The sequence below is a fragment of the Taudactylus pleione genome, unplaced genomic scaffold (genome assembly GCF_031769625.1).
Source record: "Taudactylus pleione unplaced genomic scaffold, aTauple2 ptg000115l, whole genome shotgun sequence".
Classification (NCBI taxonomy): Eukaryota; Metazoa; Chordata; class Amphibia; order Anura; family Myobatrachidae; genus Taudactylus; species Taudactylus pleione.
This window is the reverse complement of record NW_028284517.1, coordinates 1,196,044-1,256,991: the sequence shown is the minus strand read 5'-3', so window position 1 is coordinate 1,256,991 and position 60,948 is coordinate 1,196,044. Positions and strand designations below refer to the sequence as shown.

The 60,948-nt window shown below is 45.7% G+C and overlaps 1 protein-coding gene across 1 annotated transcript; it reads right to left on the bottom strand.

Moving 5' to 3' along the window:
• Nucleotides 1-16,260: 16,260 nt before the first annotated feature.
• LRRC41 (leucine rich repeat containing 41) lies at nt 16,261-47,796 on the bottom strand. Its single transcript, XM_088471609.1, has 10 exons — nt 47,535-47,796; nt 46,495-46,581; nt 46,302-46,372; nt 36,507-37,512; nt 35,595-35,828; nt 32,163-32,327; nt 27,187-27,285; nt 25,565-25,687; nt 25,157-25,232; nt 16,261-20,118 (listed from the first exon to the last, which is right to left on the bottom strand). Exons 1-10 carry the CDS (start codon nt 47,635-47,637, stop codon nt 19,899-19,901), a joined length of 2,184 nt encoding a protein of 727 aa, XP_088327735.1. The 5' UTR covers nt 47,638-47,796; the 3' UTR covers nt 16,261-19,898.
• Between the last annotated feature and the right edge of the window lie 13,152 nt (nt 47,797-60,948).

Here is a 60,948-nt window from a genome sequence, read left to right as displayed (position 1 = left end):
TGGCTGCAGCTTCTTCTCACCTGTGGCAAGAACACACCGTGACAGAGGCAAGTATACACAATCCCCCATTTGCAGACACAGAGGCTGAAACAGCGATCTTCGAAACCAGAGCCGTTTATTTGGGCTATAAGGGTTTACAGGATTTGTGATAAGAGACAGCTAAAACATACATGGCCAGCTACATGAGAGCCAGACAAACCAGTACATTCACAATTATCAACTGTAATAGTATGATGATTTGAATAGTTAAAACCACAATAGGTCTAGAATAACAGTCTAAGCTGAGGCAATACAGTTCAATGGCAGGAAAGTACTGTAGAGAAGCAGAGGTACACTTTGCAGAAATGAGACTTTCTTGAGAGAAGTAATCATTCCATGAACCATTATCAGAAATAAATATGCATTGTACTAAAGAAACCAGCATTCACAATGTTTTTTTTTTTTTTTTGTTAAATATTTTTATTGAAATTTTATAATAATTACAGACAAAAGAATTAGACGTTTTGTATTAGATACAAATAGACATTACAATAACAATTTGACATAGATGGATAGTATAGATAGTGTATAAAATATAGTTGAACAACCATCTCTCTATACAGCAGTAAAGTACTTATAGCGATGATACACATTGGGGTTCAATACTGATTTAAAAACAAATGAAAATCTGTACTCAAAGACCTGCTCTGATTTTTTACCCATTTGTGTAGTAGGAAAAGATAATAGAAAACGAGTCACTGTCTACACGGAGAGAAGACAAACCAAAAAACATCTCCATCATTTTTCTTTTTTGTAACAATCCAATAGGTACAGATATTAATAAAAAAGGGGGTACATAAGACATACATACAAGTAGGAAAACACGATAGGTGGGGTGGGAGGGACATAGGGAAAATTCTCAAAAAGAAGTATTTCAAACCTCACGATTTCTCAATCTGAATACAATCAGGCTCCTAATTTTCTGTATCTATCAGCCATATCCGCATATCGTCAAAAATACAGTGATAGTATATATATTATTAACTTATAGGGAAAAATACTATAATTATACTCTTAATATTTAAATCAGCTGTCTCAGTAGATGCAAGTTCGTTTTTCAAACACCTGTAATATTTGGATTTGGGTCTGCGGTTGCAGATGATCAATGTATGGACCCCATCTCCTATAAAATTGCATTACTCCCTTCTCAACATCTGGAAATGAAGCCCTCCTGTCAAAATATAAGTTTTTAAGTAATAAATGTTGAACCTCAGAAATAAAGGGTGGGGTCTTACTGGTCCATTGTTTTAAAATAACTTTTTTGGCAGTAGTTAAAATAATAAAAAATAAAGAAATAATAGATCTTTTGTATGGGCCCAGTTCCCAATTGGTGTAAATAAGACATAGGACCGCTAAAGGGTCTGGGCATAAATGTAAGGAAAATATATTATTAATAAACAAAATTATCTTATTCCAAAATCGGCAAATCTTCCTACACTCCCAAAAATTGTGATAAAAGGAAGCTGAATCATGATGACATTTAAGGCATCGACCTGTCTCATTAGGGACCATATATTTCCTCTGATGTTGTGAAATATATGCTCTATTCAGTACTTTATAGTGTACTTCCTGGAGCATTGCCGTACTTCATTGTAGAATCAAAATGTAAGAGAAAATTGCTAGATTCCGGGAAAGATGGAATGTCCCTGGTCCAGCTATTATGTAAAGAGTTCCAGGCATTGTGGGAGTCGGTCCTATACAACATGTCCTTTAATAGTTTAGTATGGTAGGGACAGGACTTTATCAAAGATAGGAGTGAAACTAGTGGGTCAGATCCATCTGAGGTTAAATAGGCTTTAGGTAAGTTAGAAATATAGTGACGCAGTTGAAGATACATATAAAAACAATTGTTCAAGACATTAAAGGTATTTCTGATATTGACGAATGGTAGTATGTCACCCCCCGGATCGAATACATCATTGATTATTAGAATCCCCTTCCTCTTCCATTCTGCAAAACCCTGATTAGTCATAGCAGGGGGGAATAGTGGGTTACCACAAATAGAAATAAATGGAGTGTAATACCAATCCCTTTTCAGCCTGCGATTAATCGCTATCCAGGCTAGATAGGTGCTATTAAACAGGGGGTTTGATATAATTTGTTGGGGAATTGATTTTTTGGGGGTGTGGAGGAGAGCACTCAGGGAGTATGGTTTAAATAACTCTTTCTCCACATCCAGGGAGGTATAAAGAGAACGATTCAGTAACCAATCTGAGATATATCTAAAGGCAACTGATATAGAGAAAATCTTTAGATCAGGGACATTCAATCCTCCTTCTCTACGGGGCAAACTAAGTCTAGCCAAGGTAATCCTTGATTTTCCACGATTCCAAATAAATTTAGGGAATATTTTTTGAAGCGCATGTAGATCTGTTTTGGTGAGAGAGATCGGCAACATCTGCATAGGGTATGAAATTTTGGGGAATATAACACTCTTCAAGATGGCAATGCGACCCAGTAAGGACAAAGGTAAAGATAACCAGTCTGTCAATAATTTTGATATAGATCGGAGTAAAGGGGTGAAGTTTACTGAGTATAGTTTCCCAGGATCAAAAGGAATATGTATCCCCAAATACTTCAAGGTTGGGCGTGCTAAACAAAAATTTGGAAATATGGGGATTGAATGAAAATCATCTGGTGTACCAGAGAGAGGTAAATATTACGACTTGGCCACATTCACTCTGTAACCCGCGAAAGATCCAAATAAGTCTATGAGATGCATCACCTCCGACATCGAGGAAGCCAGGTCGGACATAAATAAAAGCATATCAGCAGCAAATAATGCTACCTTTAGTTCAACTGCTCCAACCCGGATTCCAAAGCGAGTGCAAACAAGAGTGGTGACAGGGAGCAACCCTGTCTAGTACCCTTGTATATATAGGTAAGGGATCCGAAGCATAGCCATTACAGACAATTTGTGAAGATGAATCAGTATATAGTGAGGTAAGAAGCATAATAAAATCTGACTGGAATCCAAATTTATGAAGTGTGAAAAATAAATGGTCCCAAGACACCAGGTCGAAGGTCTTTTCGGCATCAAATGATAAAATGGTATGTAAATCCCTGGTTTTTAATGATTGAACCCAGTTGGACGCTGCCAGTACTCTACGTTTATTGGACGTCTAGTGACGCCCCCAGATAAACCCAGTCTGATCTTCATGAACCAGTCTGGGAAGTACTATTTTCATTCGCTCAGCTAATATTTTTAATAATATTTTGTAGTCATTATTAAGAAGAGAAATAGGCCTATATGAGCCAGAGCATTCCAGGTCTTTGCCCGGTTTGGGTAGGACTTTTAGAATTGCTGAGTTAAAGTAAGATGGTAAGGTCTTAGTAGTTAAAATGCGATTATATACAGATGTTAATGTATCTATAATTTTGGGGGAGAGAAATTTATAAAATTCCCCGCATGCTTCGTCAGGGGGGGACGCAGCATATAATTTGGCATAGAAAGAGCGAAATTCTTCAAATATTTGTTTGCTAGAAGAGGTGTAAGGGCCGGTGGATATATGAAGTCTTTTAACCAGGTCGCGGGCCTTTTAAAAGATTGGATAAGAGGCGTCCGATCTTATTGCCATGTTTGTAAAATTTAAACCCTCTTTGGAATGTGCCGATCTCCCATATCAGTTAGGATTGCGTCAAAATGAATTTCACAGTCCAAGTATATTTTTTTATGAGCGGGAGTAAGAGAAGCTTTAAATCTAGAAAAGGATTCTGTAAGTGCTTGTTGAGCAGATTTAAAAGCCAAAATCTTTTTCTATTATAGCTGACATATGAAATTATTTCCCCTCTGAGTGCCGCCTTTGAGGTCTGCCAGAACAACAGAGGGTCTTCTTGCTCACATGAAAGATTATCCTGCCTGTAGTTCTGCCATGAGGATTCAATTTTTTTGACGAAATTTCAGTGAGGACATTAAGCTGGACCGGAAACGCCATTGGCGAAATGGGCCTTTATCTACATTGACTGCAAGATCAACCCAGACCAACGCGTGGTCTAAGAGATCTATTGGCTCGATGCAACTATCAAGTGATTTAAAAAATATGGATCAAAATGTAGTCCAGACGGGATAATAAACCATGGGCAGCCGACAAGCAGGAGTAATCCTTTTCAGTGGGATGTTTGGCTCTCCAAACATCAATGAGCTTTAGTTGCTGCATAACATACGGTATACCATATCTGGGCATGTGTGCAGATCGACGGGATGGGTGTTGACAATCCATCTCCTTTGAAGCTATTAAATTAAAATCTCCACAAAAAATTACGTTTTCATTGCTTATAGGGTATAGTTTTGATATGACAAGATATTTTTACGATCTGTTCTATCGGTTAGGTGCGTAAATAGTACAAATCACAAAAGGCACATCATAAATGGAAGTTTCCAGGATGGCATATCGACCTTCAGGGTCTATCGCAGTCCTAAGAACTGTAACAGGTAGAACATGTCTGGCCATCACCACCACACCTCTAGACTTGGAGGTGTATGGGGATGATGCCAATACCCTCCATCCCAACATATTAAGTTTAGCAACCTCCATCGCAACTAGATACGTCTCTTGCAAACACACCAAATCTAGATGCAATTTATTTAAATATATTAGAATCTTTTTGCGCTTGATCAGGGAGTGGAATCCTCCCACATTCCAAGTGCCAAATCTTATTTGTGACATAACATTAACTTAAGTTGATACTAAGAGGATATGTACTATAATTCCAATGAGCCAATATACCAAACCCATCATAAGGACATGGCAAAGAGAAAAAGAAATACATACATGGACAGGAGAGGAGGAGTGAATACAATGGGGAGAAAACATACAATGGGGCAATAGAAACACAGCCGCTGTGAAAAGCAATGGTAAATGCTTGTAATTGCAAACAGGCTGTTTCATAATCAAAATTAAGGCTTCCGGTTGGCGCAGGTGGATAAGCACCAATAAGACAAAGTCCTGGCCAGTGGGCTCCTAACCAGACCCAGCAAAACAATCAATAATATATCCTTCAGCAGAGAACATTTTCAAATTTGCGGAACAACGTGTATTATAACTGAATATATCATTCATTATCAACTAAAGGTTGACACAGGATATAAACAGACTAAACGTCAATGCCATTAGGACACATACTCAGACCCTTGTGGGTGAAGTAGGAGAAGACAGTGTGGAGTATTTTTCGGATTCAAATAACTCCTGAGTATATGCTTCAGCATCTGCTGCAGTGGTGAAATCTTTATATGTGTCACCGTCATATAATCTCAAACGTGCTGGGAATAATAAAGCAAAGCGACGACCATGTTGAATTAAATTTTGGCAGATGGGGGAAAATTCTTTCCTAGCCTTGGTAACTTCTGTAGAAAAGTCTTGGAATATAAATAGGCGGTGACCTTCCCATGTGAGGTGATGGCATTTGCGAGATGCTGGCCATATAATATCTTTATGGATATAATTCAGGCATCGGAATATGACAACTCGAGGTCGCCTGTCAGGGGTGTTTCTTTGAGGGCCCAAACGGTGAGCCCTATCCACAATGATATCTTGACAGTTCTCAGCAACATCCAAAAAGGCTGGGAGTTGTGTAGATAAAAATTTAATAAGGTCTGTCCCTTTAATGGTCTCCGGGAGACCTACGACTCTTAAATTGTTCCGATGCAACCTGTACTCAAGGTCGTCGACTTTAGAAAGTAAATGCTGGTGAGATTTATGCAGTGTGACAAATTCAGCTTTTATAGTGTTAAGTTCATGAAAATTAGATCCAGACACGTTTTCAGTATCAGAGACTCTTTGAGAGATCTGCTGCATCTGGCCCTTTAAGGCAGACATTGTCTGCTGAAAAAGATCTGCCTGTTCCTGAGCATAGGTCTCATAGCCCCTTTAATTGCTTGGACCACCTCCACATAAGTTATGAAAGAATCAGCGGTACCTGTAGCAGGCTCTGAGGAGATCTGAGCAGCCTGCTGTGTAGTAGTGGGAATCGATTCTCCCTGCTGCGGAGTCGCGGCCGCCGTCTTGGATTCGGAGGGGCGGCGGTCAGTGCGATTCCTCTGTGATTTCCCCAGCATTGAGGAGGGGAAATACTTTTCCATACAGGTAAGCGGGGTCTCGGGTGCCAGAGGGAGCTTCAGGGGGCAGAGTTGAGGCTGTCAAACAGCCTTGTGGTGTGTAATTCACCGGGTCTGGAGCGGAGCCTTAGCCACACACAGCTCACTGCATAGTGGGGCGGAGCCGGAAGTGCTTCACAATGTTTAACTGCAAAAATGCACAATGCCTAGACAGAGATCATCAATTAATGAAACATCAGCAAGAATGAATACACATTGCATTTAAATCAAATCAACAGTTGACATCCCATCATGGTTGCATCAGACTTGAGCTGACACAACAAACAAACCACGTCCCCTCCCAGCATGAGTTGGAGGTTCACCAGGGAAATTACAATCATCGATTATACAATGGGTCACAAAAGGGGTAACCTAACCATATACTCCTAGCCTAATGAGCTAAACAGACCCCCAAGCCACACCTTACCAGGTAAGTAATGAACCCCTAACAGTTAGAGAAGGAGCTACCAATAAGTCAAGAAGATTCCCCAATAACTAAGTCCAGGCTAATAACAGAAGACCTATATTTCCGCATTTTGCACTTCTATTGGGGGAAAAACTGAGAGCAGGAGGTTAGTTTGGAGGGCAGTTGAAGACTGAGAACCTATAAAAAGTGACAGGGAATCTGAGGTAATCTCACCCCTTGCTGCGGCTATTCAGCCTCCTCTGATATCCAGTGGAGCTCCGGGATGCTAAGCACCACACAAGAGCTCCAAGAAGCAGTCCTTAGATGTCAGTACACAGGGATGCTTGCAGGGGAAATTCCCCTTCTCAGGGCTCTGTCAGGCAGAGAAGTTACTGCAGCCCAGGGGTCCTTGAGCCTTTTCCGTTGGGGTTGTCACTTCCCTTGCATGTTGTCCTTGGATCCTCCCAGCATAGCCTTACTCCAGGTGTGCATCCCTCCTGTCAGCGCTGGTGGTCAAGTCACAGTGCGGGCTCCTTCCCCTTGATCCCGCAGGCAGCTCCTCCGTGCCGATCTTCCAAATCTTCTGGCACTTCTCCGGGCAGCCCACAGCATAATGGGTCCTACGGCTCTCCCAGAAAGTCCTAGCAACAACAGTCTTCTCCGGGTGCAGTGGCTGACAGGTACAGGTGGTGATTACTCTAGGGGGTCCTGCAGGGGCAGGCTCAGCAGGGATCTTTAGCCTCTCGGGTGAGAGTAATTATATCTCAGGCATTTGTAGGGGTTTGGTATGGTAATCCAGTAGGGTACTCTTCTTCTGCTGCAGAGTACAGTAATTATAATCCACAGTAATGGGATAGGGATATAGTGGTTTTCGTTTGCGCTTGAATTTCCGCAGCTCAAAATTGGTAAAAATTGAAATTGGGTGGGTATATGAGCGCTGGTGTAAGAATGTACAATAACTGCCTATGAATCTAAAATATGTTTGTAGATAATGGTGCAAGTGTTACTGAAGTCAATTGACTTGCTGCTGCAAGTCTGCTGCACCCAGCACAGAGGAGGCAGACGGCCGTAGCCTCCCCTCCTCCCTCTGATGTCCTGGCAGCCTGTTGGGACAGGAGAGACATCATGACATCTCCCCGTTCAAGGCTCCCAGAGTTCAGTTAGGAGTTGCTGACTGCTGTGCGGTGGGGCTGTTTGGCAAGGAGTGTCCCGGTGCAGCGCTGTGTGTATCGTCACCAGCGGAGTCTGAGGACACTGGACTGGATGAGGACCTGTCAGGTAAGGTCCGGTCCAGACAAAGACTGGGGCAGCAATATCAAGAGCAATGGCCAGCCCAGCAGCCTACCCCAGACCCAAGCCATTTATAAATATAAATAAATGTATATACAGTATATATACTGTATATACATTTATTTATATTTCCTGAAAATAATCATTCAGCAGCACAGGAGTTGTAAGTGGCTGGGGTCTGGGGTAGGCTGCTGGGCTGGCCATTGCTCTTGATATTGCTGCCCCAGTCTTTGTACCTATATATGTACATATAGTCAGGTGCATAAATATTGGGACATTGACAGAATTTTCATATTTTGGCCTCTATTCACCACCACAATGGCTTTGAAATGAAACAAACAAGATGTGCATTAACAGCAGACTTTCAGATTTAATTCGAGGGTAATTACATCCAAATCAGGTGAACGGTGTAGGAATTGCAACGGTTTCTATATGTGCCTCCCACTTTTTAAGGGGCCAAAAGTAATGGGACTATCAACTCAAAAGCTATTTCATGGACAGGTGTAGGCTATTCCCTAGTTATTTCATTATCAATTAAGCAGGTAAAAGGTCTGGAGTTGATTCTAGGTGTGACATTTGCATTTGGAATCAGTTACTGCCGACTCTCAATATGAGATCCAAAGAGCTGTCACTATCAGTGAAGCAAGCCATCATTAGGCTGAAAAAAATCAAAACAAACCCATCAGATAGATAGCAAAAACATTAGGTGTGGCCAAATCAACTGTTTGGAACATTCTTAAAAAGAAAGAACGCACCGGAGAGCTCAGCAACACCAAAAGACCCGGAAGACCACGGAAAACAACTGTGGTGGATGACAGAATCATTATTTCCCTGGTGAAGAAAAACCCCTTCACAACAGTTGGCCAAATCAAGAACACTCTCCAGGAGGTAGGTGTATATGTGTCAAAGTCAACAATCAAGAGAAGACTTCACAAAAGTGAATATAGAGGGTTCACCACAACATGTAAACCATTGGTGAGCCACAAAAACAGGAAGACCAGATTAGAGTTTACCAAACAACTAAAAAAGCCATTACAGTTCTTGAACAACATCCTATGGACAGATGAGACAAAGATCAACTTGTACCAGAGTGATGGGAAGAGAAGAGTATGGAGAAGGAACTGCTCATGATCCAAAACATACCACCTCATCAGTGAAGCATGGTGGTGGTAGTGTCATGGCGTGTATTTATTAATGATGTGACTGCTGACGAAAGCAGCAGAATGAATTCTGAAGTGTTTCGGGCAATATTATATGCTCATATTCAGTCAAATGCTTCAGAACTCATTGGATGGCGCTTCATAGTGCAGATGGACAATGACCCGAAGCATACTGCAAAAGCAACCAAAGAGTTTTTTAAGGCTAAAAAGTGGAATGTTATGCAATGGCCAAGTTAATCCCCTGACCTAAATGAGATTGAGCATGCATTTCACTTGAAGACAAAACTGAAGGGAAAATGCCCCAAGAACAAGCAGGAAGACATTTGCAGTAGAGGCCTGGTAGAGCATCACCAGGGATGAAACCCAACGTCTGGTGATGTCTATGCATTCCAGACTTCAGGCTGTAATTGCCTGCAAAGGATTTGCAACAAAGTATTAAAAAGTGAAAGTTAGATTTAGGATTGTTTAGTTTGTCCCATTACTTTTGGCCCCTTAAAAAGTGGGAGGCACATATAGAAACCGTTGTAAATCCTACACCGTTCACCTGATTTGGATGTAATTACCCTCAAATTAAATCTGAAAGTCTGCAGTTAAAGCACATCTTGTTTGTTTCATTTCAAAGCCATTGTGGTGGTGAATAGAGGCCAAAATATGAAAATTCTGTCAATGTCCCAATATTTATGCACCTGACTGTATATATCAATATACATATAGTATATATATATATGTATATTATCTATAATACAAGAAAATACTGTGGCACTCCAGTCACATTTTCACCCTTTCCATTGTTTGTGTGTGTGGGGGAGGGGGGGGGGGGGCACCAATGACCTTTAATGCACAGGGCACCAAAATGCCTAGTTACAGCTCTGACCCCCCACCTCGGGGGGTTGCAGAGTTTATACATACCCATGAAAAAAAATGTCCTTATTGCAGTGATATGTGGCAGTGCAAACAGCAATTTTTAACACTCATGCAACACAATCAGGTTTATCGCATACCCCATATGTACAAAGCACAGGAATGCATTGTCACGATGGGTAACGCCATCTTCAGGTGGTGTTACCTGATATAAGCCTATGGGCTTCTATCCAGGATGCTCACCCTGAGAGGGATCCAATCGGATCCCCACCATCATCCCCCACTGCCGGCATTCTGCGCATGTTCAAGAGGACACCAGAGGGACTTTGGGTGATAAAATTTGTGAGCCTCCTGCAGGTCTTGGGAGAGTAGGCAAGTACAGTATGTATTACAGTATTGCAATACGTCCATGGATTCACCATTTACAGGTTTAGTACAGTTTGAAGTCGTACTGAGATTAAAAAACAAGTGTTACTGTTACCAGGTTGTGTGTGTGTGTGTGTATATATATATATATATATATATATATATATATATATATTCAGAGTGAAGTGAAATGAGGATGGTTCATTAAATAAAGTAACAAGACCTCTCATTGCGTACATTTTTTCAACTCATACATATAATCTTCAGTATACCAGTCTTCCTTCTCTCCTATCCTGCTCCTGCCTTGGGCTTGTTAACAAAACGGAGTTGCCCTAAGGCTGTGGGCGGGGTATAGGGGGAAGGACTGGAGCATCCTGGGATTGAAAAGCTTTGCTATTATTGTCCGGTTCTCCAAGTCCCACCTGCACCCATTGTCTCCCTGTGGACCCTATGGACTTCGAAAAAAGAGCGTTAACAAAAGGTAAATTTTACCATAACTCTCCTTTTCTTCACATACCGCCTGATCCTTGAAAGAAAATCAAAAATTCAGAGTAATGGAGCATACACACGATCAGATTTGTCAGATGAACGATTTGAACTATGAACGATTTTTGACTGCATTAAAATGAATGGAATCATCCAAATCTGACTGCAAACACATCAGATGTCAGATAGCGTTATCTGACCATCGGGAACGCGCATCGTTCAGACATGTCAGATATGTTAGATTTTCCTTCAGATATGAACGATTGAACGAGTTTTTAAATCGTTATCGTTCAGATCTGAAGAAAAATCTGACCGTGTGTATGCACCATAAGCGTTTCAGTCCTAGATTTGACCCTTTATCAAGACCCATAATGAAATAGGTGTGCAATCTCTTTGCGGAACACGCCTTGAGATTACACACTGCCGCTGTTCCCAGGTTTATATAATATATTATAGAAAGACAACAAGATGGCACATAATGTAATGAAATTACAATAGGGAATCCACCATAGTAATAATAATACACCTACATCAAATAGATAAAAATGAGGCATATCAGAATACTCATGCATTGTGTAGAAATGAGCAGTGTGTCTCAACGATAGCTCATGAGCTGGCTAAAATAGGTAAGTGAAGGGACTTGGGGCCTAATTCAGACCCGTTCGCGAGTGCTGAGCGCTCGCAAGCATGTCGATGGTGCCCTAATGCGCACGACGGAGGGAGCTCCGTCGTGCGCATGCGCGAGACCCGCATAGGGTCTCGCACCAAAGGGGACGTGCTGTCGATGGTGACTGAAAGCACGCCTCTTTGGTGGGCGTTGCTGCCCAGAGGCGTTCCCATGGGAATGCCTTCCGCCTGGAGCCGGCCCCACTGACATCACTAGTGATGTCAGTGGGAGTGCTTTTGGCTCTGATAGAGCCAAAAGCACTCCTGGGCTTGCGGCAGCGAAACCCTACCGCAGAGTCTCGTCGCAAGCCCGATGGTCGCGATGGTCTTGACCATCGCAACCATCTTTTTGGCCGCTAGCATAAGCTGTGGGTGGTCACCCACAGCTATGCGAACGGCCAGGAGGCCACTCCATTTTTAGGTAGGAGGGCCCTGATTCAGAGCGGGCGCTCATTCAGAGCGTCCGGCTCTGAATCAGGCCCTTATTTCATCGGCCCCTTGTGGTCTTGCAGGATCCAGGGGAAGGGGATATGCCGTGTGCTGATGTGCCTATTTTAGCCTTTCCCAGCTGATGTATGATCAGAGGTCACTGTAACCTTCGGCTGCTCTTAGAGCAAATTATATATTTGGACAGTGCTGTGTCAGGTGGTTACTAATCATATTACAGTCTTATAAAAAGTTTAAAGGCAATGTTCAATTATCACACCAATTACAGCAGCAAGTCTTTTTGAATATGATGCCACAAACTTGGCACATCTATCTTTGGGCAGTTTTGCCCATTCCTCTTTGCAGCACCTCTCAAGCTCCATCAGGTTGGATGGGAAGTGTCGGTGCACAGCCATTTTCAGATCTCTCCAGAGATGTTCAATTGGATTCAAGTCTGGGCTCTGGCTGGGCCACTCAAGGACATTCACAGAGTTGTCCTGAAGCCACTCCTTTGATATCTTGGCTGTGTGCTTAGGGTCGTTGTCCTGCTGAAAGATGAACCGTCGCCCCAGTCTGAGGTCAAGAGCAGGTTTTCATCCAGGATATGTCTGTACATTGCTGCATTCATCATTCCCTCTATCCTGACCAGTCTCCCAGTTCCTGCCGCTGAAAAACATCCCCACAGCATGATGCTACCACCACCATGCTTCACTGTAGGGATGGTATTGACCTGGTGATGAGTGGTGCCTCGTTTCCTCCAAACATAACGCCTGGCATTCACGCCAAAGAGTACAATCTTTGTCTCTCATGGTCTGATAGTCCTTCAGGTGCATTTTATCAAACTCCAGGCGGGCTGCCATGTGCTTTTTACTAAGAAGTTGCTTCCGTCTGGCCACTTTACCATACAAGCCTGATTGGTGCAAAGATGGTTGTCCTTCTGGAAGGTTCTCTCTCCAGAGGAATACTGTAGCTCTGACAGAGTGACCATCAAGTTCTTGGTCACCTCCCTGACTAGGGCCCTTGTCCCCTGATCGCTCAGTTTAGATGGCCGGGCAACTCTAGGAAGAGTCCTGGTGGTTCCGAACTTCTTCCATTTACGGATATGGAGGCCACTGTGCTCGTTGGGACCTTCAAAGCAGCAGATATTTTTCTGTACCCTTCCCCAGATTTGTGACTCGAGACAATCCTGTCTCAGAGGTCTACTGACAATTCCTTGAACTTCATGCTTGGTATGTGCTCTGACATGCACTGTCAAGTGTGGGACCTTATATAGACAGGTGTATGCCTTTCAAAATCATGTCCAATAAACTGAATTTACCACAGGTGGACTCCAATTAAGCTGTAGCAACATCTCAAGGATGATCAGAGGAAACAGGATGCACCTGAGCTAAATTTTGAGCTTCATGGCAAAGGCCGTGAATACTTATGAACATGTGATTTCTTAGTGTTTTTTAATTAAATTTGCAAAAATCTCAAAAAAACTTTTTACACGTTGTCATTATGGGGTATTGTGTGTAGAATTTTGAGGACAAAAATGAATTTATTCCATTTTGGAGTAAGGCTGTAACATAACAAAATGTGGAAAAAAGTGAAGCGGCGTGAATACTTTTCGGATGCACTGTATACGTACGAGAGAGCTTCATCTGGAGACCTACTCTGGGTCTAAAGTGAAGTGATGCACGTGTAGCCTCCATACTTTCCGACAGTAGCAATTAGGGAGCTCAGCCTGGAGCAGACCTCCTTGCAGCACCGTACTTTCAGATTTAGTAAAGTTGAAGCCCGGAGAGTTTTGGATCTTTGGGCTTTGACTCATATGTCTCATTTCTGAACCAAGCTTTCCTTTCTGCCCCAAATGGTCTGCAAGTGCCATTTTACTCAGGACATTGTGATCACCAGCTTTAGACCCAGAGTAGGTCTCCAGATGAAGTGCTCTCTTTTTATTCTCTGGATGTTGTCAGGGCCTTAGGATGACCTTTGTGACTGTCAGGTACCCATAAGAGCGGTTGACCAGCCTCTAAGTAGACTCCTGTCAGGTGTTTTTTTTTGGTAATAGGCAAGTAATCTGAAAATTTGTTGGGACATTCAGCTACGGCCACATACTGTGTTCACCTAGTAGAACAGCTGGGTCAGACAGCCACCTGAGTTTTAGGTACAAACATTCTACAGAATCAATATTTCTGTCTGTAAAGATGCTAGGTGTGTGCCAGCTTTAGGGCTTCCCAGGTTGTTCCAGTGTCCCGCATTAGGATGAAAGAGAAAATGGGATTTTTATACTTTCATTAAATCCTTTTCTCTGAATTCAGAGCGGGACACTGAATGTACACAATTTACGCTGTTGTTTTGTATTCTGTACTCCTTATTACGCTTCTTGTTTCTTTTGCAGAAACCATCTATGCTCTCTACCATCTTCTGTAGGAGTTTTTGGAGGAAGCTTTAGAAGTCCACAAGTTGCGAAACTATACTCTATACCCCAATTGTCCCATCATCACTCTCCTCCCTCCCTCCACACACACACACACACACACACACACACACACACACACGGGATAGGATTTTCATGCAAGTATAAAAATTCCATTTCGAGTCCCCCAATCAACTAATTGCTTCCAATGTTTCTTTTTTCCAATCATCTTTATTGATGTTATAGTCATTTTAACATTTCAGCATGTCAAATATAAAAAAACAAATCAAACATATTTACAACAGCATAGAACTGAGATGCAATGAAGCAGACGTACAGGAGTCATCAGTCATATGCTTTTGGCATTCTTATTAAAGGGCAATAAAGCTAAAGAGAGCTACTAACGCTGCACATTTTGTGTGTGTATTACAGATGTCTCATCTTTAATGCTATTGAAAGACAGCCACCCCCTGCTTGCAGAAAATGACCAATCCAGAGGTTCTCAAACTCGGTCCTCAAGGCACCCTAACAGTCCAGGTTTTAAGGATATCCATGCCTGTTCACAGGTGACTTAATTAGTACATCAGTCAATTTGTTTTAACCACCTGTGCTCAACCAAGGATATCTCTAAAACTTGAACTGTTGGGGTGGCCTTGAGGACCTCGTTTGGGAACCTCTGGACTAATGCCAAAGCAAGACACAAAACACAATGTTGCCTACCCAATGTGATATATTTTACAGGTGTAAAATAATTATAAAGTATAATGCATTTTAGGTTTAGTATCCTTTACATAAGACACCGGCATCACCGACCACTGCAACCTCCTGTGGTTCCACAAATAGTACAACCGTGCATATCCAGGAACTTACATATCACAGAGTATCTCTGCCAGGGTCCAAATCCCTAGAAGGGTGGCTGCAGTTCCTCTTTTTGTGCATGTTCCCTGGGGAATGCCAATAAATGGCTATGTATATTATTTTTTTCCTTGGCACATGATGCTCATGACTGGGGTGGACAACACGCCGCAGGGAAACACTATAGAAAGAACATTTGCTAGTGTGCACCCCCGCTGCAGGAGCCACAGCACTCTCCCATCTCCCCATACTGGGAGTGGTCCTACGCAACGCAGGGATAATCTATAGAGAGATTATTCGCTACTGTGCACCCCTATAGCTATGACACTCATAGGGGTCTATTTATAAAGCAACGTACAGTGAGAATACATTTTGAATCACTGCAATTAGGGGAGTTACTCCAGCCCTACACCAATTCGGTGCTGAAAATGTAACGATCCAGTAAAGATATATGACTGTGTGATGTTAAAATCGTATTGGGCTCGCTGAGAAGCGTAATAGATTCTTTCAGAGACCAGCTATAATCAAAAGGCCAAATCCATTTGATAACACAAATAAAAAGATTACATGCAAATTATTATCACACAAATATGCACCTTGCAAAATAAACCAACAAAGATATTTTTTTATTTGTTTTTAGTAAAAGTCATCAGAATTGCCATTCATTTTGCTGGGGGCGTCTGTGGCTATCCCATATGTTCTCCGTATAACGTAAGGCTATCACTGAGCCTTTAGAGATTCATAACATCACCACTTGGTGTATTTCTCTACAGGAAACCCGGCCACTATAATAGGGAGGTGGGGAGGAGCCCGATTGACATCTTGCCGGAGAAGAAGTGTCTCTTTCTCCTGTCAGGCTAATACATCATAAGCATTACAGCAGCCCTGGCTGTAGGTACACCACACACACACCGTCATATCCTGAACCTCAGCCATCACCCACTAATGGGAGAGTCATACACACCATGGGGAAATACTGTAGAGAGAAAATACACTATTGTACACTCCCAGCTGTAGCTATGCCGCAAACACTGTCTTGATACAGAACCTCAGCTATTTCCCATCTCACATTACTGTGGAGTCGTACGCTCCATGGGGAAACACTGTAGACAGAAAATGCACCATAGTACGTCCCAGCTGTAGTTACACCACACACACTGTCAGATTCAGAACCCCAGCTATTTCCCATCTTACAGTACATTACTGTGGGAGAAATACACACCAGTGGGAATAACTGTAGAGAACATTTACTATTGCGTGCCCCGGCTGTAGGAACACAACACAGTCCATTCCGGAACCCCAGCTATTTCCCCTCTTACAGTACATTGCTGTAGGAATAGTACACACCATGGGGAAACACTGTAGAGAGAACATTCAACATTGTGGGTCCTGACTGTAGGTGCACCACACACACTGTCAGATACAGAACCCCAGCAATTTCCCATCTTACAGTACATTGCAGTGGGAGTAGTACGTACCATAGGGAAACATTGTAGAGAGAAAATGCACTATTGTGCACCCTAGTAGTAGGTACCTCACTCTTTTGTATGATCCAGAACCTCGGCTATTTCACACTACAGGGAGAGTCGTACAAACTGTGGGGAAACACTGTATAATGAACCACTATTGTCCATCCTAGCTGCAGGTACACCACACTCAGCATACGATCCAGAACCCAAACTCTTTCCCTCTCACACTACTGAGGGAGTTGTACACATCATTAAGAAACACTGTACAGAGAACATTCACTATTACACGCCCTGGCTGTAGGTACACCACATTCACTGTCTAATCGTGAACCCCAGCCATCTCCCACTAATGAGATGTAGGCTGTAGGTACACCACTCTGTCTGATCCGGTCCCTGGCCATCTCCCACTAATGAGATGTAGGCTGTAGGTACACCACTCTGTCTGATCCGGGCCTTGGCCATCTCCCACTACTGTGTGCACCATGGGGAAACACTGTAGACAGAACATTTATTATTGTGAGTCCTGGCTGCAGATACAAAACCCTCAGCATATGATCCAGAACCCCAACTCTTTCCCAGCTCACACTACTGAGTATGCACGGAGAACAAGATGCTGTTTTAGGCATAGCCCCGTTATTTAAGAGAAATTAAAACAGGGCCTGCAAATATAATTGGAAGTTCCTGGATTTTTTGTGCACCATAAAATTATGTATCAAGGGAGAACATCCCCCATTGGCTTTTATGCATATTTATATTGTCCTTTATATGCTCATAGCAATTATTTGCGCAGTCACTTTCTTGCTGTCATCTGTTCATAAAAGTCAATTACTTGTTCAGCACAGAACTCTGCTGCCCCAACTCAGTTTATATATTATCACATAAGGAAGGGCTCAGCTTATTAACACAATGAGTTTGCATATATTGCAGGCAGATTGCATTTTGCCACAACATAGTCAATGGATTTTGGTGATATTCTTCAATGGCGTTTACAGTCACAGTTCTCTTTGCTCTGTTGGTAGTCAAGGGAATACCTGACAAACGAGGTGTCAGAAAGTACTGCAAGAGTTTTAAATGTTCAACATGAAACCCGAGGCAGCGTTCCCAGGGAAAAACAGAACAAGCATTTAGTACGCAGGCGATACCTTATCCGAAACCAGCTTCCCAATTTCAAAGGACACTTTAGAAAACATTTGGCCGGAGGGGATCAATGTGTTGAACCATCCTCCAATAATACGAGGACAGAACAGGCACAGAACATGGCTGTCTACCAGGCAGATTCATTCCATCGGGGACAATTAAACCAATACTGCTTAGTGAGCGAACATGTTGGGTAACAGGTTACATTACTGTCACTGGAGGTCACTATGTGCAGTCAGCTGTTGAGCTGGAAATATAGAACAAGCCCCTTTTTAGGAGCAGGTTGTTATCCTGACTGTCCATTTATATAGATCATTCACAATCTTTTCACTTGTATAAACATATTCCCAGAGTGGTTAAGGAAACAAACTGTCAGCAGAAGGAAACTGTGATCCTCATTTCTGCCCTTCTTCATAACTGTAGGTACAGCGTTTGGTCATTATCTGTCCCGATTCATTCCGGGGAATTACAGTTTCACCAACAACCTTGCCAAAATAAAATGTGTTTATTTTGAAGGATTCCAGTATTAGTTCCTTGGGACAAATGTTTTCTATAGGAGAAAAACGAGCTGCCACGTTGCGGAGGAGAAAACTCTATACAGTAAGATGCATATAGTGTGACATGGAAGGATTATTATTTCAAAATAATATATCGCCTAGTGCTGGGTGCGATCAGTAGCTGCCAGCTTATTAAACACATCTACCATCCCTCTCAACAGCCAATCCTGTCCCAGGAGACAAGAGGGTGTGTGTGTGTGTGTCTGGGTGAGCTTGGCTAATGAGTGGTCTCCAGGGGGCACAATGAATGCCAGTGCATCTTCACCAACTCATCTTAGGGGATATTACTGGCTTTCAGATAAAGGCACTTTTCCAACTTGGGAATCCCTGAATATAGAAATACCAACATTAATATGAGGACATCTCATAGATTCTGTTCATCTACACAGATGTGTTTAAAGCCTATCTAATACACTACAGACACTGCAAAGCCAAGACCTGATCCTCAATGTGAGAGGCTGGGAATACTCACGTATGAGATCTGTGCTGTCCCATCCCGATCATTAGTGGGCATTGCAGGTGACGCAGGGACACCCACAATGCAATATCAGGACAATGACCTTGGTCTTTGCAGCCTGTGTGGCCGTAATACAGGTATAAAAGGAACAATTCATTTCAGAACAGGTCCAAGTAGAAATTTAATAAAACCTTATTGCATGGATTTTCAACTCCAGTCCCCAAGTACCCCCAACAGATCATGTTTTCAGGACTTCTTTAATCATGCACTTGTGAGTTCATCTATTTTTCTGGGTCAGTTATTAACAACCCTGTCTCCCCAGACAGAAATCCTGAAAACATGACCTGTTAAGAGTACAAGAGGACTGGAGTTGAAAATCCCTGGCATCATTGTATTAAACCTGAACCTGCAGTCAATGCTCGACTACGCGACGGCGCAAGCAACAGCCATTATGAAATACAGAAGTCTGTGCATACAATAGAAGGCAATCCCGCCTCTAAAGGAACCACACCTTATACTGGACTCCCCTGGCTCTGGGAGCCAGCACATACCACGTATCCCAGCTCTGAGCTGTAGGGAAATCCCAGATTCCCCATTTGTTGCAAGTAGGGGGGGACCAGCTGAATGAAAAGGAGCTGCACGGAAAATGGGCATACAGAGTGGCAGGCAGAAGCTACAACTTTTCCTTACACTATATACAAAGTGACTGTGAATGTTCCTGAGAGACAGCGACGGGTAATTGTGGCGATTAAATAATTTTAGATTACATCAGTGACAACATTCAAAGAATTTGGGCCTCCTCATTTCATGCAACATTGTGAACGACCCTAAAAACTTGGCATGCGGCTGTCACATGGGAAACTCCATCACTTAGGAAGATACATTAACCAGGTAAGTGTTTTACATCACAGTAATTGCAGTGTAGGCTTGTCACCCCCTAGTGGTCGCTGTGCAGAGTGCTGCAGCAGGTTTTACCTTTAGTTTGGGGGAGAGGATAAGAGGGCCGGAATAGAGCTCCTGTGACTACTGTATATCGGTTCCTGAACACTCACATGGGACTGACAGACTAGTGAGGAGCTTTTATAGTTACTTGGACCCCTGTAAGGAGACATGCTCAACAGTTTAAAAGTTCTCATTAGAAATAAGGTGACGCCGGTAAGAGTCCCAAAACCCACAAAGTAGCTTTGCATAAAAAAAAAAAAAAAGTCTGTTCTATACAATGTGTACTTTACATGACGCTGACATGGTCAGCGAAGGCTTGAGAAGCGTTCCAGTTGTCACTGACTACACAACAAACACCTTCCAGGGACTGCAGGGCCTCATGGGCTATAATAGGATCGCGGTCCAGCAAGTTCTGAGAGATAGACAGCTGCCGCAGCTTGATCTCGCCGCATCCTTCCAGCTTCTTAGCAAACTGTAGCAGTCCCTCTGGCTTGATGCAGTTGGAGCTGATGGTAAAAGATAAACAGATGAACCTCAACTCTTGTGCAACAGAAACAGTCACATATAGCTGGAGGGAAGGAGTCTGGGGGCCATGGGGTGAAAGGGGGCAAGCGCCATTTGTGGGGGTGGTGGTGTGGGAAAGAGGTCTGAGCATGGCGCACCAACTATACACAGCCCTGTGTCCACCATTACAGTCGTACATCTATCACGGCCCCAGGGGTAGTCTGTGCTCTGTCCACAATAGCAACGTTTCAGCCATGTACAGTAAGTGCTACTGATGGGGAATTTCAGCATCTGTAGGATTCTTGGAGCAGCATAAACTATGCAGGGGATTGATCCGTTTACTCATGCAAATATACCTAATGCAGTCCATAATCATTGTCTTCAGACTAGAGATTGTTACATATTGGTACAAAACATGCTGATATGTATCGTCAAATCCTGAAGATATATAGCGGATTACATCTGCAATACCTTGAAAATAGTAAAAGCTGTGAATCAGATGGTTGACTCGGGCATGTGTCGATTATCACAGAAACATAGGATGTACCGATCTAGTGCACAATAGGATGTACTGATCTAGTGCACAAAGGATGTACCGATCTAGTGCACAATAGGTGTGCACATAGGATGTACCGATCTAGTGCACAATAGGTGTGCACAAAGGATGTACTGATCTAGTGCACAATAGGTGTGCACATAGGATGTACCGATCTAGTGCACAATAGGATGTACTGATCTAGTGCACAATAGGTGTGCACATAGGATGTACCGATCTAGTGCACAATAGGATGTACTGATCTAGTGCACAATAGGTGTGCACATAGGATGTACTGATCTAGTGCACAAAGGATGTACTGATCTAGTGCACAATAGGTGTGCACAAAGGATGTACTGATCTAGTGCGCAATAGGTACGCACATAGGATGTACTGATCTAGTGCACAATAGGTGTACACATAGGATGTACTGATCTAGTGCACAATAGGTGTGCACATAGGATGTACTGATCTAGTGCACAATAGGTGTGCACATAGGATGTACCGATCTAGTGCACAATAGGATGTACTGATCTAGTGCACAATAGGTGTGCACATAGGATGTACTGATCTAGTGCACAAAGGATGTACTGATCTAGTGCACAATAGGTGTGCACAAAGGATGTACTGATCTAGTGCGCAATAGGTACGCACATAGGATGTACCGATCAAGTGCACAATAGGTGTGCACATAGGATGTACCGATCAAGTGCACAATAGGTGTGCACATAGGATGTACTAATCTAGTGTGCAATAGGTGTGCACATAGGATGTACTGATCTAGTGCACAATAGGTGTGCACATAGGATGTACTGATCTAGTGCACAATAGGTGTACACATAGGATGTACTGATCTAGTGCACAATAGGTGTGCACATAGGATGTACTGATCTAGTGCACAATAGGTGTGCACATAGGATGTACCGATCTAGTGCACAATAGGTGTGCACATAGGATGTACTAATCTAGTGTGCAATAGGTGTGCACATAGGATGTACTGATCTAGTGCGCAATAGGTGTGCACATAGGATGTACTGATCTAGTGCACAATAGGTGTGCACATAGGATGTACTGATCAAGTGCACAATAGGTGTGCACATAGGATGTACCGATCAAGTGCACAATAGGTGTGCACATAGGATGTACCGATCAAGTGCACAATAGGTGTGCACATAGGATGTACTGTACATACCTCTCTATATATAACTTTTGGAGCTGTGCTCATACATTACCAGCACTGTTCTTTTACCTGTATTTTTGAACATTTAACTACTTTTATCTGCACTGTCTCTACAGCATACAGCCTCCACTCCAGTTTTCATCTTACTTATTACCTCGTCCTCAGCATAAACACCCTTACTTCAACACCCCCCATATTCAAAGTCCATATAATCCTCTACTTTATCCACCCCCCATTCTCCCCCTCTTGTCTTCTCCACTTGCCGTTTCCCTTTTTATCTCTCATCACTCTGCTTTCCAACCCTCTGCTTCTTTCCCCACCTTTCCTGTTCCTCCCCTCTCAGCCACCTCCCTCCCTCCATGGCCTTGTTACCCCACCACTATGCCCTATGTCCTCCTGTCCCTGCCTGTCATCTCCAGGGCTGCCAAGAGGAATTCAGGGCCAGGGTACAGCTAAATCTTGTGGAACCACATCATGTTGGGCATGGCTGCACCCCTTTGTGGGTGGGTCTAGCATATGAGAAGCACCCACTCATAGGAGCATGGCATAGCACCCAGCAGCTGGGACTAAAGTAGTCACTATTAGGATGGCAGGACAGTCCCATAATAGCTGCATTTTTAGCTGGATGTATTTAGTCGCTAAAATGTAAGAGACAAAAATTAAAGTACAACTTCTTTATTTTGTACATCGCTCGTGTACATTACACAAACAAAATCTATTTTCTGTCATAGAGATAGATGAACAAAGGACTTAATTTTGATATAACATCAGGTCATCTTATACACACACATTCCACTTCTTGTATCCTAACCCACTGCTCCATGCTCCTTCCTCACTATCTACCCCATCTGTGTTGCCCCTGCCCCTCCCCATTAGAATGTATGCTCTCGCGAACAGGGTCCTCATCCCGCACGTGCTTCTCCTGCCCCTACTTATACTATAATTTACTCCTAACTACCCGATTGGCACCTAACACCTGGTTGCTCATGTCCTGCTGCTTGTGTTATGCAGCTATGTGTATAAGCCATGTCCTTGTCCTGCATTGTTTTGTATTGCTACTAACTGTTTTTCTTGTGTGCTCATTTATGTATTGTGTAAGGTGCTGCGGAACCTTTGTGGTGCCATATAAATAAAGGATAATAATAATAGTGCACAATAGGTATGCACATAGGATGTACTGATATAGTGCATATACTTATCCTCACAGACAATTGTAGTTGATCAATGATATTGTTAGGATATTGTGTTATAAGTATATGTCAATATCTGGTTATACTGGAATGAGTGGAATGTTACTGATATACAGTCAGGTGCATAAATATTGGGACATTGACAGAATTTTCATATTTTGGCCTCTATTCACCACCACAATGGCTTTGAAATGAAACAAACAAGATGTGCTTTAACTGCAGACTTTCAGATTTAATTTTAGGGTAATTACATCCAAATCAGGTGAATGGTGTAGGAATTACAACGGTTTCTATATGTGCCTCCCACTTTTTAAGGGGCCAAAAGTAATGGGACAAACTAAACAATCCTAAATATAACTTTCACTTTTTAATACTTTGTTGCAAATCCTTTGCAGGCAATTACAGCCTGAAGTCTGGAACGCATAGACATCACCAGACGCTGGGTTTCATCACTAGTGATGCTCTGCCAGGCCTCTACTGCAAATGTCTTCAGTTTTTGCTTGTTCTTTTTTTTCCCCTTCAGTTTTGTCTTCATCAAGTGAAATGCATGCTCAATCGGATTCAGGTCAGGGGATTGACTTGGCCATTGCATAACATTCCACTTTTTAGCCTTAAAATCTCTTTGGTTGCTTTTGCAGTATGCTTCGGGTCATTGTCCATCTGCACTGTGAAGCGCTGTCCAATGAGTTCTGAAGCATTTGACTGAATATGAGCATATAATATTGCCCGAAACACTTCAGAATTCATTCTGCTGCTTTTGTCAGCAGTCACATCATCAATAAATATAAGGGAACCAGTTACATTGGCAGCCATACATGCCCACGCCATGACACTACCACCACCATGCTTCACTGATGAGGTGGGATGTTTTGGATCATGAGCAGTTCCTTTCCTTCTCCATACTCTTCTCTTCCCATCACTCTGGTACAAGTTGATCTTTGTCTCATCTGTCCATAGGATGTTGTTCCAGAACTGTAATGGCTTTTTTAGATGTTGTTTGGCAAACTCTAATCTGGTCTTCCTGTTTTTGAGGCTCACCAATGGTTTACATCTTGTGGTGAACCCTCTATATTCACTCTTGTGAAGTCTTCTCTTGATTGTTGACTTTGACACATATACACCTACCTCCTGGAGAGTATTCTTGATTTGGCCAAATGTTGTGAAGGGGTTTTTCTTCACCAAGGAAATAATTCTTCTGTCATCCACCACAGTTGTTTTCCGTGGTCTTCCGGGTCTTTTGGTGTTGCTGAGCTCTCCGGTGTGTTCTTTCTTTTTAAGAATGTTCCAAACAGTTGATTTGGCCACACCTAATGTTTTTGCCATCTCTCTGATGGGTTTGTTTTGATTTTTCAGCCTAATGATGGCTTTCTTCACTGATAGTGACAGCTCTTTGGATCTCATATTGAGAGTCGACAGCAACTGATTCCAAATGCAAATGTCACACTCCAGACCTTTTACCTGCTTAATTGATAATGAAATAACGAGGGAATAGCCAGCACCTGTCCATGAAATAGCTTTTGAGTTGATAATCCCATTACTTTTGGCCCCTTAAAAAGTGGGAGGCACATATAGAAACCGTTGTAATTCCTACAGCATTCACCTGATTTGGATGTAATTACCCTAAAATTAAATCTGAAAGTCTGCAGTTAAAGCACATCTTGTTTGTTTCATTTCAAAGCCATTGTGGTGGTGAATAGAGGCCAAAATATGAAAATTCTGTCAATGTCCCAATATTTATGCACCTGACTGTACATGCTGTATAAAGACTGTAGTCCTATTACAATTACAGTGGCCAAAAATCTGCATGTTAATGACTTGAAACGTTATCCACATTCTCCCATTTGTCACATGACTTATGTTACATACAGAGTCCTCCCTGTGTCGGCCAATCCGGTTCTACTTTTAGTCTGATGTTATATACGCCCAGAGTATGCCCATGTCTCGGCCAACCTGCATTTTACAATTTGTCCCAATAACCTGAGTACCTGAGGTGCTGTTCCATTAGAGTCCATGCATTGTATTAAATGTCATCTTCACAGGAGCAGTGCAACAATTTCTCATACATTTATAAAGAAAAACATTACTGTAAATGTTCTGATCACTGACAGAATCTGGGTATTTGCACTGTACAGTACCTGACATCCAAGTAGTGAATTGCAGACAAGGAATCCGCAGCGTAGAGATCTGCCAGAGCACAGAGTCCGTCGTTCCCTAGACAAGACACCAAGGCAAACCTTATATACACATCAGCCACTCTCCTGCTCTTGTCTTAGCTAGTCAGAAGTTTCCATTATGTATTCCTAGAGTCTCCTAGAAACTACTGGATCCATCACGGACACAAATGACCCTCCAAATTCCCAGACACACTTGTGGCCTAAAAGGGATCCCCATAGGTTTTGAAGAAAAACCTAAAACACCACAACTTGCAGTCGCCCCCCCCCCTTTTAATATCGCCAGCTGGTTTGATGCTGCCGTGACTTATTGCACAGACATAAAACACTGCATAATATGACCATTCCCCTCTACACGGACAACCAACTTACCGAGTCTGTTCCCGCAGAGCTTCAGGATCTTCACAGAAGGATTTCTCTTGAGAGAGCTGACAAACTGTACCAGGAAATCTTCAGACTCCTTCTCAAATAGACGGCAAAACGAGAACTTGACTTCTACACAAAGACCAGAGAAAGTTCGGATAAAATACAATGGCTCAGATAGAAATCACGGCAGATCATGTGTCCAGTGTGTGAGACAAATGGCCAAGTAAGATAAAAGAACATTTAATATGGCAGCTTACACAGCAATAAGAAAAGAGATGTACAGATGTGTCCTCATGTACTGTGGCTCTAGTCGTGGCAATTAGACCCTCTTGGTGCGCCAGGCCTCGGCGTCTCGGTCACGTCAAGTTTTTTTTGCTCAAAATGTGAGTCTTATTTGGAAAAATAAAAACCAGAATGGACATAACGACACTGCTGGCTTGCACTGATCATTTGTATATCTGTGTGTGACTGCGTCTGGATCTGTAATCTGATGGCAAGTTCCGTTGTACTTCATCTGCAAATTTGTACGTGTTTAAAACTAGTTCCCTTCCGTGTCAGGGATGTCGCCTAGCATTTCATTTGCACAAAACATTATAGTGGACTTTTTCTGTTGTTCTATAATTCCATGCAGATGTCGGCGGGAGGAGACTTGTCTTCCACATTAATGGACATTGTTGTTTGGGTGCTCGTTAGTAATGTGCGTCCGACGGAGAAATTCAATTATTGCTCTGATCAGAAGCCCAGATTTCTGCTCGCACCCTCCTGTTGGGGCCAGCAGAAATCTGTGAAAGTCAGTCTTTTGGGCGCTCTAACCAGGACTTTAGATGGGTTTAATCGCTTAACGTGGCCAAGCCTGGTACATTTGGGCGCGTTAAGTAATGAGAACCTACGGTACTAGTACCTGATTGGAGCAATAATTTAAGTGCTCCTGTCAGGCATCCATTACTTTAGGGGCGCACAAAAACAAACAAACAATTAAATCCCCCCACCCAAGATAGCATCGAGAAGGATGTCCAAGTACATCAACGACACTTTTGGATACTTTTAGGGAATCATTGGAGCTTTCAAGATGACCTATGACTGAAAACTGGGAGCTAAGGATTGGAGGTATGGACGGGCAGGACGTGGAGTGCCATTGTCTCTTTCTTTATCGTGCAATCTTCTGGAGAGCAAGGCCTACAAACATCATTAGGTGTTCTCCACTGTAACACGGAGATGATGGACTGAAATCCTAAAACTGCTTTTCCTGGTGCTTTAATGCAAAATGACATGTGCACTATCCATAGGGGTGAGGCAGAGCAGCACAGAGGGATGGGAAACAGAGGATTGCATAGAACAGAAGGAGTCGGGAAGAAAAGGACAGACAGTCAGGAATTAGATGAAGCAGAGACAGATAAAGAAGAAATACCTACTGAGTAGCTTTCATTTATATTTACTAAGCATCTGTATATTATGGAACAATGACATAATCAGAGGTCACATCACAATCCCACGAGCTACTAATGAAATAATAAACATCAATATTCTAAACTAGAAGAGAGCAGGACACACAAAGCCGTGTACCAAGGCCACAGTATCAGTTCCTTGGAAGAAGCTGGGTCTCTACTGTGACAGATAACTTAATGTACCTTCAAGACTGGAATGGTTTAATAGGTTCACAATCTCAGTGTGTGACTCCGTCATTTTCATGTCGTGGAAGCTCAGTCTCCGCAGAGAGGGGTTATATTCTGCAAGCAAGTACAACCAATTCAACATATATTAATACATATATAATAAACATTTTCGTTAGATGGAGAAAAACCCCAAGCAGGAGTTTTATATTTATGTTAAATCCTTTTTCTATGAATTTTCTATTTTTGAACTAAACACAAAAATCATATTTTCTAAAATATATTAAAGGGGTATACTAGAAATGAATCATTGCAGTCTCGTACATTTGCACCTAAGACGCATTTGCAGGTGAAAGACAATAAAAAGATGCTCGGCACGGGACCTGGCAGCTCACTCTCGCCAGGTGTCTCATGTCACATGGTGTATGGAGGCTAAGTGTACGACGACACATCTGTATTAAAGTTGTTTGAAAAGAGATGGTTTCAATGACTACTGTATGGGAGAGATGTATGGGGAGAGGGGAGAGGTTGGCCAAAGCAACCAGTCAGCTTCTGTCATTTATCTAGCAGTGTCCATGAAATGACAGAAGCCGATTAGTTGCTTTGGGCACCTTCTCCACCTTATCTGTCTCCAAGGCCTGATAAATGTGCCCCTTTAAAAATACAGTGAAATTTTAGGCATGTTGGCATGACACAGGATGAAGACTTTTGGAGGATGGCCTGGTGTCAAGAAGGGCAGCAAAGAAGCCGCTTCTCTCTAGGAAAATCATCAGGGACAGACTGATATTCTGCAAAAGATACAGGGATTGGACTGCTGAGGACTGGGGTAAAGTTATTTTCTCTGATGAATCCCCTTTCAGATTGTTTGGGGAATCTGGAAAAAGGCTTGTCCGGAGAAGGAAAGGTGAGCGATACCATCAGTCCTGTGTCATGCCAACAGTAACGCATCCTGAGACCATTCATGTGTGGGGTTGCTTCTCAGACAAGGGAGTGGGGCTCACTCACAATTATGCCTAAAAACACAGCCATGAATAAAGAATGGTACCAAAACATCCTCCAAGAGCAACTTCTCCCAACCATCCAAGAACAGTTTGGTGATGATCAATGCCTTTTCCAGTATGATGGAGCACCTTGCCATAAGGCAAAAGTGATAACTAAATGACTCGGAAATTAAAACATCGAAATTTTGGGTACATGGCCAGGAAACTCCCCAGACCTTAATCCCATTGAGAACTTGTGGTCAATCCTCAAGAGGCGGGTGGCCAAACAAAAACCCACAAATTCTGACAAACTCCAAGCAATGATTAGGCAAGAATTGGTGGCCGTCAGTATGTGGCCCAGAAGTTGACTGACAGCATGCCAGGGCGAATTGCAGAGGTCTTGAAAAAGAAGGGTCAACACTGCAAATATTGACTCATTGCATAAACTTAATGTAATTGTCAATAAAAGCCTTTGGCACTTAAGAAATGCTTGTAATTTTACTTCAGTATACCATAGTAACATCTGACAAAAAGGTCTAAAAACACTGAAGCTGCAAACTTTGTGAAAACCAGTACGTGTGGTATTCTCAAAACTTTTGGCCATGGATGTATTGGAAGAAAACAGAGTTCCATAACAATTCATCTTTCTGTCCATGCCTATTTTAGCCTTTGAATGCTGGATAATCATGAGCAAATGAGCGAACTGGAAAGAAGATGGAAGCTACTTCCTCTTATACTGACATAAACAACCAGGCACTGCAATAGTTTGGTACAAGCCATGCTCCGAGCCAGGAGACAGACTATCAGAGAACCACTTATTCTTCAGAATCATGGCTTCAACAGCCAATCGGTCCCTGAGTTAACACTTCCATCTTTGAGAAGAAATCACCTGCAATAGATCATCCAAACCATACAGGCTTGCAGAACACTCTTCAAAACATGAGGATTCCCCGAATTTACCCTCTTCTTTGGAGGAGCACTCAAAATACGATTTTTAAAGAGAACTGAACAATTGCCAAAATAACAGAAAACCATGACCAGACTGTACCAATTTAGCCAAGCATTGCACCCAAACCGGTTCTTGTGGCAGTGCTAAAGGACCAGCTAAACCCTGGCTGACCCACCCAAAACACATGAAGTCATTTGCTGAAATGTCAACGGAAGAAGAATAAATATTCTCACCCACAACCACGGGACAAGCGGCGAGCTCAGACATAGACTGCGCAACAATTAGTGCCCAGGCTGGTTTTACAGGTAAGTGGGAAACCCTGCAAGTGTGTGATATTATTACCCACCTTACAAGCTGCACACAAAGTGTCTATAGTGTCAATTTAGCATGACATATACACCATGCACCACATACGCAACGAGGGGGGTTACATTGAAAAAAGCACATTACTAACCACCTCCACACCTAGTCCTTGAATTACTCCCATTACCCTACATGATGGGAAGGCATCCAGTCAGAAGGTCGACAGTAACCATGCCAACATCAGGATGTCGGCATTAGAACATGGTTCAAACTTTCGGCAGGCAACTTGTCGACAACCTCAGAAAGTCCACAGTGGAACTATTGCCATGTGAAAGGTCGACATGCTGAGGATGCAGATGGTTAGGGGCCACCAGGAGGGTTAGGTTGCTGGGGAGAAGGTTGGGGTTAGGCACTAGGGGGAGGTTTAGAGTAAAGTGTATACTTCCCGGAGTGCTCGAGCATCAAAGGTCCCCACTGGAAGGGACTGTCAAATGGCTGCCGGAAGACAACGCTGGAGCCGCCGTTTGCCGCTGGGAGAAGGTAAGTGACCACTGAGCCACCAGGGATGGTTTGTCAACAGTTCATCATGTCGACATATCATTCGTGTAGACAGGATGAATATCGATATGGTCACTGTCGACAATTAGACCATGCAGACATGCTGCATGTGCAGTTCGACCATGTCGACATGACGGCTGTTAACATAACTGTTGACAAATCCCCTGCCTGCTGTAGGTCCTAGGGAGCCGATCTTTGCCTGAATCTATGTGGCCATTAGTAACTATAGCAGTAAAAAAAAAATATATATATGAATGACAACTAATAAAAGCATAGGGCCTGATTGAGAGGGGCGCAAAGGTGGATCCCCTCTAGCCCGGTCAAATGCAGCAACTTGTGGCATCAATTCCACAAGTGGACAGACCACCTATGGAGACATGTTGACCCATGCTGTCCTTATGGCTTCCCACAGCTCCCTGATATTGGTATGTACAGGATCTTGGGAGCGAATGGACCTCTCCATCATGTCTCATAAATGCTTGATTGGGTTCATGTCGGGCAAAAGTGGTGGCCACACCATTCTACAGAACTCTCCAGAATGCTCCTCGAACCAATACTAGATAACTTGGGACTGATGACGCTGTGCATTATCCTGCTGGAATATTCCATCGTTGTGGGGTACATGAAATCCATGAAGGGCTACAAATGATCATGAAGCAATGCAATGTAGTGGTTATCGTTCAATGACGTGGTCAGACGGACCCAAACCCATGCCCCGTGAACAGAACCCACACCATTATGGAACCACAACCAGTCTGCAAAGTGCCTTGTTGACAATTGTGGCCCACGGCCTCATGGGGTCTGCGCCACACCTGAACCCTACCATTAGCCCGAAATGGGATACAGTCAGTATCCTGGCGGTAGTGATGCCGGCACTGATATTACCGGCGCTGGATTCCCGATGCCTATCACAATCCCGGCGCTGACATCCCGACCACCGGGATACCAAAAGGTAAGTAGCGGGGGTGTGGGGGAGGGTTAGGCACTAAGGTGGAAGGGTTAGGGTGCGGGGTTAGGTTCAGGCACTAGGAGGGGGTTAGAGTTAGGCACCAAAGAGGGAGGGTTATGGTAGGGAGAGGGGGAGGTTTGGCATACCGAACAACAAATGTCAGTATGCTAGCCCTGTAGGGATGCCTGTGTCAGGATTCTGACAGCCAGGATCCCGACTGCCGGCATCCCATACTAATTCCGCCCGAAACCACACCACATGTTGCCAGTCCTCCAGGGACCAATTAGCGATGTCACAAACCCAGGTGAGACGCTGTGTCCATTGTCATAGTGTTAACAGGGGCGCTCTGGTGGGTATTCTGCTCACATATCTCATGCTGGATATGTGTCTGGTACCTCCTGCATTGAACGTGATTTGAGGCAGTGTTGTTTGTCTGTTACCATGGACAATTCTGGCCAGGTGTCGCTGGTCACTATCATTAAGCACCCGTGGTCGGCCACTGGGTGGTAATGCCTTCCTTGAGGTAGTCCCAATACACGTCACCGTAGATTGGGGAACGTTGAATGTCCGCACAATTTCAGAAATAGAATGTCCCATCCGTCCCACTATCATGCCCCTCTACGAACTCCGACAATTTCACATCGCCTTGCCACGAGCAGCCCAGCCGGTGTTCAAACTGACTCACGAGAAGTCAGACTACAACTGATGCAGGTCTGGGCATTTCCAAGACGTCACAGTATGGTGACGCCATCTACCATAACCTTTACATACTGCTATCCCATGACTTTTGGCACTTCAGCATATTTAATAAGTTAAGCTATGAGGCACACCAGTTGCATCACTGTAGCATATTGGGGTTTATCAGTCCCTACGAAACACAAACACAATAGCTACATTAGTGTTCCAGTTAGGCTGTTTTTAGCAGGGCAAAATGCTCCCTGCCCTTTTAGCGCTGACCCGAAAAAACAGCTTGTCCCGTCATCTATTCACAGTGGGGGGAGAGCTTGGGGGAAACTCAGCACTCCCATAAGTGCTGGGAACGACCCCAAGAGTGAAAAATTGGGGGCGTGTCACAAGGACACGCCCCCTTTACGTGAGCGCAGAGACTCCCTGCCCGCACCCTCAGCACACTGCCCTGCCCACGCCCTAGCGGGAACACAATACATGTGAAAGTGTGAGAGGTGCAAAGAATCCCCTATTGTACAAATAGTATCAGAATTGGCAATAAGCTATACCTGCTGCACTGCCGCCTTACCAGTGATCGCCAGCATCACATGCTTCAGGTCCTCTTGGCATGAAAATGTTGCATTGTCCAGAGACAGCTCTATGAGGGAATGAGAGGCCTTCAGGATGGACACTAAACGTTCCACCTGCAGAGGGTCCTGAGGAAACCGGAGCTCCAGATGTTTTAGCCGATTTTCTGCAGAAACCACAAATACAGCACAAAACTGAGAAAACAGAGGAAATCTGGCAAAATGCTCAAACTGTCTTCTGTCGTAAAAATCAAGAGTTTAATGAAAGCATCATTTAAGGCCCCATCATACAGCTCTCCCCATCACCAGGACAGTGCTAGTAGCAGGTGAAGGTTCATCTCATGGTAGTCCCCAAACCAGACCTGAGCCTCTGATCCATTTCGTGCCTGCACAGTATTCAAAACTACACTTCTAATATAGCCTACAATATGGCTGTTTCCCTATATACCATATAGACTGCATACTCATAGGAACACCAATAATCATGTAATTTATTTATTTTTACATTCTTAAATCACATTTAGTATATTCCACTCAACTGTAACTTCTAATCTTGCAAATCACTGGTAGTTATATAGGAATATAAACATACCATAGGCATATGTTGAAGGCTGCACTGTGTACTCTGGTGGCAATTTAGAAATATACACACATACAACAGGCTTCCCCCAATGGCTCCCACTGCAGGCAATGGTGACAATACAATGAAGAACCGGCCACAAGTTAAACATAGCGGGACTGAAGCTGGGACGGACTCGGACCCATCAAATCTACTAGTAAGCGTATGATGAAATACACACATACAGTACCAGTCAAAAGTTTGGACACTCCTTCTCATTCAATGGTTTTTATTTAAATTATTATTGAAGACATCAACATATGCAATTATGTTGTAAACAAAAAAAAAGTGTTAAACAAATCAAAATATGTTTTATATTTTAGATTCCTCAAAGTAGCCCCCTTTTGCTTTGATGACGCTTTGTACACTCTTGGTATTCTCTCAATCAGCTTCATGAGGTAGTCTCCTGGAATGGTTTTGAAGTAACAGGTGTGCCTTGTCAAGAGTCAATCTATGGAATTACTTGCCTTCTTTATGTGTTTGAGACCATCAGTTGTGTTGTGCAGAGGTAGGGTTAGTACACAGTGGACACCACTATTTGACTACTGTTGTAATCCATATTATGGCACCAACCACTCAACTCAGTAAAGAGAAACGACAGTCCATCATTACTTTAAGACATGAAGGTCAGTTGATACGGAAAATTTCAAGAGTTTTGCATGTATCCTCAAGTGCAGTTGCAAAAATCATCAAACGCTATGATGAAACTGGCTCTCATGAGGACTGCCCAGGAAAGGAAGACCAAGAGCTACCTCTGCTGCAGAGAATAAATTCATTAGAGTTACCAGCCTCAGAAACCGCTACTTAACAGCACCTCAGATTAGAGACCACATAAAGTCTTCACAGAGTTCAAGTAGCAGACAAATCTCAAAATCAACTGTTCAGAGGAGACTGCGTGAATCAGGCCTTCATGGTCGTATTGCTGCGAAGAAGCCACTACTGAGGATGAACAACAAGAAGAGGAGAATTGTTTGGGCCAAGAAACACAAGGGATGGACATTAGACCAGTGGAAATCTGTACTTTGGTCTGATGAGTCCAAATTTGAGATTTTTGGGTCCAACCGACGTGTCTTTGGGCTCTATTTACTACAATCCGCATATTGAATGCGGATTGTAGTGTGATATTACCGAGTGAATTCGCATTGCGAATTCAGGCAATATCACAGGGCTTTACTATAAATCCCTTGCAGGGACAGAGCTTGCGATAAAGCTCTGTCCCTGCGGATCCCATCCGCACTCTAGTCGCGGTATTTTCTGAAAAAATACCGCGACTAAGAGCCCGCGCATGCGCCAACCGACCACCGCTACTACCCCCCCACCGACGCCGCTAAGCCCCGCCCCCACAATCGCGGACCCCCCGCGACGCCCCCCCCCGCGACCCCCCCTCCCTTCATTAGACTTACCTGCATCCTCCTGGCCTCCGGTGGTCTTCTCCGGGCTTCCCGATCAGGTGATCTCCCATACTGCACTGGGGCCCGATCACCTGATGACCGGGCCCCAGTGCACTGTGGGAGACCAGCTGACCGGAGTGGAGCCATCACCGGAGGCCCGATCACCGGTCCCTGGAGTCAGGTAAGTAAAAAAAAAAAAAAAAAGTAGAATTTTTTTTTTTTCTTTTTTTTACAGTTATCAGCTTGCGGTCTGCTTAGACCACATAGCTGACTACTGGTACCGGCTCCCGCCTCTGCTCTCCCTGTTAGAGCAGAGTGGGAGCCCGGTAACCGGGGGAGACCCTGGATAACGCCACCTCCAGGTGGCATTATTATCACAGAGCTTCCCCCGGTTTTTTTTTACAATTTATTTTTAGTAACTGTAGTCGGATCACATTTCCCATTACAATTATGGGAAATGCGATCTGCTTTACTAAAAATAAGTGATACTAGGGGTTGGAGTAGAATTTTACTAATTCTACTCCAATTTCCCTGTAATAACTACAGGTGAAACTAAAATAATGTGAAAAGGGTGTGAAAACACCCTTTTTCACTTTATTTTAGTAAAAATAATGTTAATAAATAGAGCCCATTGTGAGACACAGAGAAGGTGAGCGGATGGTTTCTGCATGTGTGGTTTCTACTGTGAAGCATGGAGGAGGAGGTGTTATGGTGTGGGGGTGCTTTGCTGGTGACATTGTTGGAGATTTATTAAAAATTCACACTTAACCAGCATGGCTACCACAGCATTCTGCAATGCCATGCCATCCCATCCCATCTGATTTGTGCTTACTGGAACCATCATTTGTTTTTCAACAAGACAATGACCCCAAGCACACCTCCAGGCTATGAGCTGGTTTGGGATGAGTTGGACCGCAGAGTGAAGGACAAGAAGCCAACAAGTGCTCAGCACCTCTGGAAATTCCTTCAAGACTGTTGGAAAACCATTCCAGGAGACTACCTCATGAAGCTGATTGAGAGAATGCCAAGAGTGTGCAAAGCTGTCATCAAAGCAAAAGGGGGCTACTTTGATGAATCTAAAATATAAAACATATTTTGATTTGTTTAACACTTTTTTGTTTACAACATAATTCCATGTGTTCTTTCATAGTTTCGATGTCTTCAGTATTAATCTACTATGTTGAAAATAATTAAAATAAACAAAAACCATTGAATGAGAAGGTGTGTCCAAACTTTTGACTGGTACTGTACATGCAGCTTCCATTTTGGTTATATCGCCAGGATTAGACCCTCTCTCATCCTGGATGAGAGAGTCCACTGCTCATCACTCAACTAGACTACTGCACCCTCCTCCCCTTGCAGCACCCTATAAATATAGGATAACATTCTACAAGAAGGATATAGTAGGTGACTGTGCTGGTTACCTGGGAATTCCGCTAACCCTGCCCCAGACCTCTCCACGTCATTGTGATGCTCCAGGTCATAACTGAGTGAGAGCAGCTGGAGACCAGAGAAGGTGCTGAGCAGTGTGTGCGCCATGTCCAGAGTGGGGATGTAAGTTGTGAAGTCGCTCATAGAGAACACACTGAGACAGCAGCTGGGATCACGGGACAGGGCAGACAGTGCCTCTAGCACCAGGGTGATGCTGGCCCCTAGGTCTGAAAGGAATAAACAATTCACAAATACAATATAAATGTTTCAAGATATTTACCCTTTGTGTTACTCACTACACGCTACTGCCCCACGTAAAGTAATTTTAATACTAACCCTCTCCCCCTCCCACAGCCTAACCCTAGTCCTCATACTTACCGTTAGAAGCTGTCTGCATTCTGACCCATTGGGATACCGCCGCTGGTATTGTGGCATCAGGATTCTGACTGTCGGGATGCCGACTAGATCCCCACTGGGGGAAACTGGAAAAATGCCTAGGACTTTCATTCAGCGCACTTAATATCCCTGACACTGAGTGCCCGGACAGCTGCTCTGCGTGAGGATTCTGTCCTCGCCTTATGGTTTGACAGGTTTACTGCACCAGTCAAGCACACCAACTGCCACTGTCCCCGGTATGTACTATATGGCTGTGGGGACCTGGACCCTGTGCCATGCGGGGGTAATCCATGGATGAGATAGACGGACAGTAAGACCTGGGCACATACTGTATACCGACACTGCTTCTCGAAAAGTTCCACAGCCTCCCAGAGGGATAATGTCCCTTCATCCCACACTTGTACCGGTCATGTTATATACAGCCAGTGAGGGGGAACTACAGGTAGCATGTAATCAAATCATTACTGAAATGAGTATCGAAATGAAAAAATGGTTGGCCAATGACTTACCATTATACGCCATAGTTAGCCGTTCCAGGGACACCCAGGAGCGCAGTAGGTGGCACAGAGAGCGACACGTGCTCATACTAAGAGGAACATTGTGCAAGTTCAGGGCCCTAACACTCCTGAAGCGAATGGCACCATGTAACAAGGGGGCATCAATACCCGTGTCATCATCCAGAGAGGCTCCCATCGTGGTATCATTTCTCTCCCCCTCTGCAGGAGGAACACTAAATATGAAGTCATATAAGTCACCTGGTTCAGAGGCGCAGGCCCTCTGTAAGGCTGGAACTTGCAGCAGTTCTTTCCCTGAGGTAGAGGATACGTTATGGTCTGATGCAGCTGAAGGCAGTGAATAATTGCGAGCGGTTTCTTTCCTGGAGGGGGATTTTTTCTCGGCTCGTGTGCCTTTGCTTTTACGTTGGTCTGTAGCAACATTCTGGCTGATGTTAAGGGGCTGCAGGCTTAACAAGGCACTTTGGCAGCCCATTTCCTCCTTGTCCTGCCTAGTGCAGGATTTGGGGAATGTATCACATTCAGTTCCCTTCTCATAGTCCGTCCCACTGCCGCAATTCCATGAGGTCTCTGAGCAAATTGTACAGGGGACATCGGTCTTCTGCTGCCAGAATCCAGCACTCAGCGTCAGAATCAGGACCAGCAGCTGGTTATCTGGACAAGGCCAAGAAAGCACAGAGACCTTTTTAACCTGCCCGTGATGGATAAGGTGGTGGAGGAGCAGCTTCAGTGATTTCTGAGTGTTGGGGTCAGAAGAACGCAGGTGAAGGAATTTCAGTGTTTCTACAGACTTGGCGAGACATTCCAGCACTGCCGGGGTCAGCTTGGACACCCCCTGCTGTTTGTTAAATATGGTGAGTTCTGAGACATGTCGTGAACTATGCACCAGAGGAGAGAAACGTTGGTCATTCAGGCGTCGGTCTGTGGACACATCCAAGATTCCACGTAGAACATTGTGAAAAAAGGCTTCAAGAAACTTCTTCCTCCAGCAGGTCACAGTCTGGAATCAAACATTTTTTTTTTTAAAGAAAATTTTTTATTGAAACACCATGACGGCAAGTTATACAAATTGTATCTGATGGAATAACAGCCGATCATAAAATAATATAAGCAAGTACATCAAATTCCACATTACGACTGTGAATAATTACACAATTTGCATTTATAAATAGAAATTCAAATATTGCAATAAAACAAATGAGTCTGTCAAAATCGGAATCTTTAGAATAGAAAACAGTGCTATTTGTTGTACTCTTACCTCACTGTTCCAAGAATACACACTTCATTCCACAAACCCAAACAAGAGAGGAGCGCGGCCGCAAGAGCAGGAAGCCAAAAAAAGGGGGGAGGGGGGGGGGGGGGGAGAAGCAAAATTCCTCACGAGTCCAACTGAATTTAGAGGGTCCCCCGATATCATCTGAAGACAGTACCATTGAGTAAATTTCAGGGACTCGTAAAATATGAGATATGATATGAACTTACCTTTGTTATCTCTATTTCTACGAAGTCCATAGGGTTCCACACTATACCTTGGGGTATAGGTGATGACGTCAGGCATCGGGCACCATAGAGTTAAGTTTTCAGCCTCCCAGGATGCATCAGGGTCCCCTCCTATACCCCGCCCCCGAGCCAAGGCATCTCAGTTACGTACCAAGCCATAGGCCGGAGAAGGAAAAGGAAGAGAGAAGAAAGATCTGGACACACACATGAATCACATTCTCACCAGAGGGAGATGGAAAAACCGGTGACCAGAGTAAAGCCCATCTGCAGCACAGGTGCGGCAGGGCGGGAGTCCTGTGGAACCCTATGGACTTCGTAGAAATAGAGATAACAAAGGTAAGTTCTTACCATATCTCATATTTTCTACATCAGGGCCCATAGAGTATCCACAGGATACCTTGGGGATGTCCCAAAGCAGTATCCTTTAAGGGTGGGGACGCTCCTGTGCAGAAAGGAGAATCCGCCGCCCGAAGGAAGCATCCTGAGAAGCAATGGTGTCAAACGCGTAATACCTCACAAAGGTATGGACAGAGGACCACATGGCAGCCTTGCAGATCTGGACTGCAGAGGCTCCACGTCGAGCTGCCCACGAAGGACCCACAGACCTAGTGCAATGAGCCCTCACAGAGGATGGAACCGGAAGGCCTTCATGAAGATAAGCTTCAGAAATTGCCATACGAATCCAACCTGCCAAAGTTTGCTTTGAAGCAGGCCAACCCTTTTTACAGAAGCCATAAAGGACAAACAAGGCGTCAGACTTCCTAAACGAAGAAGTGCGGTTAACATAAATCCTTAAGGCCCTCACAACATCCAAAGTGGCCTCACCCACTGAAAGGTCAGGTGAGTTGAAAGCCGGCACAACGATTTCCTCGTTGATGTGGAAACTTGAAACAACTTTGGGAAGGAATCCAGTACGAGTGCGCAGCACCGCCCTGTTCCTATGAAAAATCAGAAAAGGGGGTCTACAGGAGAGAGCCCCTAAGTCAGAAACACGTCTGGCCGAAGCAATGGCCAGAAGGAAAATTGTTTTAGCTGTCAGCCATTTAAGGTCCACTGAGCCCAGTGGTTCAAACGGCGGTCCCTGGAGAGCCCTCAGGACCACAACTAAATCCCAAGGCACCACCGGTGGAACAAAAGGCGGCTGAATTCGAAGAACACCTTGCATAAAGGTGCGCACATCAGGGATTGCAGCAATCCTACGATGGAACCAGACTGACAGGGCAGACACCTGCACCTTCAGAGAAGCAAGGCGAAGCCCATGGTCTAGTCCCGCCTGTAAGAAAGCTAACACTCTAGACAGACACAACTCCCGAGGGGCATAACCTCTCGGTCGACACCACTGGAAGAACGTATGCCACACACGATGGTATATCCTTGCAGAAGATGGTTTCCGAGCTCTTAGCATAGTTTGTACCACAGAGCTGGAAAACCCCCTGGACCTTAACATGGCCGTCTCAACAGCCACGCCGTCAAAGACAGTCGAGTCAGGTCCGGGTGAAGACAAGGACCCTGTGACAGTAGGTCCGGTCGTAGCGGCAACCGCAGAGGAATGTCCACGGACAGCCCCTAGAGGTCTGAGAACCAGTGCCGCCTGGGCCACGCGGGAGCTATCAACAGGAGCGTCCCTCCTTCCTGTTTGAATTTCCGTATTACCCATGGAAGAAGGGAAAACGGAGGAAAGAGATAAGCAAACCGGAACGTCCACTGGACGGACAGAGCATCCACCAGAGACGCCTTTTCGTCTCTTGTGCGAGACCCGTACACCGACAACTTCTTGTTGTGCCGTGACGCCATGAGGTCGATCTCTGGAAGACCCCTCCTGTCCACCAGAATTTGAAAGACGTCCTGGTGCAGAGACCACTCCCCCGGATGAACGTCCTGGCGACTGAGAAAATCCGCCTCCCAGTTGAGGACTCCCGGGATGAATACTGCTGATATGGCCGGGAGATTGCGCTCCGCCCAAATCAGGATGCGGGACACCTCTACGAGTGCCGCCCGACTTTGGGTTCCTCCTTGCCGATTTATGTAGGCCACGGTAGTGGCGTTGTCTGACTGGACCTGCACGGGGTGACCTTGGAGAACCCGATGTGCCTGCTGAAGAGCATTGAAAATGGCGCGGAGTTCCAAGATGTTTATTGGAAGCTCCTTTTCCACCTGAGTCCATCTGCCCTGGAACAAGTGTGGACCTGTGACCGCTCCAGAGCCCCGAAGGCTGGCGTCCGTTGTCAATAGGACCCAGTTCGCCACCCAAAATGGACGACCCTTGTTGAGATGGGTCATCTGCAACCACCAGGCAAGGGACAGGCGAACCTCCGAAGTGAGCACCATCGTCTGGGATTTTAGACTCTGAGGCAGTCCATTCCATTTGGACAGGAGCAATTGCTGCAGAGGTCTGGAGTGAAACTGGGCATATTCCACCAAGTCGAATACTGACACCTTGGAGCCCAGTAACCTCATCGCCGAGTGTAGAGAGACACGGCGACTCTGCAGACAACCGCGCACCCTCAACTGCAAGGCAGAGATCTTTTCCCCCGTCACAAAGATCCTCTGCTGACTGGAGTCCAATAAGGCTCCGAGGTGCAGAATTCTCTGAGACAGGATCAGGGTGGACTTTTGCCAGATTATCAACCAGCCGTGCCGTTGCAGTACTGCAATCATCAGATCCAAGTGACGTAGAAGGAGCTCTGGAGACCCTGCTACCAACAAAAGATCGTCTAGGTACGGCAACATGCGGACTCCCTGCAGCCACAGGGAAGCCGCCATGACCGCCATAACCTTGGTGAACACACGTGGTGCTGTCGCCAGGCCAAAAGGTAACGCCCGGAACTGGAAGTGATCGTTGCAGATTGCAAACCTGAGGAACTGTTGATGGCGTAAAAGAATAGGGACATGCAGGTAAGCGTCCTGTATGTCCAACGACACCATGTAATCCCCAGGTTCCAGCGCCAGAATGATGGACCGTAGGGTCTCCATCCGAAACCTCGGCACCCGCAAGGACTTGTTGAGGGCTTTGAGGTTGAGGATCGGATGGTACGACCCATTGGGTTTCTGCACCAAAAACAGATTGGAATAGAAACCCTGGCCCCTCTGGGAGAATGGAACAGGCACTATAACTCCAGCCTGGAGCATAGTGTGCAAAACCTTCCGCAGTTCCATGGCTTTGTTCCGGTCTGATGGAAGACCCGTGGTGAAGAATCGGGATGGGGGCCTGTGCCGAAAGGAGAGTACATACCCGTGAGAAACCACCTTGTGAACCCAATTGTCTGTCGTGGTTACCGACCAACACTGGGCGAACTGAAGCAGGCGGCCTCCCACTTTGGGATCCCCCAAAGGGAGGCCCGGACCGTCAGGTCGCAGGTTTGTCATCTGACTTAGGGGCCGGACGTCTGGTACTCCAGGCCTGTTTCCTGGGCTGTATTCCTGGGAGGATGTATTAGGCCTATCTATTATAGGAGACCTATCTATATTGGAGTCATCTACTGAGTTGTAATCGTATGCTAGGATTAATTCATACACCGTCCTGTGTGCCAGAACCTGTGAAAATTTTGAAACAAATTGGTGGGGGGATATATTTGGAGCATAAAAGGTTAACTATCATGTAATTATGTCCTTCAATGGACAAATCCACCAATAGATAACGACCCTCTGGGTCTATCAGTTTGTCCAGGATGGAATATCTTAGGTTTCTATTAAATAGTATCGCCACCCCTCTAGATTTAGATCTGTAAGACGCCGTAATGCACTCTCCAATCCATCTGGCCCGGAGTGTACCTTCCTCTCCCTTTACCCAAAGTGTCTCCTGTATTATTACAATATCTGGGTGTAGTCGGCGCAAATGAGTCATTTTTACGTTTGATAGGCGTATTGAGGCCATCCACATTCCATGACACGAAATTAAAATGTTGAGGGACTGTAGGTCCATCCCCCCTACTTAGCTGATCAGACATGGATTGACTTGAAAAAGAAAAATAATTGCAGAGGACCGCTTATCCAGGACACAAAAAAAAAAATTTTGGAAAACGTTATTTAAAAAAAAAAAAAGGGGGGCAAATAGAGGCTCCCATCATCACACCACCCCGCAGCCGCGCTCCCCCCATGACATGGTACACCCCTGGAAATCCGTAGATTTTGAAGAAAGTTGCATCCAGAGTACAGTCTGAGTTACAAACAGAGTTATCAAGTTGACAAATAGACTTAGAACATTGTGTTTAATTTTTTGTTGTTGAAATACAATATGGTGAGTAAAAACCACCAACTTCCACTGAGGACCCCATCATCCCAAAGCAGGAGGGATGCTCCGTACAACCAGGAAACAAAGATGAATAAAAAAAATGGGGCCATGAGCCATAGCATTCAAAATACAAGAAAAGTCTACAAACTGACAGAGCACTGGCCTGTGTGTGTCTTAAAAGGCTTAATTGTCACTACATTTTTTTTTTCTCCTTTCCCCCTCTATTTAGAGCGGATCTTATAACAAATTACATATTATATAGAAAACAATAGAGCGGCATAAAAGAAACATTCCAGTAGCAAGGGGGTCATCAAAAAACTAGCATGGACATAACAAGCATTAACTTGTAGCGACATATTCAAAGGGTTTTTTGTTTTGTTTTTGTCCTAAACACCCTATAGAGATTAATAGGTGAGGGCTAACAAGTGAGGAAACAATTTCAGTCAGCAGGACGCGGAGGGGAGCCAGTAGGATCCCTAGAAAGATGATTTTTAGCCTATTTAGGGTCGGTAAAGAATAGGGGGAGCCCATACTCCATGATACTCAACTTAGCTGGGTACGTCAATGCAAAATGTTTGTTTTGTTTCACCAACATTTTACATACAGCAGAAAATTCTCGACGTTTCTGGGAAACCATCACAGAAAAATCTTGAAAAATTTGCATTTTTATATTTTCAACCATGAAGGATTGTGTGGCTCGATAACCCGTGAGAGATCTTTCCTTCACCCTGAAATCTAAGAATTTAGCAATTACAGGCCGAGGTCTGGAATCACGTCCCAAGTCCTATCCTATGTGCTCTCTCAATTTGTGGGATGACTGCCTCAAGTGAAATCCCCAGAGCCTGAGGAATACGAATGCTAAGGAAATCCATCAAAAGAGGGTATTTCAGTTTCCGGGATCCCTATGAATCTTAAAATTGTTTTTTCTATCCATATTTTCCACACCATCTAGTTTAGTAGTTAGGGACTGGAAAGTTTGTTATTGATGGTCTATAGTCGCTTGTAGAGCATGAACAGTGTCCTCACAATCGCTAGTACGTTGCTCTACTGCCACAATCCTAGCTGTGTTAGACTATCTTATTAAGGGACGCTTCCAAATCGGGGATGAAGATTCTCAAATCTCTTATCCAGCAAAGGCTATAGCATATTAATTGTAACCTTAGCATTGTCCTCTGATGTTGGAACTAAGGTGGCTTGCACCTGCCGCTTGACTCCCTGATGGACCATCCGCCGAAAACAGTGGGGGGGAGATATGCAGGTGCACTGGACTTCTGACGAGTCCTACCCATGGTCGTTTCTCATGATGAATTAGAATTATGTGTTGGTGGTAATTCTCTATGTACCTGTCCATGTCCTAATATGGGCAAGCCAAGCGAGATATCTTAACTAAATTGCTTACAATACACTTCAAACGAGATATAAAAATACCCTAAAATAACCTGTGCTTGCCTAGATTGGTTCGACAACCCCTTAGAGGTTCATACATTACATTAAGATCAGTGAAACAATACAACTATATCCAGATGGTATATACCCAGAATCTAATTTAGCACTAACCTAGTCCCAATAGCAGAAAGGTGACGTTAATAACTCCCATATGGAAAATAAGGGAGCAATTTGTAGTGCGTATATATTTTCAGTAGGAACACAGTTGAGAATTGAACTGCAGAATACACATGAATTGTAAGACTCAGGTTATTTCAGAGAATATGTTATTATGAATAATTCCACTGGATGGAGACAAGACTTAAGATGTAAAACCCACAAGAGATTTTAATAAGGAGCTCTAAAAAATCTCCGATATTATATGTAACCTGTACTGGTAGAAAAGTGATACCATATAATCAAAGACACCACTGTCCCTCTGAAGTATTGAAATAAAAGTAATATACTTCTATATTTAGAGCAGTAAGCAGTCCTGGGACATCACAGATTACTAGGATTTGACACACAGCTCAATCAGTCCCCAATGCAGCTCCAGGTAGAGAAACAAGTAGTGATAAGTAAGGTTTGAAGTGTGGGGAAAACTGGAATCTGTATGGGTAAAAAGGGGGAGAAAGGGAGGGAGGGAACACACACAAGGGGGGTAGGGACCAAGTGCAGGGTAGAAAGAAAAGCTATTTAAAAGGATGTTAGTGAAAAGGTAGGGACAATACAGTGTTAATACCTGGGGGACAACAGGAACAGTCTGTGTTGCGTCCTCGGGACAAAGAGGACACTGCCAGGCACAGGTGCTCCAGCCACATCAGAAGGGTATCCCTGGGAGAGGAATGCGAGCAGGCAGTATTGGTAGAGCCCATTTCCCCGCTCCACCTGACTAATCCCACACGCCGGCAGCCGCTTCAAAGACCCCACTTCCAGGATATGGAGGCAGGCTACTCAATCGCAGTGAAGATCAGGAGCCAATAATAGCCACACTCCCAACAGCCAAGTGGGACTCCAGCCCCCTCACGGACGACAGCGCAACGCCGATCTCCTGTGTTTCAAAGGCTTTTATATGCCCTGGTAGAGTTAGCACCCGGCGGGCAGCATACTTGCGGCGAAGCGCAGGACCAGATCGCAGCCACACTCCTGCTACAGGTGTCATGGCCCGGCTATTGATCGGATCAGCGGCTGATGGACATCACGTTGTTAGGGAGGGCCAGGACCCGATAGCAGCCACACTCCCGACTGACAGGTAAGAATTAGCACCACTAGTGATTACCCCTAGAGCTTAGGGCTGAGCACAGCCCACCCCTAGAGCTTAGGGCTGAGCACAGCCCACCCCTAGAGCTTAGGGCTGAGCACAGCCCACCCCTAGAGCTTAGGGCTGAGCACAGCCCACCCCTAGAGCTTAGGGCTGAGCACAGCCCACCCCTAGAGCTTAGGGCTGAGCACAGCCCACCCCTAGAGCTTAGGGCTGAGCACAGCCCACCCCTAGAGCTTAGGGCTGAGCACAGCCCACCCCTAGAGCTTAGGGCTGAGCACAGCCCACCCCTAGAGCTTAGGGCTGAGCACAGCCCACCCCTAGAGCTTAGGGCTGAGCACAGCCCACCCCTAGAGCTTAGGGCTGAGCACAGCCCACCCCTAGAGCTTAGGGCTGAGCACAGCCTACCACTAGAATTTATGGCTGAGGACAGCCTACCACTAGAACTTATGGCTGAGGACAGCCTACCACTAGAACTTATGGCTGAGGACAGCCCACCATTGGAGCTTCTGTGAGAGGACAGCCTACAATTAGAGTTTATGTGAGAGGACATCCGACCATTAGAGATTATGTGAGGGGACAGCCTACCATTAGAGCTTATTGTAAGGATGGGCTACCAGTAGACCTTTATTTCCTTTAAGCTTATTGGTTGTGCTGCTCCAAGCACATAATGCTTGCAAACAACCCTGTGTTTCCGATATCTGGATTTAATAGAACTAGGTGAAAAGATCCCTCCGCACGCCTACTCCACAGTGATAACAGAGCAACCTTCCATTGTTTTTATTATGATCTATATGCTGGACACTCAAACTATAATTACCACCCCCTCCACCCTGTATGTGCAACTGATATAAAAACGTGTATTAGTACAAAGAGATAATGCTTAACATTTATATCCAAAGTGGCTACAGGGAAGTATCTTGGTATCAACAATATAAAATGCCAGATTACTCATTTTCTCTGGCATTGATAATGGAAGCATGCAGATCAATTGTCTGTCTACAAGAGCCCAGTCATTATAATACAGCTACCAGGTATATCAAGATCTATGGTCAGCAGACAAACATTAATCAATATATATCCATTGCATTTTATCCCAGACACCTAACACCCTCATCTCCTCTATTTATCCCACATACCTGTAACCCTAGTCCCCCCTTTATCCCAGACCCCCGTCATCAGGGTCATTTGCTAAATCTCAAATAAACATTCCCCATTGTCTTCCCCTTTGTCCCATACAGCCATTGCCCTGGTCTTCCTCTTTATCCCATACGTCTGTTCTTCATTGTCTTCCCCTTTATTACAGTCACATGCCAGCCACCCTAGTCTTTCCTCGTATCCCACTGTAACTGAACACTGATTAATCACTGACCCCAAATCTTGATGGCTTGCTCTTCATAATGTCATTCCACAGCTTGCACCAGATGGACTGAGTAGAAAGTCCTATGGAGAGAGAATATGTGAAATACACAGTATATCACATGAGAAGAAACTGGTCACATGAGCATAATTTCAAAGGTTTTGCCGTTAATAAGACTCTACTATAAAAGGCTACTTATAGTCACCTTTCTTAACAGCTGCTTGCTCAATCCTTTCTAGATAGTAGATGTTCAGCAGAGGCAGGATGCCTTGTAGGATCACAGCTGGCAGACCTGCAAATATACAAATCTTCTCAGTCTAAAAAACTGACAAAATAAATAATGGCAATAGACAATTTAAATCCATGGGACTATAGTGGGTAAAACAGCTGCAGTTTAATTCTAATTCCCCCACACACATCGGGGGACAGAACCCACTTAATTCCCACACCCCAGGGGGACAGTGCCAACTTCACTCCCACATCACAGGGCAGTGACCACCTCACCCCCACACTTATAGGGGGACAGTGCCCATCTCTCCACCACCTCTTTAGGGAGACACTGACCCCTCACCTACAAGTGGCCAGTGCCCACCTCACCCCCTCACCATAGGACGACAGTGCCCACACCTTATGGTGGACAGTACTAGGGATGGCCAACAACTATCGATGGTTAGAAACAATCAATGGTACAGTAGAGAGTTTTACCATCGATGGTGGAGATGCAGATAGTTCCCGTCATAAATAGGTTTTTTTCACATTTACACTGCGGCACAGAGCTACTAGGCTTAGCCCTTCACCGTGGCCAACAGAGCCCAACAATGGTAAGCCATTGCATAGTTTAATACCATCGATGGCTCCGTCCTTATTTTCCATCAATGCGTTAGCCATACCTAGACAGTGCCCATCACCCTCACACCTCAGGGGAACTGTGCCCACTTAACTTGCTCACATTATTGGGGATAGTACCCCTCATCCCCACACCTCGGGGGGCCAGTGCCCCCCTCTAGCACCACACCTCATGGGGAATAGTGCCACTCACACACCTAATGGAGGACAGTGCCTCACTAATGCTTACACTTTCCCCCCCTTCAGCACCACACCTCAGGGGGACAGTGCCCCCCACCTCAGGGGGACAGTGCCCCCCTAAGTACTACACCTCGGGGGACAGTGCCCCCCTAAGCACCACACCGCAGGGGGACAGTACCCTCCTCACGCCCACACCTCAGGCGGATAATGTCCCCTCACCCCACACATCTTCTTCCAGCCGCTCCATGTTGGCAGTTACAGCCCGGGCACACAGCTGAAACAGAGTCTGGGTCCCTCCAGCATCTTCCAACGCTTCCTCCATGGCCTGAGCTCCCCGGTCACAGGCTCATCTCACGGGGAACCGAAACCCGGAGCGACGGACAAGACAGGAGAGACCGAGCCGGCCGAGGCTGTCAATCAGGGTGGGTAGGGGGCCGCCATCTTGGGAAGGTCTACGTACTAACTGTTTAGATCACGTGGCGTATCGTGGTCGCCATCTTGGGAAGGTCAAAGAACTGGTTATTATAAGACGTAAGAAATTATCATGCATGCTATCCTGAGAAGGTCGGATCAGTATCTTTCGCCTCCCTGTTCAAGTATCATAGTTGATATCATTCATTATTATTATATTATATCTTCTCATTCAGTGGAATTATTCCTGTATAATGATCACAACATCCCTTCCCTTGTTCTATATTAAATATATGCTACTGCTTGCATTTATATAGATGATAAAATATTATTATTAGTAGTAGTATTACTTATTATTGTCTAATGCAGTGATTCCCAACCTCGGTCCTCAAGGCACACTAACAGTCCAGGTTTTAATGATATCCATGCCTGAGCACAGGTGGTAAAATCAAAATAACTGCAGTACTAAATAATTAACACACGTGCTCAAGTATGGCTATCCTTAAAACCTGGACTGTTAGTGTGTCTTAAGGACCGTGGTTGGGAACCCCTGCACATGATCTATACTGGAAGGTATGCAATCGGGAAGCCGGCTGACATTATACCGACAGCTGGCTTCCCGACTGTCATAGCCCGGCAAGGGTGAAATGACCGGCGTCTAGATGTAGACGCCGGTCGTTTTACCGACGCTGGGAGACCAGCGCCCGGCATCCCGATCAAAGTGATGCCGGGCGCCGCTGCGGACAGCCGCGGGGGGGGAAGGGTTAGGTTTAGGGCTCCCGGGGGGGGACTTAGGGTTAGGCTAGGGGGAGGGTTAGGCACCCCCGGGGGGGACTTAGGTTTAGGCGGAGGGGAAGGGGGAGTTAGGTTTAGGCACTTAGAGGGAGGGTTAGGCACTGGGGGGAAGGTTAGGGCTAGGCACCCCTTAGGGGGGTTAGGTTAGTTCATACTTACCTGGGGACGATCGGTAATTTCAGCCGTGTCGGCCTGCCGCTGACGGGATAATTCATATGTATTCCATACTGGAAGGGACATAGGTAGATAAATGCATTCTCTCAGAGTTCCCATTCCATGACCCTCAAAGTTTCACTCCATCTGACCGAACATTGGGCCTGATTCAGCAAGGATCGCTAATGCAAATGCGTACGCAGATGGCCGATTGTTGAGTACTGCGTATGCATCGCAGTGCGCATGTGCGAATGCTCCACTGCGATCGTACTGCCATGACGGAGACCACAGAGTGAGTGACAGGCAGAGAGCATTTGGGGGGTGGTGACAGAGGGATGGTCGGCGAAACGTAGGCGTGCCAGTGCGTTTGAACGCCGTTATAGGGGCATGTATAAATTAGCCACTGCAACAGAATACGCAGCCGTCAGAAGTCCAGTGCCCTAGGCACCCTCCTATGCTGACTTGTGTATATTACGGATCTGCCTAGGACCCATATGCCCACGCTGCATCCTACCCCAGTGCCATGACGCAACTCTGTATGGATCCTGCCGCTGTACCTTTACCTTATGTCTGGTCCCTCTCCTTTCTCCTCTTCTGTATTTCCCCAAGATGAATCATATCTTCCCATATTACTTATCATGGCCATTGTAACCTACTTAGTGCGCTTAAGGTAAAGAGTGGGGTAGGGAGGGAGAAAGTAGGAACCAAGGGGACTGACGGAGAAGGTATAAGTAAATGGGGACAAAGATTTCAGTCTTGAGAGCCAGACAACCCTGAGCCAGAATAAGGGAATAACATGAGGCTGATCGTTCCCAAACCTTCCTGAAGGATTTAGAGGAGATGTGAATGATACTCGTCATGTATTGTATCTGATACGTCTGCCATAGCCTGCTGTGATAGTGCATAGGGTGGGAGGAAGAGGCTGTTGCATGGATCTCAGCTGTATCGCCACGTGCAGCTAAATGGATGTCAAAGGGCGATAACTGGCTGTGGAGATGGTATTGTGGGCAATTCTGAGTGGTGCATACACAAAGATCTGTCTGCACCCAGCATGGGCTGGTTATGGCTGTGCCGACACTGATGATGACTGATCTTGGCGGCGGAGTGTTCGGTACATGCGACTCAGAGTGCATTGGGATTTCCAAATCTACTTTCAAGCACTTAATGTGATTGCAGATGTAACCACAATACGTCTGACCCAGGCCCAATATGTCTAATTAATCTATTTTGATAACAGGTCACAGAGAGTATAGTTATATAGGGAATGGGATTGGAATAGCCGCCGGTTCAAATCCCGACAGCAGATGCCCGACATGAGGAGATCCCGACTGGGGTAGGTAAGTATCCTAACCCTCCCCTGTCCCACCTAACCCTCCCTTAGTGGTGCCTAACCCTAACCTCCCCCTTAGTGCCTAACCCTAACCTCCCCCCCCCAGGGGTGCCTAAACCTAACACTCCTTCCCCGCACTCTAAACCTAACACTCCTTTCCCGCACTCTAAACCTAACCCTTCCGGGGAGGTGGCTAAACCTAACCTCCCCCCGGTGGTGCCTAACCCTCCCTCCTAGGGGTGCCTAACCCTAATCTCCCGCACACAAACAATGCTAACCCCGCTAGACTCCCTAATACTAACTCCCCCTCCCCTGTGCAGCTAACGCTAAGGGCGCTCCGGACTTACCTGCATTCGGGCTGGTGTCCTCTGCGTTCCGGCGTAGGGGTTAACATAGGCGTCGGTATTACATCCCTTGCCATGCGGCCGCCGGTCTCATCACTACTTCCTGTTATATAGAGAAGGATGTAGATCAGAGATTCTCGGATAGAGCTGAACCTTGACATCAGGGGATAGTTTTTGGACACAGATAGGGACATAGGCGCTAATTTAGAGGTAGACACAATTTAGATTAGGTCGCTGATAACTGATGTTTAGTGGACTGTGCAGGGGTAGGAGACTCAGGGCGCATGTGCCCCGATATTGCTGCCACGCCAGTCACAGTTTGAAGCAACTTGCAGCTTCATAGACAAACCAAGCGTTTAGTGGCGGAGATGGAGAGCGTTGTTGAAAACTGAGGCATATTGTCATCATTTGAGGGAGTTCCAAACTCAACGTCTGCCTCTGTGGGCTCAGATTCACTGGACCCAGCAGCTTAGTTACTATAAGGTGGACATTCTGAGAAGCCTTAGGGTTGCTCAGATGTCCGATGCTCAGCGCGATGGTCGCGATGTTTCTCCGATGCATCTTTGGACGCATGCAGCGGATCTGAGAAGCCGGAGGGGGGGCGTCACATTAGACAAGACGCCACCTGCAGCACTTACATAGCTTCTCAGCCCCGCTGCCCCCGAAGACGCAGCACCAACCCGGACTGCGTCCACCTCTGAATTAGGCCCAAAGTATCAATGATTAAGTGATTTGTAGCTATTGTCTTTTATTATCACACAAATAGAGTTTGTGGCTGTATTTTCTCTTACAGTATGTCTGTCCAGTCTTCCCCATCCGGAGTCTCAGCCAGATCTTATTCCCAAGTGACTCCTTGTGGGTCTTTAGCTGCAGAACCAGTGGCTTTGTGCACATCATATACTACAGAGATAAGGCCTTTAGTAAAGGTTTATCGGAGACTGAGCAAATCTATAGTGGGAAACGGTCTAATAATTAAACAACCTTAAACAGAATTGATTAAATATTTAATTTGCAGAAATTGGTAGAAGAGGCTATTGGGGATTTTAAATTTAGACTGGGTATCCGCATTAGCGGGAAACATGGCTGCGCATTACGCCATTAAGGTATTTAATGCTCTCCGTGAGCCATGCAGAGACCTCCACTGGTTGGCATCTTGGAGGAAAACTGATATTTTCAAATAGGTGAATAATGGGTAATTAAATAATAATAATGGCAAATAATGGCAGTTGGCAAAACATTTTTTTTCTATAGTGCAGGACAGGAACATATATAATTCTATATATTGCTAGCTGCGTATCAAGAGAGGAGGGGGTCCGTGTTCAGTACCCGTCCGGGGCCCCTCCTCTCTCCCCGGCTGCTATCAGCGAACTGAGGGCCTGATTCAGAGCCGGACGCTATTTGCGGACAGTCATTCCAAAAAAGGGGCCGGCTATTTAAATTGAGCTCTCGCTCTTTGCGGTTTGTTGACGCCTCTATGACTGAGCGAGCGAATGAAAAATGCGCTCGCTATTTTGTAAAGACGCCCCTTTGTCGTTCACATCACACGTCATCTCCGGTATTTATTAGATTAATTGGGTACATCGAAAGGCATCTGAACTGCTCGCAGTGCTTGTGGTAGCATTTTCCTACCGCAATCATGCGAGCAGTTCAGGCTAAAAGACAACCAAGTGACATGGTCGATGATGCTCCTTTACTAATTATGCACACCCATTAAACGCCCTTTTGACCGTTAGGCACGCCTGCGTTCGGATCTCCACTCCCCCTTTTTCAAGCACCTTCTCCTGTTACCACCCACAAACGGTACATTCTGTCAATCAAATTAGCAGCCCCTCACTGTTTTGCAAGCGCACGATTTCCGACCGCAATAACTGGTTTGCGCATGTGCATTACGATTCATATGCATGCGCTGTTGTGCGAACTTCGCTCAGAGCGAACGAGCGGCCGCTTACGAGCGGCTCTGAATCAGGCCCTGAGAGCAGCGGTAAACTACGGGCTCTAGAGTGTGCCTGTTGTCTACTGCAGAACATCGGTGAAATGGCGTGGCGGCCATTTTCCCGGTGATTTTCTACTGCGCATGGGAGAGATAAGTATTAGTATATGGGTACACAAAAATACAAAGTATCGAGCGCTCCTTTTTCTGAGATATAAATATGTAAGTAAAGTTCCAATGTCAGTCTTTGTACAAGAGCTTCTCTTTCTTCTGATGTTATCCTTCCTCCAATAATCCCTCAAAAAAAGCAGAAGGATATACCACAGACAAATTCATATATATAGTACAAATTTTCTTACTCCTACTTACATGTAGGATTAGGTGGTCCATCTCCTCTCAAATGAAGGGTTTTTTTCTTTCATAAATGGTATATGGTTCACCAATGATGATATAAGTCAAAACCTCAAAGGAGAGTTAAAAATGAAAAAACAACCATAGTATAATACTGTAACACTAGGTAAATCCACACAATCAGTACACTGATAAAAATAGGCCGCATACCAGATGGGGCCTTCCAACCAAGGCAAGCATGTAACACATAAGTCAGTAAATGAAAACCCGGGTTCAAGTCACCTCCCAGTGGTACTTCTTAAATTGCTATAGTCACCCCACAGCCACGGTCCCTCCAGTCACACTGACGCGTTTCGGCCTCAAGCCTTTCTCAAGGCGGCTGTGGGGTCCGACCTGGGTTTTCAGACATGCGCCCGTATTCAATTAGTTTCGCCTCAGCAAAAAAGTTCCACCTACCCGACTTTTCGCCTACATTGCGTGTTTTGGACACGAAAACGTACCCCGCTTTTTGCCCTATTCAATTACTAACCAGGCGAAAATGACAAGCGGCGAATGCAGAACAGGTGGAAAGTACCTTCGGAATTGGGGAAATCAGTCTGAACCCTCCAAAAAGATGCACTAACGTTGGGGATCAATATAGATGTGTTCCAGTAGCCCTAATAAAACTATTTGGGGTACTGAAGTTGTTTAAAATCCTTGTTATTAGCGTCTTTGCACAAGTGGTGAAGAATGGCATTAAGCACTTTTTTTGGGGTGAAAATAAGCATAGGTTCTCAAACTCGGTCCTCAAGACCCCCAAACAGTGCATGTTTTCCAGGTCTCCTCACAGAATCACAAGTGAAATAATTAGCTCCACCTGTGAATCTTTTACAATGTGTCAGCGAGTAATGAATACACCTGTCCACCTGCTAGGTGACCTGTGAGGGGTCATGAGGACCGAGGTTGAGAACCACTGGTGTAGAGTGTTTATATTTATAAACTCTTGTAGTGGGTACTTATGAGTGCGCAGGCTGTGATATATTTGGCATGGTATACGTTTAGGAAGCCGGCCGTCGCAATGCCGACAGCCGGCATTCACAACTACTTAATCCCGGCGAGGGTCAAATGACAGGCGTCTAAATCTAGACGCCTGGCATTTTACAGACGCCGGGAGACCGGTGCCCAGCATCCCGATTGAAGTGATGCTGGGTGCCGGGCGCGGACAGCCGCGTGGGGGGGGTTAGGTTTAGGTTAGGAGCTCCTGGGGGGGACTTAGGTTTAGGCGGCGGGGATGGGGGAGTTAGGTTTAGGCACTTAGAGGGGAGATTAGGGTTAGGCACCCTAAAGGAGGGTTAGGGTTAGGGGCTAGAATTAGATTGGTTTATACTTACCTTTAGGACGATCGGGATTTCCTCCTCTGTCGGGCTGACATTGCCGGGATTTGAACCGCTGGCCATGCGGCCGGTGGTGAATCATACCGAATGCATTTGGCATAGAGGGCTTTTAGGATGGATAATTTTTGGATGCATGCCCAATAGAGAACTATCTTACTGTTTTATATTTACTATTATACATTGCCATCAGTGACTTATCTGACATTGTTTGGGTTATTGGAGTGTTTGACCACATAGTATGTAGTTTAAAGCCATTATTGCTGTACTGTATAGCGGTCACTGGGATGCTTGACATGTTGTACTGTTGCTAGGGTAATGGTTTGCTAGTCCCACTAATGTTTTTGTTGGGGCCGTCTACAGTCGATTAGGTCTTGCCTACATGGGGCCACTTTCAGGAAATTTTTCCATGGCCACTTTGATTTCCCAATTCACCCTTGTGCAGGGGGGATTATTTGGTTTCTAAACTGACAGGTTCTGTTTTGCTGCACTCTATATGCAGTGCTGTTAAAGCTGGAAACTAATACCCCTTTTACACCGGAGCTAAAACCCGGGTTATTGAAGGGTTAACCCGGGCAGCTCCCTGGTGTAAAAGGGGATAGGGTTGGATCGCCGGGTCGAGTGACCCGGCAATCCAACCCAGGTAACTAGCAGGGTTTAACACGGGCGCAGCCCGTGAAACCCTGCTGCGAGAACAGCGGACTCCGGGTCACGATGACCTGGAGTGCGCTGCTAGCCGGCCAATTGGTCCGGCTTCAGTGGCGCTTGGAGATGATGTCATCTCCAAGCGACCACTTTCACTCCGGAAAAGCCGGGTCTATGCAGACCCGACTCCGGTGTGATCGGCGCCGACTCAGCAATATCCAGAGTCGTCGCCGGCAAAATTCCGGGTCTGATCCGGATAGGAACTTTGTTCCAACTCCGGGTCAGACCCGGAATTTAGGTGGAAAAGGGGTATAAGTGAAATCCTAGCAAACACAATCTAGCAATGATTCATAAACCGGGTGCTGCAGGGTGCAAGCAGGGATGCCACGGGTTGGTGATTTAGTACCAAATAAAATAATTTTTGGTCAGTTTAAAGCCATGATGAATAGCCCCAGGAGGGAGTTATTCAATGCAGCACGATATTTGGTTCAACTAAAGATTTCTTCTCACACTCTCCTGAGGGTGCAAGGAGATATTGGACTAAAGTGCCAGCAGCGCAGCTGTTTGCTAGCTTAGCGTGGCGCTAATAGCTTGCGGCTGGCACTTTAGTCAGAAAATTCCAGTTCTCGCGACTAAACACCAAGGTTAAGTCGCGAGACTGGCATTCTCTGACTTAATATCGCGCTGGATTGAATAGCTCCGGGAGCTCCCTCCTGTGGCTATTCAGCATCGTTTTGAATTGAATCGTGGCCAATGTGATAGACAAAACCAGTTCTTGTGGTTGCCAGTCATAAAATATATGGACAGAGAAGCACATAATTGGCCGTAAGATGTAAGCACAATTTACTTAATTTTTGCAAAGTTTAGAATTAAGGGCTATTTGCGCTCGCTCGTCCAAAAAATAGGGGTGGCTATTCAAATGAACCGTTCGCTGTTTGCGGTCTGTTCACGCCTCTAGGTCTGAACGAGCGAACAAAACTTGCATTCGTTTTTTGGGAAACTACGCACCCTGGCCGCTCGCATCCTACGTCATGTCCGCTATTTATTAGATTAATCGAGTACATCGAACAGGGTATGAACTGCTCGCTATTCTTGTGGTTGGTTTTTGCTACCACAATTTTGCGAGCAGTTCTGGCTAAAAAAAACCCCAGTGACGTTGTTAATGACGCTGATGTTTTAAATATGCACACCCATAAAACGCCCGTTTTGACCTTTAAGCACGCCTGCGATCGGATCTCCACTCCCTGTTTTCAAGCACCTTCCCCTGTTACCACCCACATACGCCTCATTAGTCACTCAAAATAGCAGGCATTCGCTATTTTGCGAGCACACGATTTTCAGCCGCACTGACTGGTTCGCGCATGCGTATTACGAACCGTACGCATGCGCAGTTGGGCAAACATCGCTCGGAGCGAACGAGCAGCCACTTGCGTCCGGCTCTGAATCAGGCCCTAAGTCCAGGGGTGTTGTGGAAAAAACGCTGATACTCTAGGGCGCCTTGATTTAAAAAAGTTTGAAAACCACTGCAATATAGATATTCATTTTCACCCATCACGGAACACAGTGGCAAACTCAGAGGCTGACAGCTGCCCGGACACTGCCGGTTCAGCTGCCAGCGCTTTCGTGTCAGGTAGTACGAAATACACCAGAACAGGCAGCGGCCAAGCAGCTCTGAGGGTGGCCTGCGGATGGTGCAGAGATGGAGACAAGGCTGTCTCCGTCTCTGAAAAAAAAAATTGGGGTTGGTCACGGTGGGTTTATGGGTACTCAGAAACCCCCCCTACATGCGCTAGTGTGTATAGTGCGTGTGTGTGTGTGTAGCAGATGTTATAATGTACAGGGCACTGTAATCTAGCATAATCTGAACTGGTGCAGTGTAAGGTGGCATAATATAAACTGGAGGGCACTGTAATGTTACATAATATAAACTGGTGCACTGTAATATGGCACAATATTAACTGGAAATACTATAGTGTGGCATAATATGAACAGAGGGCACTGAAATGTAGCATAATATGAACTGGTGGTAACTAATGTAGTGTGGCATGATATGTATATGGTATGAATTGGGTATATTACAGTGTGGCATAATATGAACTGGGAGCACTACAGTACATGTGGCATAATATTAACTGAGGGCACTACAGTACATGGGGCTTAAAATGAAATGGGGGCACTACAATGTGGTATAATAATAACTGTGGGTACTACAATGTGGCATAAAATAACTGGGGGTACTACAAGTGGCATAATATTAACTTGGGGCACTACATGGAGCATGGGGCACTGTGGTACAATGTGAACTAGGGACACTGCGTGGCATAATGTAGTTGGTAATACTAGGAGAGTTTCATAATAATATAAGGTTCTGAATAACTGATGCCACAGGAACGTAATTAAATTTCACAAGGACATTATAGTGATGTCTCTATTACAAAAATAATTGCTCATCTGGTGATAGATTAGATATATTGCAATGAATAGCATGTGTTTTTTTATTAGATGAAGTTATGTGAATGTGAGCTGGTATATATTGTTTCATATCATCATTATATTACTGTCCTCCACTATCAGTCAGCAGTATATGTGAGTGTATGAGTCTCATTATTGTACCATATAGATAAATGCTCCTCTGAGATTTAGTGCAGATCAAGATTTAAACCAGGCTTGCCTACCCTCCCGATTTGGTCGGGAGCCTCCCGAATATCGGGTGCCGCTCCCAACCCCCCGGAAAGGCAGGGAAGCCTCCCGGCTGCCGCCTGACCCCCCCCCCCCCAACTACAAGAAACCCCCGCAGCGGGGGGGCCGATGACGCAATTCGCGCTGAATCGCGTCATCGTGTCTCCGCCCCCTGCTGCACAATGCCAATATTTGCGGCATTGTGAAGAGGGGGCGGAGCCACGATGACGCGGTCACGTGGCTCCGCCCCCGGTTCCGCCCCCAAAACCGCATCATCTCCCGGTCACGCCCCCCGCTGTGCACAGACATTTAGCTCCCTCCCGGAAGGAGGGAACTGAATGTCGGCATGTATGATTTAAACTAGAGCGGCTGCAATTGTATCAGTGATGTTTGTGATGTTAGCATAGGTATTGCTGTACGTTGTAACCACAATATACATTGCAAGTTGGCAACAGTTGTGCTTTTATTAGGAATTAAAATATTTTTGTCACTTTCAACAGCCTGTTAAATAGTGGTCAGTGGGGGTCATTCAGACCCACTCGCGAGCGAAGGTCGCTCGCTAGCGGGTAGATGTTCGGCGAATGCGCATGCGCACGACGGAGGGAGCTCCGACGTGCGCATGCGCGAGACCTGGCGAGCGACGAGGAATACGTCGCTCGGGGTCTCGCACCAAAGGGGGCGTGCTGTCGATGATGACTGACAGCACGCCCCCTTTGGTGGGCGTTCCAGGGGCGTGGCTGCCAGATGGAGGCGTTCCCATGGGAATGCCTACCGTCTGAGTCCGGCGGCCCCACTGACATTACTACCGGTAGTGATGTCAGTGGGAGTGATTTTGGCTCTGACAGAGCCAAAATCACTCCTGGGCTTGCGGGAGCGAGACCCTACTGCAGGGTCTCGTCGCAAGCCCGATGACCATCGCGACCATCATCATGGACGCTCGCATTTGCTGTGGGTGGTAACCCACAGCTATGCGAGCGTCCAAAAGGCCGCTCCAAAAACAGGTAGGAGGGCCCTGATTCAGAGCGAGCGGTCTGGTCAGAGCGTTCAGCTCTGAATCAGGCCCTGTGTGTCCGTGGCACAGGACCATATGCAGCTGTAGGTATAGTGAGGCTAGCTGTCTAATATTAATATTTCATACATGTATCCAGATTGAATCAGTCAGCCCAACAGAGGAGAAGATTCAACCCTGCACGCAATCACAAAATGGTCGCAATTGACCAATGTTTTCAATACAGTGGATGCGCCGGGACTGCCTTGTGCAGCATTTGCATATTGTCACCAGGGGAGCAGAGAGGTGGGACTGGGTACTAATTGCCCGGGCTTGATGAAGGGGCCCGGCAGGGGTATCCTGCCTGCCCCCCCTTCTTTGCCTGTCAGCCGAGCAGCCTGTGTCACCCCAGCCCAGCACACAGCAGCAGTGTCACAGCGTGCTGGACCCCGGCATGTACTTACTGGGTCCGGCAGCGCTGGTCTGCAGCGGGACAGCAGGCGGGGAATCTCCAGTGCCCGCTGCTCTCTCCTCCAGCTTCCTCTCCCGGTGTTCGGCTCCAATGTGCAGGCGGCTGCGGCTCCCCTAGCAGCGGGCCCTGACCTGTAATGAAATTAAAGGGCCAAGTACACATTTAGGTGACATCACAGAAGGTGCCAAATGCAAGTCCTGCCTATTTAAGGAAGTTTTAGGGAGCACTCCTGTGCTAGAGTATAGGCTCCCAAACCTTCTCCAGCTTTCCTGTGTATGACGTCATTGCTCGTTCCTAACCTTGGCTTTGTCTGTGACGCGATATAGTCTTCTCCCTGGTACTGCGCTTGGTATTCTGGTTTTGACCTTGGCAATCGTCTGTGACCTGCATACTGTACGTCTTCTCCCTGGTACCATCTTGTCAGTTTGGCTCTGATCCAGTCTGTCGACTACACTGTACGTCTTCATCCATCTCCGCTCCATCCAGAGCTCATTAGCACCTTTATTGGGGAACCTAGTCTGAGGGCCGCAACCTGTGGTCAGGCCCGGCAACATGGGGGGCAAAGGGGACACTTGTACCAGGCCCGAGATTCTGAGGGGCCCCGAACCCTTAGGAATTTTGGGAGCCCAGTTCATGTGTTCCCCTTGCCTCTGCAGACAGTTACCTGCTGTGTAAGCAGGGCACCCAGCACAACGATTGCGGCTATATCCTCCTGAGTCCCGACTAGTCCCGGCAAACACAGGGAGGCCGGACGGGCGCAGCGTGTGTGATGTCATGACGTTGCACCGCTGAGTCAGACCATGGAGCCGCCGGGTGTGAGAGCCCGGGAGAGTAGACTGAAAAATACAGGCAAGCGCAGCAGGTAGGTGTTGGCCAAGGCCGGGCTGGGCTAGAGTCTCATGGGTCGGGTGGTAGGGAGCTCCAGATAAAGAGGGTGGCAGACACAGGGGCTTGGGGACAGGGGCTGGGGAAGAGGGGGAGATGTGACAGGGGCTGGGGAAGAAGGGGAGATGTGACAGACACAGGGGCTGTGTGTGACGGACTGGGGAAGAGGGTTGTGTGACACGGGCTGGGGAAGAAGGATATGTGACACGGGCTCAGGGCTGGCTCAAGACATGTTCGACCAGTGCGGTTGAACAGGGGCGCCACCCCATAGAGGGCGCACTCCACCCAGCGGGACATCACACGAAAAGGAGAAAAAAGGTGATAGTGAAGTGTAAAGGATAGATGTGTAAAGATAAATCAATAAGTGTTAATGAAATGTGAAAGATTCGTGTGATGCCCTGGGGATGGTTCTTGGCTGGAATTTTTTTGGGGTGCCTTGCTTCTCGGACGTGAACCCCTTAATGTTAGGGACGCTGGTATAGAGGAGCCTTGACGTTGGCCCAGCGCTTATTCATATATTTGCAAATGTATGTAACTAATACCTCTGAATTTCTATTATCATGTAGGATTTAAGTATTTTTGATTTTGCTACAATGTGCTGGGGGGCAAATCCTTTTTCTACTTCAGGGTCCATAGGGGGTCCACAGGGTTGACCTTGGGGTATAGGTTGGGAACCAAATCCGGGCACCACGCAGTTAAAGCTTTTAGCTCCCAGGATGCATTTGGGTCCACTCTCCCTATATTTCCCACCCCCAGCCAGAGGCACCTCAGTTTAAGTTGGTGCCCGGCCGGAGTCGGGTCACCGTTTAGTGCAGTGGGGAGCTGATTAACAGCCCCTAAGCTATATATTTTTTTTCTAAGTACAGAGTTTTTTTTATTTTTACTTTGGACTTTCAGAGCGGCAGCGTCGGACTGTCCATAGGACGTCTAAGCTGCCGCTCCGTCACCCCGCCGGCGCTGAGACGCCAGTACAGATCTGGGGATCTCAGCGGGACCCCAGAGTCTGTACTAGCCGGACTCTGCGGGGGCCCAGGACTGCTGCCGGATCTACGGGGAGCAGGTAAGGTCGCGGATCACCGCTTGCGGTGATCCGCGCAGTTAATATGCAGTCCTGTGCCTCCGGTCTCCGGGGACAGACCGGAGGCGCCGGCAGTGGCGGCGGGCCCCCCATACCCCGTGTGTCCACTAGACCACCAGGGACTTACTGATCGGCGCTGGGAGCCGGCGTCCCGGGAGGTTAATAGCCGGCCAGGGGAGGAAGCTTTCCCTGTTACAGCGGC

What these genes read in the sequence shown, in the direction of transcription:
- LRRC41 (XM_088471609.1), bottom strand. Translation starts at nt 47,637, where the DNA reads ATGGAGGAAGCGTTGGAAGATGCTGGAGGGACCCAGACTCTGTTTCAG. An exon ending in AGGGTTAGCGGAATTCCCAG is followed by an intron (nt 32,328 to 35,594) that starts GTAACCAGCACA and finishes TGGTTTCTGCAG; the next exon opens with AAAATCGGCTAAAACATCTG. An exon ending in GCTCTGCGGGAACAGACTCG is followed by an intron (nt 25,233 to 25,564) that starts GTAAGTTGGTTG and finishes TGTCTTGTCTAG; the next exon opens with GGAACGACGGACTCTGTGCT.